At 37.5% G+C, this 72089-nt stretch overlaps 2 non-coding genes across 2 annotated transcripts; both read right to left on the bottom strand.

Annotated features, from left to right (window-relative positions):
• Positions 1–43643: 43643 nt before the first annotated feature.
• Positions 43644–43750, bottom strand: LOC145168028 (small nucleolar RNA R71). The gene has a single exon (XR_013741623.1). It is a non-coding gene; the product is annotated as a small nucleolar RNA R71 (small nucleolar RNA).
• An 8335-nt stretch (positions 43751–52085) lies between these two features.
• Positions 52086–52192, bottom strand: LOC145168080 (small nucleolar RNA R71). Its single transcript, XR_013741670.1, has one exon. It is a non-coding gene; the product is annotated as a small nucleolar RNA R71 (small nucleolar RNA).
• Positions 52193–72089: the final 19897 nt, after the last annotated feature.

Below are 72089 nucleotides of genomic sequence, written 5' to 3'. Positions count from 1 at the left end.
TGGAAAACCAAGATGCGCCCTGAAGTTGGTCGAAGAGATCATCGATCCTCGGGAGTGGGTAACGTTCTTCACCGTTACCTTATTCAACTCCCGGTAGTCAATACACATCCGATGGGATCCATCCTTCTTCCTCATAAACAAAATCGGGGCTCCTTAAGGTGAATTACTCGGTCTAATGAATCCCTTGTCTAAAAGCTCCTGCAACTGTGTAGACAACTCCTGTATCTCAGGAGGAGCGAACCGATACGGTGCTTTGGCTATCAGAGCCGTACCTGGAATCAAATCGATCCTGAACTCCACCTGCCTCTCCGGAGGTACCCTAGGCAAGTCCTCCGGGAACACATCCGGATACTCCCGCACAATCAGAACAATGTCCACGGTCGCCTTAACTTTATCCCGGGTATCCATGACATAGGTAACAAAACCTACACAACCCTGATGAAGGTAACGTCTGACCCTCGCTGCAAAACACATAACTGATCCACTCTACGGTCTCTCACCCTGGATCGCCAACTCTCCCCCACTTGGGGTCCTAACCCGAACCAACTGCTGCTCACAGTCGATCACTTCCCCATTAGGGCTCAACCAATCCATGCCCACGATAACCTTGTTCCCGCGCAAAGGAATGGCAACCAAATCCAAGGGATACTGTTCGCTTAACAACTAAAGAGTACAATCCCTATGAACCCTCGTGACCCTAACCGTCCTATCATCAGTAATCTCCACATCTAAAGGACGATCCAGCTCCCCTGGAGCTCCAGTAAATTTCTTGCTAAGCGCAAGAGATACAAAAGATCGGGTAGCCCCCAAATCGAATAATACCAAGGCAAAGATACTGTTCACGAGGAATGGTCCTGAAATAAAACACATAACCATAAGCAATAATTCAATATAAATAAAGAAATTAGGAGAAGATACATACCCGCCACAACGTCGGGAGCTGCACGCGCCTCCTCTGCCGACAACTGGAATGCCCTGCTCTTCGCCACTGGAGCATCTGCCTGGCCCTGACGGCCGTTAGTAATCCTCAATGTCGTAGGAGCGGGTGCTGAAACCGGTCTTACTGAAGCCAAACTCGGACAATGGGCCTTCTTGTGGCCCCTCTGATTGCACTAAAAGCAAATCAAATCATATACTGGAGTGTCGGGGGTGGTAGCAGTACAATCTTTGCTGATATGACTAGTCCGACCGCACTTGAAGCAGCTAGAACCACCTGCTTTGCACGTTCCCTCATGCACCTTGCCGCACCTACCACATCGGCTACGACCTTGTTGGACTTTCAGCCTGGAATCAGATACCCTGGGCCGCTTGCCCGAACCCTCAACACTCACAACAGAATCTGGCTTCCTCTTTCTCTCCATCTCCAAGTCAGTATCCCTCTCCCTAGCCCTCGCTATCATGTCTTCCAGCTTCTTGCACCTGGATCGGCTCACAAACAGCCGGATATCGCTCCTCAACATCTCGTGGTACCGGGCCTTCTTCATCTCTTCGTCCGCTACATACTGCGGAACTAGAAGGGCCCTCTCCCTAAACATAGCGGTGATCTCGGTCACCATCTCAGTAGTCTGACGGAGATCCTGAAACTCTCATGCCAGCTACTGCACCTCGATTACCAGTGCAAACTCGGCTTGGAACCTGGTAAAGAAATCACTCCAGGTCATCGAATGATTAGCATCACCTCCCACAACATGCCCTACCTCCTCCCACCATTCACAAGCCCTGTCCTTCAGGAGGCAGGATGCTACTCTGACCTTGTCCCCCTTGGGACAATGACTGGTACGGAAGGCATTGGCAACATCTGCCAACCGCCTGCTGCTCGCAATGGGGTCCCTAGCCCCATGATAGTCTGGCACTCTGCAAGCCTGAAACTTCCCGAAGTTCAGAGAGCGCGTCCCAATCAAAGCCACAATCTCTGTGCGAAAGGCGCTAAATATCTCATCCAGAATCTCCAAAATACACTCCTTGACCGTACCAAAGATCACATGAGTCTGATCAAGGATGATGCATGTAATATTAGACGAGATGAACTCCCTTGTCTGGTTGTCAAGCTGCCCGGCTCCAGAACCCGAGCCTGAACCCTCCCCGGCACCGGAACTTCCCAATGGCACCATACTGAAAATAGACCATAAAACTATCTGAATAAGCATCAATGTGCATATCGGGGAAATCATAACTACACAAGCTCCATGGCTTCATTACAACCCTCCTTGAATCGAGTACATATTCTCTGCTTCCAGTAGTACCGACCCATACTACCTTCCACATCTATCCGTACTTTCCTCAAGAAGTGCCTTCACTCAACCAAGTTACTCTATAACCAACAGATCCCTTGCAACTGGGGCTCTCATCACTAAATCTCATGCTAGGTTCTCCTAGGGCAGACTCCACACCACTCTCCTCCATCAACTGCAGAAGGAACTCATGATAACCATCTCTAATTAGCTCACGAATACAATTACATATTACAAAGACTAGATAATTCTTCGAATGAGAGGTCTCTCCCTACAACGGTTGGACTCAAATAAGAGTTTTGCAATAGATCTAAACCTAACCTTATGAAATTATTTAGCTTTCATAATATGTAACTTAGCATATTTTCTTACTAGCTAGCTGTGATTATGTCACACCCCCAAACCAAGGACGACGGAAACGTCCGGGGGTGGAGGACTTCATGTATAGTATCACAACAACGAGTATAATAGTGCTCATAGTAAATACAACCATCATAAATATAATTGAAAAACTTATACAATAGTATGTGTTTACATGTTTCCAATCAATTACACTTATGATGACAAAAATGAAATGTTTGACGATTTAACGTCCCATCCTCAAAAGCAGTTGATTTCTTGTTTCACTGAATTCCTGAGAATACAAGTAGTTTGAAAAAGCGTCAACAATTAAGTTGGTGAGTTCATAAGAGTTTTATTTGAGAAAGAAGCCGTTTTACCTTGTAAAAAGCGATAGAGTATGATTTCAGAAAATTCAATATTTTCTTTATTAAACGCGAAATGAACTCTCCTATGTTATGCAATAATGTACCCTAGAAAGACCTGTAGATTCCTTCTATAATCTGCCCTAGGTCCACAACCAAACAAGCAATAGGAAGTAAGGCGGGCCCACCAATTCTAAGTTGATTGTGACTAGACTCTTATATAACTCTAGCATATACACTTAGCAATTATAGCTGAAGTCTAACAATTCTAGATGAAATGTAGTTTTGATAGAAATATGTTTCCAAAGAAAATCCAATATTTCCTTATAAAAGTCACGTAGTCTTAAATGTCAAGACAGACAATATGTGTGTGTTTTGTACTTATAATGTTCATAATGGTAATGTGTTTCCAAAGAAAATCCAATATTTTTCCTTATAAAAAGTCATGTAATCTTAAATGTCAAGACAGAGAATATGTGTGTGTTTTGTACTTATAATGTTCATAATGGTAATGTGTTTCCAAAGAAAATCCAATATTTTCCTTATAAAAAGTCATGTAGTCTTAAACGTCAAGACCGAGAATATACAAGTATTTTTCCATACTTAAAGTAATTCATGCAAGTTTAAAACGGCATAAACTCGTTTAATTTAGAAGTAAAACCCCTTTTCAAAGTATAATTTTTTCTGTAAACTTGAAAGATTGTTAACTCCCTATGTGAGTCGCTATAACCATACTACGACAGGATCACCTGCTGCGACGTTCTTCAGGCGTCGGAAACGAAATGACATTTGTCACCCCCGATCGGCCGATCGGACTTAGGCAAGCAGCATGGGTGTGGGTTGTCAATCCCAATATAGATCTATACACAATTATCACGGTCTCCCTACAAGAGACTCTGGTTATAACTAATTCAGGATTTTCTGTGGTACTTAAGAGTACCCCGAAGGAGAATGTCTCACAACTTACGTTAACTAGTTTACATATAGTTTTGAGTATAAAACCTCTTCCGTGGAGGAAGTGAAATCACCTTTTATGAAAATACATTTGTGATATAAATCCATAAACTATTACTATTATAGTTTATCAAGTAGTATATGAAAAACCCATTTGTTTTGAGAGTAAAACCTTTTCCATGTAGTATACTTTTATCGAAAATTCATAAACTATACTTAATGTAGTTTATTATATGTTTTCGAAATGAATGGAGGAAAAACCTTAACATGAATGACTAATTTCTATTTATGATGATAAACTAACAAGAATGCATCCAAACATTGAGAAACTTATCGTTATGCACTTTGCTCAACATACTACAAAGTGTTGTTAATATGGTAAACTATGTAACTATTTTTTATCCTTTCTGCACTGTTTTGAAATTATCATAGAAAAATCATACGAAGTCGAAAAATAACTCCGTAAACTCTGAAAGTTAAGAAAATGTGTCTATTTTATTCATAATTTTTGTTATGATTTTTAGGAGTCTCTAACTTATGTGAAAGTGTTCATAATCATAGACTGTTCCGAATTCGTTTCTGAAATGATAGGCAGTTTTGTAAAAATCACCATGAATCGTAGAAAAATCATATGGACATGTGCAAGTAGTCATTTTAAAGTTATAAACCTGAACTACTTGCATATTAAACAGTTTTGAAAGATATTAAGTTTAAGTTGGGTAAAACAGTTCGTGAACAGGTCACAACTTTTCTGTTGTAAGCTTTCAAGTTGAGTTTTGAATATGTTTTGGTGTTTTAACTTGTATTCCCCCCCTGAAAACTGAAGAAAAATAGAAAATGTAGGGGTATGAACTCACCTTGAGTGATTTCTTGAAGAGTGGAAGGTTGAAGATGATGAGTTTTAAGTCTAGATCACTTGATGAACACACAAAGTTTTGGATGATCCTAAGAACGATTTTTGGTGTTAAGATATGAGTTGATGATCCAAGAGTGTTATGAAAACATGTAATAGCACTTGATTTAGAAGGAAATACTTACCCATAAGTGAATAAATGACTCAAGAACACATCAAAAGTGTGGCTGAAAGTTGAGAGAAAAGAGGCCCGCTTGATGGTTTAAGAAGTGTATAATGTTTGATGGTGAAGCAAATGATCAAGGAAATCCAAAGCATTTCCTCATATGGAGGGTTGCTGGAGCAAGTGGCTAGGGTGAAGGGATGTTTGCCTTGGTTTGTGTGATGTGGATAAGGTTGGACCAATGAGAAAGTGACACATAGGAGACAAGTGGGCACACTTGACCTACTTGTGGTGTAGGATACTCTTCTTAATGTAAAATAATGATTTATAATTAATAAATCCTTGAAAAATAATTAAAATAAGAATTCTAGGGGTTAAAAATGATAAAAATATGAATTTGATGAAAAAATCCCGTCAAAAACGGGCTTAGGAGGCGAAAGTAGTCGAAAACCGGCATTAGGGACCGAACCTGCGAGGTTCGGCTCTTAGAAGTGTGAGAACCGAGAGGAGGGGAGAAGGAACCGAGAGAAGGAGGAGAAGACCGAAGGTCCGAAGGGAGGGTGCGAGGGTCTCGGATGGGGGGCCGAAGTTCGGTCCTCGCTGCTGGCTTTGGTCCGAGATGGCTTCTGACAATTTCGCTTCTGACATGTTCGACTCCTAAGAGGTTCGGCTCCTACGAGGTTCGGCTCCTAAGAGGGGTTTCGGTCCTATATAGCTGGTTTTTGAGAAATGTTTCCGTTTTGCGTGATTTTTGACCAAGTTATGGGTCGGGATGACCCGGATGACTATAAAAAGTTTGAGAGAGATTTTGGGAGAGATTTAGGAGAGATTTCACATACTTGGAGAGATTTCGCATTCTTGGAGAGATTTGGGAGAGATTTAACATACTTGGAGAGATTTCACATACTTAGAGAGATTTGGGAGAGATTTCACATACTTGGAGAGATTTCACATTCTTGGAGAGATTTGGGAGAGATTTAACATACTTGGAGAGATTTCACATACTTAGAGAGATTTGGGAGAGATTTCACATACTTAGAGAGATTTGGGAGAGATTTCACATGCTGGAGAGATTTGGGAGAGATTTCACATACTTAGAGAGATTTGGGAGAGATTTCACATACTTGGAGAGATTTGGGAGAGATTTAACCTTAGCCATTATTATCGCATAATCTCGCAAATGCAAGGTTCGTGAACCTCGTTATGCTTCGTTAATGATCGTTTTAAGTCCCCGAAAGGGTCCTTAGTCGTGTTTTGATGCGTTTAACTCCCTTTTTAGGGTTTTTACATTGTTAACACATAGATTCTTCGAGACACTTGAATTTTTGACATACAAATACACATTTTTATATATAGATTAACTTTTTAACATACAAGTATTAGTTAAGTTTGACCGGTTTGACTTGTTGACTTTGACTTTGACTTTGACTTAAATTTGGCGGTTGTCACATTATCCCCCCGTTAGAAGGAATTTTGTCCCGAAATTTGCATTTTGAGTGGGACATCAAGGGTTGGGGAATGGATGTGGGTATTTTTGCTTCATTTGGTCTTCGCGTTCCCAGGTGAACTCGGGTCCTTGTTTCACGATCCAACAGACCTTCACAACAGGGATGCGTCTTTGGTTTCGTCGGGAGGTATCACAAGAGTCTCGTCGGACATACATTTCTTTAAATTTGACGCGCGGATGGTTGGATGTACATTATTAGGTTTTTGGGGCAGTCGGAGTTTGTATGCTACTGGGCCAATTCTAGCAAGGATTTCGAATGGCCCGATGTACCTTGGGTTTAGTTTCCCATGTTTTACCGAAACATATCATTCTTCTTAATGATGAGGCCTTCAGTAGAACTCGGGCACCAACCCGCAATTCCGAGGGTTTGTGTCGCTTATCTGTGTAGTTCCTTCGTCAGCTTCGAGATGCTTTCAGCCTTTCTCGAATTTATACTAAGTCATAAGTAATAACTTCCCCTCGGAGCGCTGCATAGGGTCTGCTTTAGTGTTTCTCGTTTGATTAGGTCGGTAGGGAGCATATGGGTTCGGTTTTCGAGACTAGACTTATTCGGATGGTAGAACGTTCATTCGCACTCCTGGGTAGCCTTGTCCCGAAGTTCATGGTAGGACTCGTACCTGGTCCATCTATCATTAATTTGCGCATATAGGTCGTATGTAATTAGGGTTGGTAAGACAGTTGGATGGGTGACTCCGCCCCAAGTCCACAGCCAGACAAGGAAAAGGAAATAGGGCGTAAACACACATCCAATGTCCATAGAATCTTAATTATATATTATCCTCGCGTATATACTTAGTAGTGATAGACTAACCGTATTCGTCCCAAGCTTCTGTGCTTGATCTTGTCCTGTTATACGTGTGATATCCTCGAAGGGTTTACTAGGAATAATTTGAAAAGGTGTGGAAAGTGTAATACTCATTTGGTGAGTGTTTTGAGGTTTCACAGCGAGAGATGGCCAGGAGGTCCGTGTCGGATTTGCGTTTATAAGAGACGAGGGTTTCGAGGTTAGGTGAAGGGTCTTTTCGTAGCCGTTTAATCGGGAAAGTGAGGACTATACCAATCGACATCGAATGACGACAACAGATCTTTTTAGTAATACATGCATTAAGTTGTATTCGTACGAATTATTCGTTAGGGAGATAGAGTATCATGTGATTCTTGTTAGTGTGCTCTGTTTTGATCGGTGTTATTGTTACTGCAATGATTCATACCACAACAGCTAGCACTAGTAGTAAGTGTGTTCTGAATACTAGTAGTGATTCCTTATATCATGATCCCCGACAAATCATTCCATGATCGATCGGTATATGCAAGTCGTATGTAAATTCGTATTGATGAACCCGTCGAGTGGGTGGCTCTACCCTTAATCCCACTACTAGACATGGAATAGGGGCAGGACGAAATTTTTTGCTTTAGGTCTGTAGTATTTTGATTATGATTAACCCAGAGGTATATACCAAGTTATCCCAGCTTACTCGTAATGATCCTAAGATTATATATAAGTGTCTTTGATTTGATTGAACGAGAGAGTATTTTCACTACTTTTTGATATACGGAAATTTTAGCAAACATACCAAATTCATTACAAACACATGGTACATAAACGTTTTTGTTGTTGGAAACATTACAAAAGTCCTAATAAGGTTCCTTGTTGCTCCTGCTGGTTTGTTTGTCACGTTCCTCTTGTTCCCCCGTAATTCTTCTCAGTTGGACAGTCTCTCTTGAAGTGTCCCGTTTCGCCGCATAGGTAGCATACTGGACTTACACTTATGTTGGTGATTGAAGCGATGTGCTGGGTCTGTTTCCTGCAGAAGCGGGCAGTATGTCCGTCCTTGTTGCAGTTTTTACAGTGCAACACCCGGCAAACCCCATTGTGATGGTAGCTACACTTGATACACTTTGGAAGTGTTCCCATATATTGTCTGACCGGTGTTTGAGTGACAGACGTTGTGGCTAGTGTCGAGGCATGAGTCGGGACTGGTGTTGTAATTACAGGGGCAGCCACGGGTTGTTGTCTTTTAGCGTGTTTTTGAGATACGTTGCACTTCTTTTTGTCCCAAAATTTTCGTTTCTTGTTCTTAGGTTTGTGGTCTGAGGCGTCTTCGTGGGTGGACACCCGCTGATGTTCTTGTTTGATACTGCGGTTAGAATCGCCAACACCGCCTTCAGCTCTGCTGGCGTTGTTAGTATTGAGTTGCGCCATGACGGCCGTCACAGCTGCCGTGACCGTAGCTTGGAAAGTAGCAGAGTCTATCTGCAGGATTGCTGCATCGTTTGTTGGCTGGTTACCTCCTTGTGAAAAAATAACTCTGTTGCTTGGGGAGCAACGCTTTCGTGAGTGGGGATGATTCTAATTATACCCTTATCATTTATATACACATATATAAATTTCGCAATTTACTGAGCTATTCTTGATGTTCCTGCTAACGTTCCGGAGACGGAGTTCATGGTAGTGGGTAGAAGTAGGTTTTGTACGGGCGTTAAGTTTTTTTTTCCTAGGATTAGGTTTGTCCAAACACACTTAGTTGAGGAGTTCTGATGGGATCCGGTGCATTAGTGTTGGTATGGCCGCACCCTATAGGTCTACGGAAAGGCTCCTTTCAACCATGAGGTTTTAAAAAGGAGAGATGATAATGAGTATTGAATAAGGGTTTATACGTCAGGAGTTATCTCACTCAGTTTATCTTAGTTCTGAGTGTGTCGTGTTCCAATGTTTTTGGTGTCCTTTGAAAAAAATTCATAATGAGAGTCTATATATAATAAACTTATGAATTCTTAGTAGTATTGCTCCCAATGAAATAATACGCATGCCCCTTTCATTTGTATGATTCTAGTATATTTAGTTTTTGAGAAAATTTTTGTGCCTGATGCAGGTCTACACCACATTATTGCAAGGAAAAGTTTGGACCGCAAATAAACCTCTCGACTAGTGTAATCACTAACTCGCGGGGTCGGGCCTACACATGGAGGGGAGTAGCACCAACACATACTCATAGACCTAATCTACAAGGTCTTGTGAGTAAAATGCACTCTGCTCACGACAATTCCTCCCTAAATGGCGATTGTTGTTGCTGATGGCGACTCCATCCCTTGATCAATGCTGCCCAAAGGGGCACATGTTCGATGTATTCGAGGCGGTTCGCGAGAGCCCTGGCTATGTAAGGAGAGTTTTCGAGCTCTGGCTCGATCTTCGACTCTTTTCCTCATCACCCACTAACTTTCCGGGTTCGGAAAGTAGGGGTCTCCCGGTAAGTAAGATCTTGTCATGGTGTCCGTGCGAGAATAGGGGTGAGGTAAGAGGCATATAATAATTATATTCCTAGAAATACTTATAGGGGTTTGATCCTCTTTAATTACTTTTATGATGACATGGTGCATATCAGTTACATATCTAGGTTATATATAACTTTAGCGTATCCATTTAGTGATTGTGACCTACTAGCAAGAATCAATTTTGTTTTCACATAAGTTATACTACTACAAAATACTCCTATAGTATTTTAAATGTTATGTTTGGTTGTTAGCGATTTTCTGGTATGGGTGTTGGTAAGTTGATAGACTTGTTGTCCACTATGACTATCCCCCGGCACATACTAGTCACTTCTCGGACGAATATAGTTGATCAGGCTATATTCCTCCCAGACTTGATTGCATATCCTAGGGGATATTCACATTGCACAACTCTTCTATTTTTAACTTTTGTGTTTTCCTTAGACGTGGCACTAAACCGGTATGCATGTATGTACTTATACTTATAACAAGAAACTATTTATTTCTAAAAGTATAGTTATTTGAAAATGTTTAAATCAGAGACTTAAGTCCCAATGCATTTATAGTTTGTATATCTTATGTGGTTCGATATACTTAGTTCACTATAAACAAAACTCTGATACCAATCTGTCACACCCCCAAACCAAGGATGGCGGAAACGTCCGGGGGTGGAGGACTTCATGTATAGTATCACAACAATGAGTATAATTGTGCTCAAGGTAAATACAACCATCATAAATATAATTGAAAAAGTTATACAATAGTATGTGTTTACATGTTTCCAATCAATTACACTTATGATGACAAAAATGAAATGTTTGACGATTTAACGTCCCATCCTCAAAAGCGGTTGATTTCCTGTTTCACTGAATTCCTAAGAATACAAGTAGTTTGAAAAAGCGTCAACAATTAAGTTGGTGTGTTCATAAGAGTTTTATTTGAGAAAGAAGCCGTTTTTCCTTGTAAAAAGCGATAGAGTATTATTTCAGAAAATTAAATATTTTCTTTATTAAAAGCGAAATGAACTCCCCTATGTTATGCAATAATGTACCCTAGAAAGACTTGTAGATTCCTTCTATAATCACCCAGTGTATATAAGTTATATAAAATTTAAGTTAAATAAACTGTCGAATATAATGGGTCTGCCCTAGGTCCACAACCAAACAAGGAACAAGAAGTAAGGCGGGCCCACCAATTCTAAGTTGATTGTAACTAGATTGTTATATAACTCTAGCATATACACTTAGCAATTATAGTTGAAGTCTAACAAATCTAGATGAAATGTAGTTTTGATAGAAATATGTTTCCAAAGAAAATCCAATATTTTCCTTATAAAAGTCATGTAGTCTTAAAGGTCAAGACAAAGAATATGTGTGTGTTTTGTACTTATAATGTTCATAATGGTAATGTGTTTCCAAAGAATTCTAGATGAAATATAGTTTTGATAGAAATATGTTTCCAAAGAAAATCCAATATTTTCCTTATAAAAGTTATGTAGTCTTAAATGTCAAGACAGAGAATATGTGTGTGTTTTGTACTTATAATGTTCATAATGGTAATGTTTTTCCAAAGAAAATCCAATATTTTTCCTTATAAAAAGTCATGTAATCTTAAATGTCAAGACAGAGAATATGTGTGTGTTTTGTACTTATAATGTTCATAATGGTAATGTGTTTCCAAAGAAAATCCAATATTTTCCTTATAAAAAGTCATGTAGTCTTAAACGTCAAGACCGAGAATATACAAGTATTTTTCCATACTTAAAGTAATTCATGCAAGTTTAAATCGGCATAAACTCGTTTAATTTAGAAGTAAAACCCCTTTTCAAAGTAGAATTTTTCCTGTAAACTTGAAAGATTGTTAACTCCCTATGTGAGTCGCTATAACCATACTACGATAGGATCACCTGCTGCGACGTTCTTCAGGCGTCGGAAACGAAATGACATTTGTCACCCCCGATCGGCCGATCGGACTTAGGCAAGCAGCATGGGTGTGGGTTGTCAATCCCAATATAGATCTATACACAATTATCACGCTCTCCCTACAAGAGACTCTGGTTATAACTAATTCAGGATTTTCTGTGGTACTTAAGAGTACCCCGAAGGAGAATGTCTCACAACTTACGTTAACTAGTTTACATATAGTTTTGAGTATAAAACCTCTTCCGTGGAGGAAGTGAAATCACCTTTTATGAAAATACATTTGTGATATAAATCCATAAACTATTACTATTATAGTTTATCAAGTAGTATATGAAAAACCCATTTGTTTTGAGAGTAAAACCTTTTCCATGTAGTATGCTTTTATCGAAAATTCATAAACTATACTTAATGTAGTTTATTATTTGTGTTCGAAATGAATGGAGGAAAAACCTTAACATGAATGACTAATTTCTATTTATGATGATAAACTAACAAGAATGCATCCAAACATTGAGAAACTTATCGTTATGCACTTTGCTCAACATACTACAAAGTGTTGTTAATATGGTAAACTATGTAACTAGTTTTTATCCTTTCTCCACTGTTTTGAAATCATCATAGAAAAATCATATGAAGTCGAAAAATAACTCCGTAAACTCTGAGAGTTTAGAAAATGTGTCTAGTTTATTCATTATTTTTATTATGATTTTTAGGAGTCTCTAACTTATGTGAAAGTGTTCATAATCATAGACTGGTCCGAATTCATTTCTGAAATGATAGACAGTTTTGTAAAAATCACCATGAATCGTAGAGAAATCATATGGAGATGTGTAAGTAGTCATTTTAAAGGTATAAACCTGAACTACTTGCATATTAAATAGTTTTGAAATATATTAAGTTTAAGTTGGGTAAAACAGTTCGTGAACAGGTCACAACTTTTCTGTTGTAAGCTGTCAAGTTGAGTTTTGAATATGTTTTGGTGTTTTAACTTGTATTCCCCCTGAAAACTGAAGAAAACTAGAAAATGTAGGGGTATGAACTCACCTTGAGTGATTTCTTGAAGAGTGGAAGGTTGAAGATGATGAGTTTTAAGTCTAGATCACTTGATGAACACACGAAGTTTTGGATGATCCTAAGAACGATTTTTGGTGTTAAGATATGAGTCGATGATCCAAGAGTGTTATGAAAACATGTAATAGCACTTGAGTTAGAAGGAAATACTTACCCATAAGTGAATAAATGACTCAAGAACACATCAAATGTGTGGCTGAAAGTTGAGAGAAAAGAGGTCCTCTTGATGGTTTAAGAAGTGTATAATGTTTGATGGTAAAGCAAATGATCAAGGAAATCCAAGGCATTTCCTTATATGGAGGGTTGCTGGAGCAAGTGGCTAGGGTGAAGGGATGTTTGCCTTGGTTTGTGTGATGTGGATAAGATTGGACCAATGAGAAAGTGACACATAGGAGACAAGTGGGCACACTTGACCCACTTGTGGTGTAGGATACTCTTCTTAATGTAAAATAATGATTTATAATTAATAAATCCTTGAAAAATAATTAAAATAAGAATTCTAGGGGTTAAAAATGATAAAAATGTGAATTTTATGAAAAAAATCCCGTCAAAAACGTCGAAAACGGGCTTAGGAGGTGAAAGTAGTCGAAAACCGGCATTAGGGACCGAACCTGCGAGGTTCGGCTCTTAGAAGTGTGAGAACCGAAAGGAGGGGAGAAGGAACCGAGAGAAGGAGGAGAAGACCGAAGGTCCGAAGGGAGGGTGCGAGGGTCTCGGATGGGGGGGCTAAGTTCGGTCCTCGCTGCTGGCTTCGGTTCGAGATGGCTTCTGACAATTTCGCTTCTGACATGTTCGGCTCCTAAGAGGTTCGGCTCCTAAGAGGGGTTTCGGTCCTATATAGCTGTTTTTCGAGAAATCTTTCAGTTTTGCGTGATTTTTGACCAAGTTAAGGGCCGGGATGACCCGGATGACTATAAAAAGTTTGAGAGAGATTTTGGGAGAGATTTGGGAGAGATTTCACATACTTGGAGAGATTTCACATTCTTGGAGAGATTTGGGAGAGATTTAACATACTTGTAGAGATTTCACATACTTGGAGAGATTTGGGAGAGATTTCACATACTTGGAGAGATTTCATATTCTTGGAGAGATTTGGGAGAGATTTAAAATACTTGGAGAGATTTCACATACTTAGAGAGATTTGGGAGAGATTTCACATACTTAGAGAGATTTGGGAGAGATTTCACATACTTGGAGAGATTTGGGAGAGATTTCACATACTTAGAGAGATTTGGGAGAGATTTCACATACTTGGAGAGATTTGGGAGAGATTTAACCTTAGCCATTTTTATCGCATAATCTCGCAAATGCAAGGTTCGTGAACCCCGTTATGCTTCGTTAATGATCGTTTTAAGTCCCCGAAAGGGTCCTTAGTCGTGTTTTGATGCGTTTAACTCCCTTTTTAGGGTTTTTACATTGTTAACACATAGATTCTTCGAGACACTAGAATTTTTGACATACAATACATATTTTTATACATAAGTTAACTTTTTAACATACAAGTACTAGTTAAGTTTGACCGGTTTGACTTGTTGACTTTGACTTAAATTTGGCGGTTGTCACATTATCCCCCCGTTAGAAGGAATTTTGTCCTGAAATTTGCATTTTGAGTGGGACATCAAGGGTTGGGGAATGGATGTGGGTATTTTTGCTTCATTTGGTCTTCGCGTTCCCAGGTGAACTCGGGTCCTTGTTTCACGATCCAACAGACCTTCACAATAGGGAGGCGTCTTTGGTTTCGTCGGGAGGTATCACAAGAGTCTCGTCGGACATACATTTTCTTTAAATTTGACGCGCGGATGGTTGGATGTACATTATTAGGTTCTTGGGGCAGTCAGAGTTTGTATGCTACTGGGCCAATCCTAGCAAGGATTTCGAATGGCCTGATGTACCTTGGGTTTAGTTTCCCATGTTTTACCGAAACATATCATTCTTCTTAATGGTGAGGCCTTCAGTAGAACTCGGGCACCAACCCGCAATTCCGAGGGTTTGTGTCGCTTATCTGTGTAGTTCCTTCGTCAGCTTCGAGATGCATTCATCCTTTCTCGAATTTATACTAAGTCGTAAGTAATATCTTCCCCTCGGAGCGCTGCATAGGGTCTGCTTTAGTGTTTCTCGTTTGATTAGGTCGGTAGGGAGCATATGGGTTCGGTTTTCGAGACTAGACTTATTCGGATGGTAGAACGTTCATTCGCATTCCTGGGTAGCCTTGTCCCGAAGTTCATGGTAGGACTCGTACCTGGTCCATCTATCATTAATTTGCGCATATAGGTCGTATGTAATTAGGGTTGGTAAGACAGTTGGATGGGTGACTCCGCCCCAAGTCCACAGCCAGACAAGGAAAAGGAAATAGGGCGGAAACACACATCCAATGTCCATAGAATCTTAATTATATATTATCCTCACGTATATACTTAGTAGTGATAGACTAACCGTATTCGTCCCAAGCTTCTGTGCTTGATCTTGTCCTGTTATACGTGTGAAATCCTCTAAGGGTTTACTAGGAATAATTTGAAAAGGTGTGGAAAGTGTAATACTCATCTGGTGAGTGTTTTGAGGTTTCACAGCGAGAGATGGCCAGGAGGTCCGTGTCGGATTTGCGTTTATAAGAGACGAGGGTTTCGAGGTTAGGTGAAGGGTCTTTTCGTAGCCGTTTAATCGGGAAAGTGAGGACTATACCAATCGACATCGAATGACGACAACAGATCTTTTTAGTAATACATGCGTTAAGTTGTATTCGTACGAATTATTCGTTAGGGAGATAGAGTATCATGTGATTCTTGTTAGTGTGCTCTGTTTTGATCGGTGTTATTGTTACTGCAATGATTCATACCACAACAGCTAGCACTGGTAGTAAGTGTGTTCTGAATACTAGTAGTGATTCCTTATATCATGATCCCCGACAAATCATTCCATGATCGATCGGTATATGCAAGTCGTATGTAAATTCGTATTGATGAACCCGTCGAGTGGGTGGCGCTACCCTTAATCCCACTACTAGACATGGAATAGGGGCAGGACGAAATTTTTTGCTTTAGGTCTGTAGTATTTTGATTATGATTAACCCAGAGGTATATACCAAGTTATCACAGCTTACTGGTAATGATCCTAAGATCATATATAAGTGTCTTTGATTTGATTGAACGAGAGAGTATTTTAACTACTTTTTGATATACGGAAATTTTAGCAAACATACCAAATTCATTACAAACATGTGGTACTTAAACGTTTTTGTTGTTGGAAACATTACAAAAGTCCTAATAAGGTTCCTTGTTGCTCCTGCTGGTTTGTTTGGCACGCTCCTCTTGTTCCCCCGTCATTCCTCTCAGTTGGACAGTCTCTCTTGAAGTGTCCCGTTTCACCGCATAGGTAGCATACTGGACTTACACTTATGTTGGTGATTGAAGCGATGTGCTGGGTCTGTTTCCTGCAGAAGCGGGCAGTATGTCCGTCCTTGTTGCAGTTTTTATAGTGCAACACCCGGCAAACCCCATTGTGATGGTAGCTACACTTGATACACTTTGGAAGTGTTCCCATATATTGTCTGACCGGTGTTTGAGTGACAGACATTGTGGCTAGTGTCGAGGCATGAGTCGGGACTGGTGTTGTAATTATAGGGGTAGCCACGGGTTGTTGTCTTTTAGCGCGTTTTTGAGATAGGTTGCACTTCTTTTTGTCCCAAAATTTTCGTTTCTTGTTATTAGGTTTGTGGTCTGAGGCGTCTTCGTGGGTGGACACCCGCTGATGTTCTTGTTTGATACTGCGGTTAGAATTGCCAACACCGCCTTCAGCTCTGCTGGCATTGTTAGTATTGAGTTGCGCCATGACGGCTGTCACGGCTGCCGTGACCGCAGCTTGGAAAGTAGCAGAGTCTATCTGCAGGATTGCTGCATCGTTTGTTGGCTGGTTACCCCCTTGTGAAGACATAACTCTGTTGCTTGGGGAGAAACGATTTCGTGAGTGGGGATGATTCTAATTATACCCTTATCATTTATATACACATATATAAATTTCGCAATTTACTGAGCTATTCTTGATGTTCCTGCTAACGTTCCGGAGACGGAGTTCATGGTAGTGGGTAGAAGTAGGTTTTGTACGGGCGTTAAGTTTTTTTTCCTAGGATTAGGTTTGTCCAAACACACTTAGTTGAGGAGTTCTGATGGGATCCGGTGCATTAGTGCTGGTATGGCCGCACCCTATAGGTCTACGGAAAGGCTCCTTTCAACCATGAGGTTTTAAAATGGAGAGATGATAATGAGTATTGAATAAGGTTTTATACGTCAGGAGTTATCTCACTCAGTTTATCTTAGTTCTGAGTGTGTCGTGTTCCAATGTTTTTGGTGTCCTTTGAAAACAATTCATAATGATAGTCTATATATAATAAACGTATGAATTCTTAGTATTATTGCTCCCAATGAAATAATACGCATGCCCCTTTCATTTGTATGATTCTAGTATATTTAGTTTTTTAGAAAAATTTTGTGCCTGATGCAGGTCTACACCACATTATTGCAAGGAAAAGTTTGGACCGCAAATAAACCTCTCGACTAGTGTAATCACTAACTCGCGGGGTCGGGCCTACACATGGAGGGGAGTAGCACCAACGCATACTCATAGACCTAATCTACAAGGTCTTGTGAGTAAAATGAACTCTGCTCACGACAATTCCTCCCTAAATGGCGATTGCTGTTGCTGATGGCGACTCCATCCCTTGATCAATGCTGCCCAACGGGGCACAGGTTCGATGTATTCGAGGCAGTTCGCGAGAGCCCTGGCTATGTATGGAGAGTTTTCGAGCTCTGGCTCCATCTTCTACTCTTTTCCTCATCACCCACTAACTTTCCGGGTTCGGAAAGTAGGGGTCTCCCGGTAAGTAAGATCTTGTCATGGTGTCCGTGCGAGAATAGGGGTGAGGTAAGAGGCATATAATAATTATATTCCTAGAAATACTTATAGGGGTTTGATCCTCTTTAGTTACTTATATGATGACATGGTGCATATCAGTTACATATCTAGGTTATATATAACTTTAGCGTATCCATTTAGTGATTGTGACCTACTAGCAAGAATCAGTTTTGTTTTCACATAAGTTATACTACTACAAAATACTCCTATAGTATTTTAAATGTTATGTTTGGTTGTTAACGATTTTCTGGTATGGGTGTTGGTAAGTTGATAGACTTGTTGTCCACTATGACTATCCCCCGACACATACTAGTCACTTCTCGGACGAATATAGTTGATCAGGCTATATTCCTCCCAGAATTGATTGCATATCCCAGGGCATATTCACATTGCACAACTCTTCTATTTTTAACTTTTGTGTTTTCCTTAGACGTGGCACTAAACCGGTATGCATGTATGTACTTATACTTATAACAAGAAACTATTTATTTCTAAAAGTATAGTTATTTGAAAATGTTTAAATCAGAGACTTAAGTCCCAATGCATTTATAGTTTGTATATCTTATGTGGTTCGATATACTTAGTTCACTATAAACAAAACTCTGATACCAATCTGTCACACCCCCAAACCAAGGATGGCGGAAACGGCCGGGGGTGGAGGACTTCATGTATAGTATCACAACAACGAGTATAATAGTGCTCAAAGTAAATACAACCATCATAAATATAATTGAAAAAGTTATACAATAGTATGTGTTTACATGTTTCCAATCAATTACACTTATGATGACAAAAATGAAATGTTTGACGATTTAACGTCCCATCCTCAAAAGCGGTTGATTTCCTGTTTCACTGAATTCCTGAGAATACAAGTAGTTTGAAAAAGCGTCAACAATTAAGTTGGTGAGTTCATAAGAGTTTTATTTGAGAAAGAAGCCGTTTTTCCTTGTAAAAAGCGATAGAGTATGATTTCAGAAAATTCAATATTTTCTTTATTAAACGCGAAATGAACTCTCCTATGTTATGCAATAATGTACCCTAGAAAGACCTGTAGATTCCTTCTATAATCACCCAGTGTATATAAGTTATATAAAGTTTAAGTTAAATAAACTGTCGAATATAATGGGTCTGCCCTAGGTCCACAACCAAACAAGGAACAGAAAGTAAGGCGGACCCACCAATTCTAAGTTGATTGTAACTAGATTGTTATATAACTCTAGCATATACACTTAGCAATTATAGTTGAAGTCTAACAAATCTAGATGAAATGTAGTTTTGATAGAAATATGTTTCCAAAGAAAATCCAATATTTTCCTTATAAAAGTCATGTAGTCTTAAAGGTCAAGACAAAGAATATGTGTGTGTTTTGTACTTATAATGTTCATAATGGTAATGTGTTTCCAAAGAAAATCCAATATTTTTCCTTATAAAAAGTCATGTAATCTTAAATGTCAAGACAGAGAATATGTGTGTGTTTTGTACTTATAATGTTCATAATGGTAATATGTTTCCAAATAAAATCCAATATTTTCTTTATAAAAAGTCATGTAGTCTTAAACGTCAAGACCGAGAATATACAAGTATTTTTCCATACTTAAAGTAATTCATGCAAGTTTAAATCGGCAGAAACTCGTTTAGTTTAGAAGTAAAACCCCTTTTCAAAGTAGAATTTATCCTATAAATTTGAAAGATTATTAACTCCCTATGTGAGTCGCTATAACCATACTACGACATGATCACCTGCTGTGACGTTCTTCAGGCGTCGGAAACGAAATGACATTTGTCACCCCCGATCGGCCGATCGGACTTAGGCAAGCAGCATGGGTGTGGGTTGTCAATCCCAATATAGATCTATACACAATTATCACGCTCTCCCTACAAGAGACTCTGGTTATAACTAATTCAGGATTTTCTATGGTACTTAAGAGTACCCCGAAGGAGAATGTCTCACAACTTACGTTAACTAGTTTACATATAGTTTTGAGTATAAAACCTCTTCCATGGAGGAAGTGAAATCACCTTTTATGAAAATACATTTGTGATATAAATCCATAAACTATTACTATTATAGTTTATCAAGTAGTATATGAAAAACCCATTTGTTTTGAGAGTAAAACCTTTTCCATGTAGTATGCTTTTATCGAAAATTCATAAACTATACTTAATGTAGTTTATTATATGTGTTCGAAATGAATGGAGGAAAATCCTTAACATGAATGACTAATTTCTGTTTATGATGATAAACTAACAAGAATGCATCCAAACATTGAGAAACTTATCGTTATGCACTTTGCTCAACATACTACAAAGTGTTGTTAATATGGTAAACTATGTAACTAGTTTTTATCCTTTCTCCACTGTTTTGAAATCATCATAGAAAAATCATACGAAGTCGAAAAATAACTCCGTAAACTCTGAGAGTTTAGAAAATGTGTCTAGTTTATTCATAATTTTTATTATGATTTTTAGGAGTCTCTAACTTATGTGAAAGTGTTCATAATCATAGACTGGGCCGAATTCTTTTCTGAAATGATAGCCAGTTTTGTAAAAATCACCATAAATCGTAGAACAATCATATGGAGATGTGCAAGTAGTCATTTTAAAGGTATAAACCTGAACTACTTGTATAATAAACAGTTTTGAAAGATATTAAGTTTAAGTTGGGTAAAACAGTTCGTGAACAGGTCACAACTTTTCTGTTGTAAGCTGTCAAGTTGAGTTTTGAATATGTTTTGGTGTTTTAACTTGTATTCCCCCCCCCCCCCCCCCTGAAAATTGAAGAAAACTAGAAAATGTAGGGGTATGAACTCACCTTGAGTGATTTCTTGAAGAGTGAAAGGTTAAAGATGATGAGTTTCAAGTCTAGATCACTTGATGAACACACGAAGTTTTGGATGATCCTAAGAATGATTTTTGGTGTTAAGATATGAGTCGGTGATCCAAGAGGGTTATCAAAACATGTAATAGCACGTGAGTTAGAAGGAAATACTTACCCATAAGTGAATAAATGACTCAAGAACACATCAAAAGTGTGGCTGAAAGTTGAGAGAAAAGAGGCCCTCTTGATGGTTTAAGAAGTGTATAATGTTTGATGGTGAAGCAAATCATCAATGAAATCCCAAGCATTTCCTTATATGGAGGGTTGCTGGAGCAAGTGGCTAGGGTGAAAGGATGTTTGCCTTGGTTTGTGTGATGTGGATAAGGTTGGACCAATGAGAAAGTGACACATAGGAGACAAGTGGGCACACTTGACCCACTTGTGGTGTAGGATACTCTTCTTAATGTAAAATAATGATTTATAATTAATAAATCCTTGAAAAATAATTAAAATAAGAATTCTGGGGGTTAAAAATGATAAAAATATGAATTTGGTGAAAAAATCCCGTCAAAAAAGTCAAAAACGGGCTATGGAGGCGAAAGTAGTCGAAAACCAGCATTAGGGACCGAACCTGCGAGGTTCGGCTCTTAGAAGTGTGAGAACCGAGAGGAGGGGAGAAGGAACCGAGAGAAGGAGGAGAAGACCGAAGGTCCGAAGGGAGGGTGCGAGGGTCTCGGATGGGGGGCCGAAGTTCGGTCCTCGCTGCTGGCTTCGGTCCGAGATGGCTTCTGACAATTTCGCTTCTGACATGTTCGGCTCCTAAGAGGTTCGGCTCCTAAGAGGGGTTTCAGTCCTATATAGCTGTTTTTCGAGAAATTTTTCCATTTTGCGTGATTTTTGACCAAGTTAAGGGTCGGGATGACCCTGATGACTATAAAAAGTTTGAGAGAGATTTTGGGAGAGATTTCACATACTTGGAGAGATTTCACATTCTTGGAGAGATTTGGGAGAGATTTAACATACTTGGAGAGATTTGGGAGAGATTTCACATACTTGGAGAGATTTGGGAGAGATTTCACATACTTGGAGAGATTTCACATTCTTGGAGAGATTTGGGAGAGATTTAACATACTTGGAGAGATTTCACATACTTAGAGAGATTTGGGAGAGACTTCACATACTTAGAGAGATTTGGGAGAGATTTCACATACTTGGAGAGATTTGGGAGAGATTTCACATACTTAGAGAGATTTGGGAGAGATTTCACATACTTGGAGAGATTTGGGAGAGATTTAACCTTAGCCATTATTATCGCATAATCTCACAAATGCAAGGTTCGTGAACCCCGTTATGCTTCGTTAATGATCGTTTTAAGTCCCCGAAAGGGTCCTTAGTCGTGTTTTGATGCGTTTAACTCCCTTTTTAGGGTTTTTACATTGTTAACACATAGATTCTTCGAGACACTTGAATTTTTGACATACAAATACACATTTTTATACATAGATTAACTTTTTAACACACAAGTACTAGTTAAGTTTGACCGGTTTGACTTGTTGACTTTGACTTTGACTTTGACTTAAATTTGGCGGTTGTCACATTATCCCCCCGTTAGAAGGAATTTTGTCCGAAATTTGCATTTTGAGTGGGACATCAAGGGTTGGGGAATGGATGTGGGTATTTTTGCTTCATTTGGTGTTCGCGTTCCCAGGTGAACTCGGGTCCTTGTTTCACGATCCAAAAGACCTTCACAACAGGGATGCGTCTTTGGTTTCGTCGGGAGGTATCACAAGAGTCTCGTCGGACACACATTTCTTTAAATTTGACGCGCGGATGGTTGGATGTACATTATTAGGTTCTTGGGGCAGTCGGAGTTTGTATGCTACTGGGCCAATCCTAGCAAGGATTTTGAATGGCCCGATGTACCTTGGGTTTAGTTTCCCATGTTTTACCGAAACATATCATTCTTCTCAATGGTGAGGCCTTCAGTAGAACTCGGTCACCAACCCGCAATTCCGAGGGTTTTTGTTTAGGTTCGATTCATTTACTCCTATGGTTAATTTTATGTCAATGCAATGGATTAATTGTTATTGGTTACCGGCTAAGATGATTAGATTCACATTCGCTATTACCAATCCTTAGAAAATAAATTAATTTAAGCAGTGATCAAGTGATTAAACTAATAAATTCCCTAGTTTAATTATTCAGATTAAATAAGACTTGTATTTAGTTAATCAAATTAATAATTCAATTAACCTCTTGTTGATGGTTTATCACACAAGCTCACACATTAATTTACCCATTCTCTAGTTAATCCTAGTTTCACATTCACTATTCCTAGGCATATAACAATGTTTTCTCATAAATCAGATAAGGTAAGCAATTAAGAGATGTTCATGCAACTTAATTACTTGGCAATTAACAGAAAATAGTTATGGTTAATGTATAAGGGTCTTTAACAAGCTTAATTTAACAAAGTTCACCAAATAACAATCAATCCAAACATAAATTAATCCATAGGAGCAAACTTATCTACCCTAAATAGAAACTAACGAAATTAGTTCATAATTACAGCAGATAAAAACCTAAAAACAAATTCAATCAAACCAAACATAGTTCTATTCAAAGATAAAGTGAAAAAGTAAACTTATGTTGCCTTAATCTTCTTAGAATTGAGAATTAGGGTTCTTCACGATTTCCAAGGCTCCAGATGTATTATTGATCGCAAGGTAAGTCCACCAGGATTCCCTAACCAGCCTCAATTCGGGAATGTGACTTCTATTTATAGTTTTCGGAAAACAGGGTCTACTCGTCGAGTAGATAACCGACTCGCCGAGTCCCATTTATGGAATCCGTATACGGCAAGGACTTTATGTATTGCTTCGCGATCCTTCGTGGGTACTCGTCGAGTAGACGTTCTTACTCGCCGAGTAGCTTCAGGATTTGACTCTTTTCTTCGTTCTTTAGTTCTCGAGCTTCCGATCGCCTCTCCTACTTTCTTTCTACTTTGGAGCATATCTTTTGGACTGAAAATACAATTTAAACACTATTAAGTACCTTTTGTCCATAATTTGCAAATAATTAGCTAATAAATAATAGAAATCTATACCAAATATATAGCCAAATATGCACATATCAAAATACCCCACACTTGACTTTTGCTTGCCCCCAAGAAAAACAAAATTTTAGCACACTAATATCATAAGACAATCCCAATTGAACCCAACCATTATGCCAAGACCGCAACGCATGCATTTGTGTCTAAAATTTTTCCTAAGGAGCCCCCTCAATTTTAAATACTAACAATCCTCATAAACACTTGCCCACTTCTTTTGAACAATGCTCATTTTATGCATCCCTCCGAATCCATCCGCAGAGAACCTCCTAACCTCAAGGTATTTTTGGTTGAGCAACACAAGCATACATAAACTAGACAATTATAACTTTTTTGATACCACTATGGAGCTTAGTTGGAATTCTTCACTTCTTTGATAACTTGATCTTTAATTCTTTGAATTCACCAACTTTTGGTTTTTGGTATCTTCAACTTTTTGATTCTTTCGGAATTTTGATCTTTTGATCTTCACTTTAATTAATCCAAAATTCTTCAAACTTTTCTTGTAATTCTCTCTTTTTTTTCACATGTAACTCACTTTATTTTTTCACTCAAACCCTACATGCTTAAGCAAGGGCGCTCAACTTCAACCTTTATTGATTAAAGATAAAAATTTTCCTGGATACATTTCTGGTACACGATGCTAAACTTATTGCATCCCTCAAACTAAGCGAGGTTGAGTTTTTGTCCCATGATTTCACTAGAATAAAGGAGGCCACAAATGCATTATAACGTATATTGGCTCAACTAAACATTTGGGTCTTCATGCAATCATCAAACATAACACTAGCATGGAATCCTAATTGCTTTACCATAGTTTTCTATATTAAGTCCTAGCAATTTTGATGCAAAAATAAAAAGTTTTAAAATTAAGCCTAGGTTTCTAATGTAACTAATGTAACCAACCCCCTACCCCACACTTAATTCATGTAATGTACCCATTGCATGTTATGCATGATAAAAAACATAAAAGTAAAGAGAGAATTGGAACAGACTCCCCTGGGATAGAAGTTGCGAGGTTGATTTTCTTTTTTTGAGCTCCATCTTCAGCTGACTTTAGACATGGGAACAACTCATCCATGCCTTGGGTGTCATATATTGTGTGGTACGGCTCCAAATATGCAGGAAATTGGCCTAAAAAATCTTTAGGAATGAATCTTCATAGAGTAGGAGTAAGGCCCTTATCGAATGCAGTCAAAATGTAAGTATTGAGAAGGGAATATTAAGTGACTCGTAGAGTATATATGAAAACACGGCGAGCAGAAGTGTTTGTAGCAAAAAAGTCGCAGTTTTGCAAAGGGACTCGTCGAGTCCAAGTTATGCACTCGGCGAGTACGACGCTGAGTGGAAAAATAAAGCTTCTGCTTCGAATCCGTTTCTGCTGTGGTTGGTAATGGCAAGTTAGTGTCCCTCCTTCATTTTTCTTCAACAAATGACACTCTTTAACCCTCTTTACTAACGGACTCGACCTTAAACTCAAAACTTGAACATTCTCATCTAGACCTAACCCTTACTTTAGCCTTGACATTGAGACTCTTGCATATATCCTAGCTTCAATATGAAAATATAAGACAAACACAAGTGATAATAAACAAATTCCTACTTTAACGTCCTAAAAAGTTCCAAAACCCACAAAAGAAATAAAAATAGTTTTCAAACATCCAAATTAAAAACAAAACCAAACATTAATCTTCTTCCTCCTCTTCGTTTTCTCCAACTCCACTTCCACCAGCTTGGTTTCTTCTCTAATTTACTCTCTCCTCCCAACTTGGAATGTAGGGATATCTGGGCCCGGGACTAGGCGCAATGTTCATTTGTTCAAATAAATAAACAAATGATTTGTTATGATAGTTCATGCTTCATCCAAGGTCGTCCTGGTACCTTCTCATTTCCATGTTATACCAGTCCATTGGTAGCTCATCATCCACCGGAATGACCGGTGGGTCTTTATGGACGTGTTTCCTTCTTTGCCTTACCCTTCTTCCTGGCTCCTCGGGCTCCAAAACTGCATCCGCATCCGGGATTCGAAAATGTCCCCCACCATAATCTTCAACGATCCTTGCCCTCCTATATAAAGTGGTGCTAAATGGAGGAGAAAGGATCATTGTCAATGCTCTTGCTACCCCTTGGTCCAAAATCCCATATGACCTAGCCAACTTTGTGACAAACATACCACCATTGATTTTTGAAGTGATCCACTCCTTGACCGCTCCTTCTGCTAAATATTTCGCCAAGCAATATGACAAATTGCAGAAAACATTGGGAGTGATAATGCTCCACATATAGAAAATATCAAGAGTGGGCACCTTATCATCATCCTTTCGCATATTAATAGTGCTTGCGATAAGACGATGTATCAGGCGATGAATTGGGGAACGGATACTCTCCTCTTGAGCAGACGAGGGAATGTAAACCCGTTGGCAATTGTGTTCCACCAAGTGGATGCAACCACCTCTTCGGGCATGTCCTTGTGGCATTGCTCCAGGAATGCTTCAAAGTTTTCGGACATGATCACATTTTGATCATAAATTCCCAATCTCCATGCGAGCTCTGCGATGCTGCATTGGTGCAGCTCCCCTCTGGATTATAATAATCACTACCACCTCGGAAGGAGATGGTAGCAAAGAACTCCCAACATAGCTCTTGAAAACTGGCTCTTGAATCTGGAACAATCGACTCCAACCGTCACAAACTATTGTCACCCCATCATTTTGGAAAGACTTGACCAAATAAGGAGTCAACTCTTCCTCCAATCTAGTTTGACCTATCCATTGCCAGTCGATTGCGTTGGGAACATATATTTCCTTTCGTCTGAGTGTTTCTATCTTGTTCTTCGCGCGAGCGAGTGAAGATTTGGAGGTTATTCGTGGAAAAGTTAACCATGGGAGGTCCCCATAGCCGCCTCCCCTTGAACTTTGTCCCCGCCTAGACATATTTCCTGCAAAACCAAACCAAGAAAACCACAAACAAAACACAGAGACATTAAAAGCATCAAAATTCTGGGCATCTGCAGCCTGGACTCGCCGAGTCCACGAACCGACTCGGCGAGCAGGATGAACTGCCCGAGTTTTTCCTAGATTATTGCCATAAAACTGCCCAAGATATGATTTTTAACAAGAATTAGTAGAAAAAACGTTACCTTTTTGGTTGAGGATGCAAGATCTAGCAAGAATTGAAGATGAAAGCTTGAGAGTAAAAGAATGCTCGACGAGCGGCTGGTGGCTGCAAATGATCTTGTGTTTACCAATTAGGGTTAAAACCCCTTATTTAGAGAATGTGAAAAATAATTTTTTTTCGGGTAAATACGTGGACTCACTGAGTAGCAGTGCCTACTCGCCAAGTAGATACGCGCATCCGCGACTTTTCATGATTTTCAAAATGGACTCGCCGAGCAGATATATGGACTCTACAAGTTTTCCGTTTTGTTTGAAAAAAATTTGAGTTCTTAAATTTTATGCCACCAACCCCACACTTGAGCATTGCTTGCCCTCAAGTAATCATTTTAAGCACATAAGAAGATTGATAAAAGCAGATTCTAACAAAAACAAAAGTAAAACGAAAAAAGAAAAGTAAAAGAAAGCAAACTCTAAACTCGGGTTGCCTCCCGGAAGCGCTTCTTTTTAAGGAGTCATTAGTTGGACTCCTTCCCGCTTTACGCTTCTGTAGCTTCTTCCAAATGCAACCCTTCTTTAAGTCCTTCCTGTTTTGGGATTCCCTTTTCATATTTCTTTACTCTATGACCATAAACCTTAAAAGGAGTCCCATCTTTTGATATAAGCTCAATAGCTCCATGTGGAAAAACTTGTTTTACCAAAAAAGGACCATCCCACCGTGTCTTCAACTTGCCCGGAAAAAGCTTTAACCTCGAATTGACAAGTAACACCTTTTGTCCTTCATGAAAATCTTTATTACCCTTTAGTCTTTTGTCATGCCAATTCTTGGTCTTTTCTTTGTATATTAAGGAACTAGTGTAGGCATCATTTCTAAGTTCTTCAAGGGCATTTATTTGCATCAACCGGTTTGTTTGAAGTTCAGCCAAATCAAAATTGCACATCTTTAAAGCCCAAAAAGCTTTATGCTCCATTTCAACTGGTAAGTGACAATGTTTTTCCATAAACTAGCCTATATGGTGTAGTGCCAATAGGTGTTTTGAAAGCCGTTCGAAAGGCCCAAAGTGCATCATCTAGTTTATCCGACCATTCCTTTCGATTTCCTCCAACCGATCTCTCCAGAATCCTTTTCAATGCACTATTTGTCACTTCAGTTTGTCCACTAGTTTGTGGATGATAGGATGTGGACAACCTATGATGCACCCCATATCTTTTTAAAACTTTGGCTAATTGATCATTTGCAAAGTGAGTGCCCCGGTCACTAATAAGAGCTTTAGGAACTCCAAATCTTGAGAATAGCTTTTTCAAAAATCGCACCACCACTCGAGCATCATTTGTGGGTAATGCTTGTGCCTCCGCCCATTTAGACACGTAGTAGACCGCCACCAAGATATATTTATTCCCTTTTGACGTTGGGAAAGGTCCCATAAAATCAATTCCCCAAAAATCAAATATTTCACAAACTTGGATATTATGTTGGGGCATTTCATTTCGGGATGATATGTTCCCCGCTCGTTGGCATGAATCACATTCCTTGACATATTGAGCAGCATCTTTGAAAATTGTGGACCAATAAAACCCAATATCAAAAATCTTTTTAGCTGTGTAATGTGCTCCATGATGTCCCCCAGCGGGCCCGCTATGGCAGTGTTCCAAGATTTCCCGATTCTCTTTCCCGAATACACATCTTCTTATCATTCCGTCTGCACAGCTTCGGAAAAGGTATGGCTCGTCCCAAAAGTAGTACTTGATTTCTGAGAAGAATTTCTTCTTTTCTTGGCGGGTTAAATCTTTTGGAATATATTCAGTAGCTAAGTAATTAGCTATATCCGCAAACCATGGCACCTCTCCTGCTATTACTAAAAGATACTCATCGGTAAAATCGTCTCCAATCTTGTCTTCTTCTAACTCCTCCAAATATGGGTTTTCCAATCTTGACAAATGGTCGGCAGCTACGTTTTCCATTCCCTTTTTATCTTTTATTTCAATATCAAATTCTTGTAAAAGTAAGACCCAACGTATCAATCGGGGCTTAGCATCCTGTTTAGCAAAAAGATACTTTAGGGCAGAATGGTCGGTAAAAACTATGGTCTTGGATAATACCAAATAAGGGCGGAACTTATCAAAAGCATATACCACCGCTAGCAATTCCTTCTCGGTAGCAGTCTAGTTCTCTTGAGTTGGGTTCAAATTTTTGCTTGCATAGTAGATAGGTTGAAAATGTTTATCAACCCTTTCCCCTAAAACAGCACCCACAGCATAATCACTCGCATCACACATCAGCTCGAAAGGAAGATTCCAATTTGGTGTTATCATTATAGGAGTGGTGGTCAATCTTTCCTTTAGTAAATGAAATGCCTCATGACATTCTTTAGAGAAATCGAATGGAGCATCCTTCAAGAGTAGTTGTGTCAAAGGCCTAGTGATCTTCGAGAAGTCCTTAATGAAGCGACGATAAAATCCCGCATGTCCACATATAGAAAATATCAAGAGTGGGCACCTTATCATCATCCTTTCGCATATTAAAAGTGCTTGCGATAAGACGACGTATCAGGAAATGAATTGGGGAACGGATACTCCCCTATGGAGCAGACGATGGAATGTAAACCTGGTTGGCAATTGTGTTCCACCAAGTGGATGCAACCACCTCTCCGGGCAAGTCCTTGTGGCACTGCTCCAGGAATGCTTCAAAGTTTTCGGACATGATCACATTTTGATCATAAATTCCTAATCTCCATGTGAGCTCTGTGATGCTGCATTGGCGCAACTCCCCTCCAAGACAGAAAGTGATAATGCTTGGATTATAATAATCACTACCACCTCGGAAGGAGATGGTAGAAAAGAACTCCAAGCACAGTTCTTGGTAAACTGGCTCTTGAATCTGGAACAATGTTTTATGTGCTTAATAATTATCACTACCACCTCGGAAGGAGATGGTAGAAAAGAACTCCCAATGTTTTCTGCAATTTGCCATAAAACTAATTAAGCACATAAAAATAGTAAAAAAAAGGGAGAAAAAGGAACAGACTCCCCTGGGGTAGTTGTGGCGAGATCGAATGGGGCTGCTAAAAGTTGCTCCATAAATGTGCTGGAAGACAGAAAACTAGAACTGCTGCTTCTGAATTTGCCGGAAAATAAAATCAAGAACACCGACTTCTTTAAGGTGGTGCAAAAAAAAATTGCAAACTAATGCAATGTGTAGTAACCATGACGTGGGAAAGTGTCGACCACGTCGTGTTGTCGAGTGAGGTGAAATCTATATTACGAACAATAGCATGGACACGACGTGGTAATTGGTGGTCACGTCGTCATATCGAGAATGGCACCCTCCTATCACGATGAAAAACTCCCCCATGACATAGGAAAGTGTTAACCATGTCGTGGCAGTCGGAATGATACTTCTACCTCGTGTCGAAATAAAACTCTATGGTGTGGGAACAGCTCATCCATACCATAGGAATCAATATATGGTAGAAACTCCACTCTTCTAAATAATAAACTCTTACGAAATCGACGTGTACCCCACACTTATTAAAAATCATGGGTCTTGATTATAAACTTCAAATTCTCACATGGCTTTCTCTCTCGTGACAAATCAGCATTTGACCCCAATTGTTGAAATTTCTGAAAGAAATCCGAAGGGCAAAAATTCTGCAAAGATCTGAATCATCAAGAGCATCAACATGGAAAACAAAATTTAAACAAAATAAAAATAAAAATAAAAACTCACTAAAATAACTAAAAAAATAGCAAACCAAAATAACTAAAAAGGATATCACGATCACTCGTCTTCGTCGAAATCAATCTACAATTGTTGATTAAATCCCTTGCATGCAAGAAGCGGTTTGTGAAAACAAAACCTTTCGGGACCCGTTAGACTATTTCCTTTGTTTTCTTTGCACCATTAACTAATAAGTAGAACAAGAGTTGACCCAACTAGTCAAGAGTAGCAAGAGTTCGGTCTTCCACTTAACCACCTCGATAAACCTTGCTATACTACGCCTTGTGGATTGAGTTGGACAAATCACCAAAGTGGTAGACTAAACAAGTCAATAATTCCCTAATCGCTTGCAATCTCGAAACCCATGCAAAAAGTAAAACCAAGCAATGCGTATCATCACGAATTCCTGCAAATAACAACAAGAACCTTCCCTACAAATGACATGATATCAACGAAAATAAAAAAGAAATAAAATAAAACTAAAAATTAAAAACAAATAACGAATAATCAAATAAACTAAATTAATTGAAAATCGTTCCCCGGCAACGGCGCCAAAAACATGATGTGTATTTTTAATGCACTAGTTTTTTATTTATAATTCCTAATTTATCGCATCTAAACCACACCTTACAGGCAGTGAACCCGATCGAGTATAGTATAGCTTTGATAAGCAAGGGTGTCGAGCACAATGGGAACGGTAGTGAATTAATTTAAAATATTTGATTATAGGTTACAAAACACACGAAAGGAATTAATAAATGTATTATTAAATCTCAAACGAATAACTAAATAGCAAATCTCGATAGACTGACAGGAAGACAAATCTCTTTAGGTACTTTGGTTTAGACAAATTACACCTTAAAATCATAGACAATTGTACACACAAATTTATTTATTCATGTTCACCGATTTCTAAAATGATTAGATTCACGTTCGCTATTACTAATCCTTTACCAAACAAGTCAATTCAAGCAGTGATCAGTTGATTAAACTAACAGGTTTCCTAGTGTTCAGTTCGTATCAAGCAAGACTTGTAATAATAATTAATCAAATTGGTCGTTCAATTAACCTCTTGTTGATGGTTCGTCACACAAGGCTCAAACATTAACTTATTTATTTCCTAGTTAACCCTAGTTTCATGTTCACTATTCCTAGGCATATAATCTTGATGGTCATCAAAATCATAAGAGGCAAACAATCAAGCAAATGTTCATACAGCTCGATATACTTAATAATTAACAGAAAATAATTGTCATTAACATATAGGGATCTTTTAACAAGCTTAACAAGATAAATTAAACATGAATAAAACAATCAAATATAGCAATTAATCCAATAATCAAGGTTTCATCTAATCATAAACTCAAAGCAAATGGTTTTGACACTAAAATCAGAAAGTAAAAACATAATAGTATCACAGTGGAATGCTAAACATGATCACGATAACAAACCACATGATTACTGACACGAATCTGCTCTCTAATCCTTCAGATATTCGCTCCTGTTAGCTTAACGTCCTTCCGACCGCCTTCTAGACCCTCAAAACGGTAGTTATGAAGTTTTCTTGTCGCACAAGTCGAAGTGGAATATCATAGATTATGAAAATGGGTGAATGATATGGGGCATTTATAGTTGAATGGAGATGGAATTAATATGGAATATTAGAGTTGGATAGGAATAAGGAAACTAATGGTGGCTTAGGGATTAAGCAAATAAAAATAAGGTAAGTGGTGCTTGGGGAATAAGTAACTTGGAGGGAATTTCCTTTCACCTTTTATGCTTCATCTTCAAGGCCGATTTTGGATAAGATAAATGCGGAAATAGCAAAAAGGCCCTCTCACATAAGTCGTAGGAAATTTCGTCTAGTTTTTTAGAACAATTTGAATCTCGTCAATTGGACTTACAAGTCAGCAGATATACCCGAAACACTGAAGAGGGGTCAATCTGCCAGTAATATCCTTTTTGCATCTTTTTAGCTCCATTCTCTTCCTTTTGTATTCCAGCTCCCATTTTAACTGTAAATTAATATTTATAAACATATTAAGTATCTTTTAGTTCTAAATAACATAAAAACGTAGTATAAAATAATAAGAAAACATCATAAATATATGCATAAAATAGATGTTATCAACAGGTATCGAAAATAGGGAGCGAGATATTCAACTAACTCTTATCTACTATCTAACTATATTATTGTAACGTCATGTTTCAAATTTTTTCCCATTTTGGGGTGGTGATCAAAGATTAGGTATTAGAAGACATAGGAACCTTGAAGAAAGTTTTAGACCCATTTGGATATGGGTAAGGTTGGTTATGTGATGAAAGAGTTCGGTTTGTGTTTTAACGGCGAATGGTATCGGTAAAGGCGTTGGTTTTTATGAAATTTGGATTTAATTCCGGTTGGTTTTGAGACTAAATAAGTTTTATATAAGTATAGGGCTTCTCGTTACCTTTCTGTGGATATAAAGAACGTTGAAAACGGATAAGAGATGCAAAAGTTATGATCATTTAAAGTTAGAAGGGTTTGGACCAAACCGGGTACGCATGGCGTACAAGGGTGGCACACATGGCGTACACAGGAATTTGGACGCGGGAGCATTTGGGAACACCCTGCGTTCCCCAAGGGAATGCGCTACGTTCGTCAGGCCAGATTAAAAACCCTAATTTAGGTCTTGGGCCCTATTTAAAGACCTTAAGTCACCTCCAACCCTCATTTCATTCAACCTCCATCCTCTCTAACCCTAAGAACGAAAACCTAGCCTCCATTTGAGTATTTCTTAAGCTTCATTGTGATTTTTTGTGTTTTTGGTGCTTGAGGAGGAAGAAGGAACTTCTTGAAGAGTCATTTCTTGACTTAGGGCTTTTGGATCCAGGCCTTGTGCACCTAGATCTATCTTCAGCTATTCTAAAGTCTCAACCTTGATAACTTTTTCATATAGATCTAGCTAAGTGTTATTTAGTTATGGTTTTGGTCCCTTTAAGGTGGTTCTTGTGAGTAGAAGTTATTCCAGAACCTTTAAGCTTCATATTTGGTTCTTGTTGGTTCTATGGAGTCATAAAGTTTGGATCTTAATGAGTATAAACCTTCCATGCATAAGTTGGTAGTCTTTAGGTGAAGCTTGGGACATAGGGTTTTGATTTGGGTCCCATTAATTCATGCTAAGTTATAAAGTCAGAAACTTTATGACTTAAGAAGTCCCTTTTAATAAGATCTGGAAGTTTGGACTGCGGTCTTAAGGTATTAAGACATTTGGTGTGATTTTTGGGGAATGGTCGGGAACGTCATGCGTTCATCTCGGGAATGCGGCGCATTCAAGCAAGGGGTCCCGATCTGTGGTCTGGAAATGAACGCCCAGTGCTGCACCAGGGAACGCAACGTGTTCGGTTCATAAGTGGGCTTTTTGGACTTTTGGTTATGGACTTGTTTTGGGGTTTGGGCTTGTTTCTTGGGGCTATGAATTATCTATTTGGGCTATGGTTGGGCCTAAAGACTTTGAGTGGGCCTTAGGTTTGGTTTGGACCTCGAGTTGTGTTGTTGGGCCATTAGTGGGCCTGGGGCCATGTGACAACCGTCAAAATTCAAGTCGGTTCTAGACTTAGTTGCACATATAGGCACAACACATATTAGACTTAGTAACTAGAAGCTAAGTTATAACCTAGTAGAAACTTGGAAACAAATAGAAACAATGGATGGTGTACTTAGATTTCATATTGATATGTGAATTCTGCTACTACTTAAGTGTAGTGACTATCCATATTTGGGTCACTCTTTGACTCAAACAACATTTCATGAATCATATACACACATCATGCACTTGACCTAGAAGTAGAAGTTAGTTCAAAGTCTCATAGAAACTTAAGTCAAAGTTGAAGAGTAGGACTAGTATACTTGATTCCTCAATTTCGCTTGAATCTTGGAATCACTACATAGAGTGCCAATAAACCGGTAAAAATAAATTAGAAGCATTATTTCTAACTTGAATAAGAGTTAGAAAACCCAAAAATAATTTGAAGTCTCAAAAATTTAATTAATTTTGATATCCAAAGACTTACATACTCTCAAAAACCCTAAATGCCCTAAAACTCACATTTATAAACTTTAACCTTAAAAATTCTATAAAAATAATTATGAAACTTATAATATGATCTTATAATAATTAAAATTATGAAAATGCATTTAAGGAAAATAAAATTTAAGTCATTAACAATTGCCCTAAATTTATAAGTCAAAAATCAAGGTTTCATGAGCAAAAGCTTGGTTAGGGTGTATATTTTATAAAAAGTTTGATATTTTTATAAAATAATTGAATTTTTTTATAAAATTAAAAGAGAGGGAGGGCATTTTACACTCAAAACCGTCCACCCTCTTCCCAAGATGCTTCCCATCTTCCCAAAACACATAATCACTCCTCTCTCACACTCCATCTCCTTCACTTCTCTCTCTCTCTACACTCTCTCTCACACTCTACCATTTACCACACTCAAACTCTCTCTTTCCCTCTCTAAAACCACGAAATTCTCCAGCCAAGAACATCTCTTAACCTTAAAATGTTCATCTTCTAGGGTTGTTCTTCATGGTAATCACGAAAATCCTTCAATCTCCTTCACTTTTCTTTCTAGTTTTAAAGGTTTTTCTTGCATTTCCTTGTTCTTCTACACCATTCTCTTAGAAAATTTGTGTGAATGTTCATTCACTTCAGTTTTGATGATGATGGTGGTAGATTTTCACCAAAAACATCTTGCATGTTACAAAATGGTGAAGATCCATGACCTAAACCTAAGTCAAAACCATGGAAATGCACTTTTCTACACGTTTTGGTGGAAAATCACCACATGCATCCAAAGTTTTCTTTCAAAAACGATTTTTGAATATTTCAAACTCATGAATGGTCTTCAAACAAACATGCATTTGATGATCTTCAAGCTTAGATGCTAGATCATCAAAGTATGTTGTTAAAAGCTTTCAAATATGTTCATGAAGGATTTATTTCCAAATAAATATCTAAAACTCCTTTTCTGACCAAATCCGATTTTTCCCAGATTCCCATCAACAAAATAAGATGCTCTGTAAAGTTCCAGAAGATAATTCATTTATCTCGAATTACTATAATTAATGCAAGAAAATAGGGCAATAAATCATATAAAATACTTTCTGGGGTCTATAAATCCTAGTTAAATTCGTGGATGACCCATATGCTAAATAATGATCCCTCATTAAGTTTCATCGATTTTTGCTACTGTTTAATATGGTTTTGAATTTTCTTTTTGTTTGGCTCCAATAAATCATAAAAGCACTTTACTAAATCTTAAAATGATATATACAAATTTTCGCAGTTACTACCAGAGGTATAAGACTCAGAAACATATTTTCAGAATTTTTCATAATGCATTCCTATTTTTCCCCGATTTTTGTATTTATAATGGCCTAAAAATAGAAAACAATAGTTCTGCTCACCCAAAATTCATGAAAATTTACCAGAACACTTTCTAGTACATTAGGAGGCTACATAAAAACTTTGATGATTTTTCTCTTCTGTATACTATTTTTCTCCTATTTTCTAAGATTAAATACACTTAAATACACAAAATCGGATTTCAGTATATAAAAACCACATTTGGTATTTTTCCCAAATTATTTACTCTGTAAATGAAGTGTACAAAAATTTTGGTAATTTACTTTAACTGTTTAATAATTATTCTCCAATTAATGATTATTTAAGAGGATAAAACAAAGAAAAATAGAAAGTCTAATTGAAAAATATCTTTTACATTTTTCACAGCTTCTACATGTATAATAAAAGTGTTACAAAAATTTTGGACAATTTTGGAAACTGTTTTCTATTTATTTCAATTTTTATTAGAATAAATGCTCAAAAATCATAAAATTGGGTTAAACAGTTTAGAAATCAATTTTTATATTTTTCCCAACTTAAGAATGTTTAACAACAATATCACAAAAAGTTTGGGTAATTTTTGGAAACTGTTTTGTATTTATCCCCATTTTTATTAGAATAAATGCATAAAAATCATAAAATTGGGTTAAACAGTTTAGAAACCCCTTTTTATATTTTTCCCAGCTTAAGTATGTGTAATGCCATTGTTATAAAGAGTTTGGGGTATTTTCATAACTGATTTCTATTTTTCATGAATTTGTATCTATTGGTAATTTTTATTAACTGTTTAATATTTTTCATGATTTTATGGTTATTCAAGAAACTAAAATCGTGAAAAATAGTCAGACAAATCAAAAATTCAAGAAAATTTATCTTAAGGTCTTTGACTTCAATTAAAACTTAAATGCAAAGTTTGGGAAAGTTTAGAACTAAATTGATTTAGTTTTGAATATTTAATCATTGGAACACCTCTAAAATGTTAAATATTAACATTTCAATAATGGAAATTTTCCACTTAAATTGTTATATAACAATTGATTCTTTGAAACTTAATTTCCACAGAAAAATGTTTGTAACTTATCAATATTAAATTTTGACACATTATTGGCATAATTCTATTGTAGTAGTAAGTATACTAGTGTTAAATTTCGATTAGAGACTCACTAGCGAATACCATTATTGTAGGAATCGGTAGTGGTACACGTGGAACGTAGTTCAAGGCACCATTTGCATCATCTAAATGCATTGTGAGTATTCACGCACTCCCCTATTTTCAGTTTTTATGTTTTGGGGTGGAAAAGCATGTCCCGAAAAACTATTATTTGAATGTTGTATTTAAATTGATTTGTATCAAACATGATTGCTATTTTATTGCTATGTCTCTCTATGTATGTCTATGCAACACGGAACATGAGAACTTATCGTACTAAGGCCCTTCCCTTATCTCTAACCATTAACTCTTTGAGCCAATGGTCATTATGGGTAGCGCTATTAGGAATTGACAACTCCTCACTCGCCCTATTGCTGGAGTGCATGATACCATATTCATCTATGGAACGATAAGCATAGATCTTGATAGGGCTTCAATCATAGGTTTGGTTGAGACTCATTGTTTGCTCATACACATACAAACTCGTTACTTATTATAGCAATAAACTTGTTTATTAATTATAGCAATGAACTTTGTTTCTCATTACAACAACGAACTGTTATTACTGAAAACTTATATACATGTTTTAGCAATGAAATTGTTTGCTCCTTGTAGCAACGAAATTGATTGCTCATTTTAGCAATGAAACTTGTTTACTCGTTTGAGTAACGAACTTTATCTTCCATGAGAATATGAATGTTGCATCTTATTTGGGCAACATACCTTATCTCTCATGATAACAAAGAACTTTGTTTTTACAAACTTATTTACTCATTTTAACAATATACTTTTATTATTGGAAACTTTTATCAAAACTTTGATTTCAATTCATGGAACCAGTATTATTTTGTTTATCTGTGAGTACTCACCAACTATTTTTATAGTTGACGCTCGTTTTACATGCTTTTTCAGGAATCATCGAGTAAGTGGCACTTAGGGACACTTCACTTTTAGGAGCATTCGCATGTGTTGTATTTCAATTTACATTCTAATTTCTTTTAAAAGTTGTTCAAACCCATTGTAAATTTGTAATGATTTTTAATACTATGGTTGGTGTTGTCTTTTAACTTTTTCTATGAAACCCTTTATACAGCCACGCCTCGTGTTTCCGCTTTAGCGGGGTGTGACAGGCCAAGTTTGGGTTGGCCCACTAAGGAAAGGGTAAAATGGTCTTTTACCCTAGGAGTCGGGACTTATGAGTTAAGACCACGGTTAATGGATTATGGCATTGGGTTTTATTTGTTGCTAGTGTGTGAAGTCGGTGCGCAGCAGTAGCAAGTGTAGGAGTTATTATCCATCATCGGAGGTGAGTTTCCTCACTGTATTTAGCGGGTCGAAGGCACCAATGCTGGCCCATGCTTTGTAATGCTTAGTACGCTTGTTGTCTTCGTGACTCTTGCATGTGTTATGTCTTTATGTTTACCGAGCGAGGCTCGATGTCGGGCGAGGCCTGATGATCATTCTGTATGATATGTATCTTTGTGATTATTTCATATGTTATGTATTGATGTGTCTGTATGATTATATGTTTGTATGTTTTATATGTATACTGGGGGGCCCAGCGATTTACAGATCTGTATACCGAGCGGGGCTCGATGCCGGGCGGGGCCCGATGTTGGACGACGTCCGATGTCGGGCGGGGCCCCATGACAAGGCGGGGCCTATTTTATTTTTATTCATGTATGTATGGTATTTGGTAGTTTGGGGAACTCACTAAGCTTTGTGCTTACGGTTTTTAGTTTATGTCTCAAGTACTTTGGTTTTCAAAAGGAAGAGCTTGGGATGATTGTAGAGCACACACCACATGTTTCCGCATTCCGTGATTTACTCTGATTTGATAATGTTTTGATAAATCTCAATTAACTTGGTTTCATGGAAATGTTATGTATTAACAATTTGCTAATCCGAAAACAAAAATTTTATGTCATTATTTTTGGGACGTTTCAATTATTAATAAATTTAGAAAATGGGTTTTTTCTAGTTTTGCAAGACTAGAAACTTAATTAACTAAGCTAAACTAACAATGAACTAAATCAATTATCAAACTAAAGCAATAAACAAAAAGAGATGATTTAAACCAAGGTATTTGAGAGACTTTCGTTTAGCTTCAATTCACTTGCTATTATGGTTGATTTATGGAAGTGCAATGGATTAATGTTCAATTGGTTACCGATTCTTATGACGACCAAGTTAATGTTCACTAATTTAATCCTTTAGCAAACAAGTTCATTCATACGGTGATCAGGCGGATAAACTAACAAGCTTACTAGTGTTCGGTTTGAGTTAAATTAGACTTATAATAGATTTATCAAATTGGTTAATTGATTCAATTCAATATATGATAGGTACTTATCCACTTTTCTATCTAATTCTAGGTTTTAGTCAAAACTCCAGTTCTAAAATTTTTGCAATCCACAAAGATCATAAGATTCAAGTTCAATTAAGCAAGATAGTCATGCAAACTTAATTAAACTCAACAATAAATAGATAAAGCAGTTATCATAATCACAAAATGTTCTTTAATAAGCTAATTCAACAAATAACCAATAAAAACTTAATCATACCATAAATCAAACCATAGATAGTCAAGTAAACCTACACCAAACGAAAGTCATAGGGTTTTAGCCCATGATTTCAACAACAAGAGTTAGAAAAACGAAATTCATATTCATAGACATGATTAAACTAGAATAGAAAATCGTAATTAAGAGTTTTATTGCCTTAATGCTCTCAATTCCCAAGCTACAATCAATTTCTTCACTTCCAAGCTTCAATTTAGATCCTTGGCCTTCAAAAATCGTCAATAGCTCCAACCAAAAGTTCCCAATTCGGAGAAGAATGGCATATATTTATAGTTTCTCAAAAACAGATCACCACGACGTGGTTGGGCCACCACGTCGTGGTCTTCGTGATTATCCCATATCCGGCAAGTCTTCGAAGTCAATCGGGAAAGGTCAAAACACCATGTCGTGGGGAAGTCACCACGACGTGTTGAGTGCATTTTTTCTTCATTTAAAAGTCTTCATTAAAATTCCTAGCTTCCAGCTTCCTGCTTCCTTTCTGCTCCAAGCACATCTTTTACCCCTTCAACATAATACATAACAAATTAAGTACCTTTTGTTCTATAAAGGGCATAAAAGTAATTAAAAATATTAAGATATGATGTACGATTATACGTACGGATATGCACATATCAGTATGTTGTAGTGACAAGTTAGATCTATATCCTAGTAGTTGGTATGTTTCTATGTTGTAGTGACCTGTTAGATCTATATCCTGGTAGTTGGTATGCTTCTATGTTGTAGTGATCTGTTAGATCAATATCATGATATTTAGGATGTTGCTATACGGTAGTGATCTGTAAATCTGTATGTCTACTTGTATTTGCTGGTTATCATCTAGTGGAGTGCCTTAGGGATTGTATGCGGTCATGTAGGATAGCCTGAGAACTCTCGATCTAGGCTTTCTTTCATGTTCATTGTTTAGTTGTGGCTCTAGAGTAGGATCATCTGTTCGGGTGGCTATCTCACCTCTGGTTACTTATGGTTACACATTTCATGGATGATAGCTGGTAGTGGGAGAGTGTGCGGTGTGAGGACTAGTAGGCGGTAGTGAGCTGTATGATTGTTGTTTGCATGTATTATGTGCCTACTTGATCCTGATTGTTTATATGTTGACAAATGGTGGTAGTGGGTAAGGCGGTCTTGCTTTGTGCTGTAGGCCAAGATACCCGGTGCGGGCCGACTATAAGCCGAAGTCACAGAGGCTCAGGAGGAGCGGTTGGGTTGAGGCGGTCAGCCAACAAACCTTGGGTATTCCAGCTCGATGGCTGAGTGGACCAGATGCATGCTTGTATATTTATCGTATGGGGTATTTTGGGGGAAACTCACTAAGCTTTGTGCTTACCCAGTTTTGTATTGTTTTAGGTATCATCGGTCGTCATGGGAAGGAGAAGGCGTGACTGTACACATTCATCAGCAACAATGAAGATTTCGCGCTTTAATATTAATTTGATTTTTAATCAATGTGTTTGGAATAAACGATTTTCTTCATAAATGGATTTATAAATGGGAAGCTTTACTTAAATAAAATGAAAATATTTGGTTGTGAAAATGGGACGTTACAAGTTGGTATCAAAGCCCCGGTTTGAGCGAATTGCAAGAAAACTTGTGTGAATCCAGTCTCAAACTAGGATCCGAGAGTTTTTGCAAAATGTTTTTGAAAAATAATTTATAATAAAAGGGTTGGGTTAGGGACATGGGCTCGGTCTCTTGTCATGTTCTTGTTTGATTGTTGGCTTGGGATCGGGAACTTGGGCCTTGACTAAACATTGACTTTTTCAAGAAGATGCGGTGTGTATAGTGAGCCAGAGCCCAAACAGGAGAGTGGTTCCCAAAATACCCATACTTGTTATGTTTGTTGAGTTTTGATTTGGCTGATATATGAATTGTTAGAAAAGCATGCTAGTGGATAAGGTTCTTATAGAAGCTATTGAATAGAAGTGCCTGAGTTCACTATTGCCTTATGATATAGGGAGTTGCTTGCTATAAGTTATGATATCGCCATATTTATACATATTTTTAGGCAATATTTTAGTATATTTTATTTAATATTTCGGTTATTTGCAAAGATATTTGGTACTTATTGAATTAAATTGTATTTTGCAACCAAAAGGAACACTCTTGAAGATAAAGGACCGAAATTGACAAGAATTGGAACTTTGGAGGATGGAAGCTTAAAAGAAAGAAAATTCCAGCTAAAAACCCAACTCACGACGTGAGGAGGGAATTCTAGAAGATTAAGATACGGGATCCAGTTTCCTTGGAAGATAAGGATAACTACCGAGCTCACGACGTGAGACACCAATGCTCACGACATGAGCAACGTATTTTCCCAAACTATAAATATACCTTCACTCTTACGACTTTTGAAGGATTCTGGAGGTTTTTCTAGAGAAAAGGTATTCTGAGGAACCGATTTTGGAGTCCAGAAAGTGCACAAAACATTTTGTTGAAGAAGAATTGCTTGGAGATCAAGAGATTGAAGAACACATCATTACATTGGTTTGATTACTTGAATTATGTTGATTTCTATTGAGAATTTGTGTATGTTTTCAACCATGCGTATATGAATTTAGTTGCTTTTCTTTAGCTAGATGAAGCTTTAACTCTATGGTTTAGTTATCTAATTTATGGATTTTAATAGTTGGTTTTATGCTTGTGTTTGATTATCATTACCTAGCATGTAAATATTTGTGACTTTGATTGCTTGAATTCAGGTCCTGTGTAGTTTAGTGACCATTAACTTACATGAACTTATTACCTAGTAGTTTAGTAACTATTAAATTGCTAGAGCTGGGATCCACCAAATCTTAGATAAGTGATAAAAGTAACTAAGTTAGCTGTGCTGGAGACCATAAACTATGACCACAATTGTGTTTGTTAGATAAATCTTACATAGCCCATCTATATTTTATAACTAATTCTGTGTTTTGCTTATGTAATACCATACAAGGTAGTTCATGAACTGCTGAAGATATTAATAATTTTTACTTGAATTGCTAATTACATAATAAATGGTAACCAACTTTAATAATCCATAACTAGTAACTAACCATAGAGGAGAAGTGGATTCGAACTATACGGAAGTGTTTTTAGAATATTAATTAAAATCGTTAGTTAAGTACTTAAGTTTGTCTGAACTTGAAAAATCAGAAAAAAAAATTAGTTTAACTTTTGCTTGTTTCTAGATTAATTTAGTAGTAATTAGGTTAGAGAATTAAATTTGTTCCCTATGATCGACACCCGAATTACCTAAACTATTCTATAATTCGACTAGGTACACTGCCTAGGTGCATTCTAGCTAGTTAAGTTCGTTAAGTTATAAATTTAAAACTAGAAGGTACATATAAGTCACATCAAGTTTTTGGCGCCGTTGCTGGGGAGCGGCTATTTTAGTTTTTAAATTAATTGCTTTAGGTTAATCGATCCTTTTTGTGGGTATCATTACCACGTCGTGTCAATCGTTCAATAGGAAATTTTAATTAGTTTTCGTTCGTTTTTATGTTTTTATTTTTGTTTTTGTTGAAGTTGTATATGACCCGTGGATCAAACACACTTTTGACACCACCACTTGAAGATCCAGAGTCAACTTTTTATAAAAAGAAGCACATAGGAGAATCAAACACACCAAAGAAATCACCATTCAAGGATCTTAAATCTGTTTTTCATAAAAAGAAGGGCAAGCAGGTAGGAGAATCAAGCAGCACCCCGAAAGACGAAGGCACTTTTGAAGGCATTGAGAACACTCATAATAAAAAGGAAGCTGGTTACAAAATAGACAAAAGTAGTGAACATGAAAGCGAGCCAAAAGACAAAATGACGGACATTGGTGAGATGACGATGGAGGCCTACAAGAAAAGAATACGAGAGACACCGGTCCTGGACTTGTGCAACCCGCAATTCCCGCTACTGCTACATTCGAGCTTAAGGGACATATCCTTACTTCACTAAAGGATATTCCATTTTACGAAAAAGACCATGAAGATGCATACAATCCCCTCGATGAAGTCAACGACATAGCCGACTATTTCAACATTCCTAATGTTCTTGAGAGACTTTCTTGTTACGAATGCTTCCGATTGCTTTTAAAGGAGCAGCTAAAGACTGGTTGAAGGAATTTTCACCAGGTTCAATCACCACTTGGGCACAAATGTGTGAAAAATTCCTCCAACAATTTTGCCCACCATCTAAGGTTTTTAAACTCAAGAAGGCCATAGCAAACTTTGAGCAACAAATGGGGGAGTCTTTGTACGAGGTTTGGGAATGATACAAAGGTTTAATCTGAAATTATCCCCAAAATGATTTAAACGAGCAACAAGAGGTTTCGATCTTCCATGATGAAGTAAACTTCACGATGAGGAAACTCCTTGATTCGAAAGGACCTTTAACTAAGAAGGATCCTACTAAAATTAAAGAATTAATCGAAGAATTTTCAGAGCATTCACGAGAATATCACAACCCTCGCAATGTTGGAAGTAGGGGGATCGGGAAAGGTGCATCGGAAGATATGGCGGCGGTAATGGCAATTTTAAGTAAAAAGGATAGAAGAATGACCAAGATTGACCAATCCATACACGCAATACGTGTGGGTTGTGAAAATTGTAATGGTCCACATTTGACAAAAGATTGCCATCTAGACGAGAACGGGAATAGAAAAGCCCAAGTCTTCTACTCAAGTGGAGACCACTACGATAAAGATTGGAGGAAGCGGAAGAAAGAATGGTTGCCTTACGATGAATACAAAAAGAAAAAATAAGAAAAGTACAAGCAAAAGGCAAGAGGATTTTATCAAAAAAAAAAAAGAATCGGCTCCCAAAAAGAAAACTGATTTTGAAACAATGCTCGCCCGCTTTGCAGCTACATCAGAAAAGAGGCATGATGAAACTGAGGCAACGATAAGAGATCAGATAACTCTAATAAGAGATCAACAAGCTTTACTTAAAAATCATAAAGCGTCAAGCAAAAAATATTAAAGCTCAACTCGGGCAATTAAGTACGTTGGTTAACGAGCGGTTACCTCCCAAAAATCCCGAAAATAAAACGCAACCACATATCATGGCGATTGATACTGAACAAAACACTATCTCTGAGTTCTTAGATGCCTTGGAAGATGAGACAAATGAGCCCAAATCACAACCAAAGCGAATGAAAGTCGAAGATAAAATTATGGCTGAAACACCGACCTCACGACGTGAGGATTCTATCCTCACAACGTCGGCTCGGTCTGAACATAAAACTTCTTCGTGTGCTCAAGATTTTCAACCTCCTTTACTATTTCCTTCTCGAGTCAAAATTCACCCACTGGAGCAAGAACATATTAAATTTATGAGGCAAGTAAAGGGTATTCCTATTAATACCCCTTTTATTGAGTCCTTGGCATAAGTACCCGAATACGCCAAATGTCTTCGAGACTTAATTGACACTCGCCAACAACTAGAGAAGACCCCTAAGGTAGTCCTTAGTGATCAAAATTCTAAGGTTATTATGGAAGGGATACCAAGGAAGTTGGTAGATCCTGGACGCCTTACACTTCCATGTGAATTCGGAAATAATATGAAGACATATGCTTTAGCCGATTCTGGAGCAAGTATAAATTTGATGCCCTATTCATTTTATCAAAATCTCAACCTTCCAGAATTGAAGGCTACTAGAATGACAATTCATATGGCCAATCGTTCAGTGACTCATCCTCGAGGCATAGTTGAGAACATTTTGGTAAGAATTGGAAAATTTATTTTTCCAATAGATTTCGTAGTGCTAGACATGAATAAGGATAAAATGTCTCAATTATCCTTGGATGCCCTTTGCTTAATACCACATGAGCCTTGGTTGATATTCGTCAGTCTAAGCTTACATTGCAAGTGGGGAATGAAGAAATGCCATTTGGAGTGAAAGATGGATTCAAAGGAGATTGTGCTCAAAATGAAGTATTTTTATGGATGAAGAAAACGAGCTTGAAGAGTTGGAGAAATTAATGGAAGAAGAAATTCAAATAATAGAAAAAGTCAAGCATACTAAGCCTAGAGCATCACTTCCAATGGTTTTTGAGGTCTTTGCTTATAAACTCCGAAGTCTCTAGTTAACGAGGAAAGTGAAGAAAGTTTGGTGTCAAGTGATGAAGAAGAAGTTACACAAGACTTGAGGCAACCAACTTTGGGCAAGGTGGATTTTGAAGATGAGGAGCTAAAAAGTGAAAAAGAAGGGACTAAACTTGTTTTGAAAAATAAGGGGGTGAAACGAAAGCTCGAGGAAGGCGATTCTAAGGTAAAAAAGGAAAATTCTAAGAAAGCATATCTAAGGAGGATGCAAGCGTACGAGAAAAGTTGGAGGGAAGAAAAGGTGCAATTAGTGATCAAAATTCCAAACGATACAATGTAGGGTGGCACAGAGTCTGGCTCATGACTCCAACAAAAAGAAGCGCTTCTCGGGAGGCAACCCGAGCTCGGTTTGCATTTTTCTTTTTGTTTTTCTTTTTAGTTTTTGCATCTTTTTCATACTTTTTCAATTTATTAAGTTTTAGGACAAATAATCATCAAAGTCACCTTACTCTTTAAAAATAAGTAAATATCAAGTGTGGGCTTAAAATTATAGAGTGGTGGAATTTTTTTTACAAAAAATTGAATTTTTGGTCAAAAAAACCTCGACACCACGTATCCCCCACGACGTGGTAAATTAATTTTTGCTCGACAACAACACTCATTTTAAAACTCACGGCGTGAGAGTTACAACTCACAACATGAGTCAGAAAAACATGGGGGGGGGGGGCATTTTTATAGCTGACTTCAGCATTTAAACTATCATTTTCAACCAAGTCGCACGTACGGACGAACTCAGCCCCACAATTCGATTTTGTGCCTTTCTTCCTCAATCTTCTCTCTATTTCGTGTTTAATCTCCTATTTCGGTAAGATCTTACACTCTAATATTCTTAATGTTGCTAATTTTATGCGTTTAGGGGATTGGGTTTGTTCATAATGGAAATTGCCAAAATTGGGGTCGATTCTTAGTAAAATAGCTAATGCATATGTGATTTATGAGCGTTAGAATGTTATCATCAAAAACCCTTGGCGAAATTTTGGATTTTTGTTGCCTGATTTTGGTGCGATTGCGTTTTTTGTTCATGGATCACGACGTGGTGCTCGAGCTCATGACGTGAGCTCGGTTCAATTAAACTTCTATGATTTTTTTTGCTAATTGTTAATATTTGTTATTTCCTTTGGCTTTGTTTATTGTTTCTTTTGCAAAAAATGGCCTCAAGGGGAACCAATGAACAATTTCACGGGAATGTTTTTGACCTTCACCCATTGTACCGACTTCTAGTCAACATGGCTCAAAGTTTTGTGACAAATTTTAAGAACAAGATGGGGTGGTTATATAGCATGGAATTCTCTATTTCTCCTAAGATTGATTGGGTTAAATTAGGAGAACTAGGATTCACGGAAGGATGACCCCATATTTAACAAAGTCATTTACGGGGGACGAGTTTTCTTTCACTTGTAATGGGTGGAAGAATATATTTGCCACTTGCGCGCCTGTTTTTTCAAGAATTATGTGTTGAGTTTTTTGCATCGGTATCATTTGAGGATGCTACGGTAGATCCATATTTTGCGCGAGCTTTAGTTTTTCGCCTCGGGGGCGAATATCGAGAATGCAGTTTAGCAAAATTTTCTTGGAGGATGGGTATTTATGACGAAAATGAAACAAGATCTCCGGTTTTTGATATCTTTCTGAGGCCGGCGGTTTGATAATATTTACTGGGGGTGAGTGGTTATGATGTTTGGACTACCATTGCGAACGGGGCATTCCATTCGGGTGTCTCGCAAGAGAACCATATCCGGTCGCCAATTCATTGACTACTTCATCCATTTGTTACTTTTTCCATCAACCATAAGAAGCATGGAGACAAAGTTACAAGTTTAAATTTGTTCTTTTTATGGTCTATTATTGCACCGACGGTTTTCTGCAATATCCTATACCATCTTGCTAGTTACTTGGGTAGCAAGGCGTAATATCACGATCGGGGAGCCCTATAGCGGGAGGATATTTTGTTACTCACTTGGTAAGGTCTTATCGTCTTTTGACGCCTCGTTTGACTCGTACATTGACATACAAGGCAGAGGAGATCTTTATTTGGGATATTTGGAGTCCATGAATGTTATTGTTAACATGGGATAGCATTGGAGTATTCCTTCTGATAATGACGGTGATCAATTTGGACAACCCGAGCAGCAACCACATCGAAGAGGAAGAAGAAATGTTAGGGGGCGAGGAGAGAGAGAGGTCAACTGGTGCAACAAAATGCACCTATGGGCGGAGAACCATCTCGCGATGAGATGATGGCAGGTTATTTTGATCAAATGAGCTTGAGTATGAACTGGATAGGTGGAACCATGGAAAACATGATTCAACACTTCAACATTAATCAACCACCTAACTTGGGAATTCAATACCCGATTTTCCCTTCATGGAGCGAGTATTGGTCGTGACAGGCAGACAGAGCAGGAACTGGTGGAGCACGGGATGATGAAGATGAAGAATGATTATCTATCCTTTTATTTTTAGTAGTTTTTAAGTCATTTTTATTTTCATTGTTATTTTTAGTGTGTTTTTGGTTTTTGAGTTTTGATTTGGTTTGTTTTGAAACTTGTAACCAAACTATGTGATGGTTGTTTTTTTTTTCTACCATATGTTTGTTTTGATACAGATTTACTAAAGTATTGTGAGAGAAAGAAGAGAAAAAGTGAGATAGGAGCGTATGAGAACAATCGTGTGATTTAGAGTTATGAGTCGAAGTCCATAATTTTTAATAAGTGTGGGGTCAATATCGTGAGAGAAAAGATACTAGATATGAGGGAAGAGTCAAGAAAAATAAAGTCTTAGCAGGGTCTTAATATATTTAGACGTTCAATTACATTTCACTTGGAACGAAGAATTATTGCACCACGGCAATCTGTGAAGACCCAGTTCTCACGATGTGAGCCATTACTCCTCACGTCGTGAGCACTATGCCATCCAGCTTCAACCTCCAATTAATTATGAAACCACGACGTGATTTTTCTTTCCACGTCATGAGCAGTTAAAAAATGGCATTTCTTTTACTCTTCCAACTTTACAATGTGGCGTATACTTTCCCACATTGAGATGTTTTGCTTTGAAGATTTTCAGCACCACACTTGTTGAAAATGCAAGTTTCTGATTCTCATTTTGTCGGCACATTTACATATCTCAGAAGATCCAAGTTCCAATCATTTACTCAATGTGTTAAAGTTTTCCACACGTGCTTATAAATCGATCTCGCTACTACTAAACCATGGGAGTTTGTTCCTTTTTTTCCCTTTTATTGCTTTTAAATTATTTTATGCATACAATGAGGGCATTGTATTTCATAATTGTGGGGTAGGGGGTCGGAAAAGTAAATTGCTATAAAATTAAAAAAATTAAAAATAGATTTGAAATAATAATCTAAAAATTGAATCTAGTGATAATAAAAACTTAAGTTTCTAGTGTTGCGTGGGATGATCCAATGCAAGCTCAAATGTTTAATTGAGCCAACATATGTTATAGTATATTTGTGGCTTCCCAAGTTTTAGTGAAAAGTCATGAGATATGAAAGGTAATCGAGTAGTTTATATGGTATAATAAGTTTTGCAGCATGTACTTGAAATCTATCCAGGAGAGCTTATGTAGTCATTTCACTTAGACTAATACCTCTAACTAATAAAAGTTGAAGTTAAACTCCCTTGCTTAAGCATGTAGGATTTGAAAGGAAAAAGTGATATATATATATATATATATATATATATATATATATATATATATATATAAATATATATATATATATATATATATATATATATATATATATATAGAGAGAGAGAGAGAGAGAGAGAGAAATTACCAAAAATTTGTAAGAATTTTGGAGCTATTAAGTATGAAGATTTAAAAGAACAAAAATTCTGAAGAATCAAAAGTTGAAGATACCAAAAATCAAACATAAAGGTGGTGAATTCAAAGAAATCAAAGATCAATTATTAAAAAAGTGAATAATTCCAAGAGCTCCATTGTGGTATCAAAGTTGTAATTTTTTTAGATTATGTATGCTTGGGTAGCTTAACCAAAAATACCTTGAGGTTAAGAAAGATTTCCGAGGATGGATTCAGAGAGTTGCAAAAATGAGTGTCGTATAATCTAAGCGGTGAATGTTCATAAGGATTGTGATTATTTAGGATTGGGAAGTTGTTAGGATCTTTAGATACAAATATACGCATTGAGGTCTTGGTATAACGGATGAGTTCAAAATTGATTGTCTTATGTGATGTTGGTGATGAAAGTTTAACCTAAAATTAATTTGTTTTGCATGAGGGCAAGCAAAGGATAAGTGTGAGGTATTTTGATATTGCCATTTTATACACATTTTTAGGCAATATTTTAGTACATTTTATTTAATATTTTGGTTATTTGCAAAGATATTTGGTAATTATTGAATTAAATTGTATTTTGCAGCCAAAAGGAACACTCTTGAAGATAAAGGACCGAAATTGACAATAATTGGAACTTTGGAGGATGAAAGATTAAAAGAAACAAAATTCCAACTAAAAACCCAACTCATGACGTGAGGGATCAATTCTCACGACGTGAAGAGTGCATTCAAGAAGATTAACATACGGGATCCAGTTTCCTTGGAAGATAAGGATAACTACCGATTTTGGAGTCCAGAAAGTGCACAAAACATTTTGTTGAAGAAGAATTGCTTGGAGATCAAGAGATTGAAGAATACATCATTACATTGGTTTGATTACTTGAATTATGTTGATTTCTATTGCGATTTTTTTTATGTTTTCAGCCATGAGTAGCTGAATTTAGTTGCTTTCGTTTAGCTAGATGAAGCTTTAACTTTATGGTTTAGTTATCTAATTTATGGACTCTAATATTTGGTTTTATTCTTGTGTTTGATTATCATTAATTAGCATGTTAATATTTGTAACTTTGATTGCTTGAATTCAGGTTATGTGTATCTTAGTGACCATTAAACTACATGAACTTGTTACCTAGTAGTTTAGTGACTATTAAATTGCTAGAGCTAGGATCAACCAAATCTTAGATAACTGATAAAAGTAACTAATTTAGCTTTGCTTGAGAACATAAATTATGACCATAATTGTATTTGTTAGATAAATCTTACATAGCCCATCTATAACTTATAACTAATTCTGTGTTTTGCTTATGTATGACCATACAAGGTAGCTCATGAATTGGTGAAGTTATTAGTAAATTTGGACTTGAATTGCTAATTACATAATAAATGGTAACCAACTTTAATAATCCATAATTAGTAAGTAACCATAGTGGAGAAGTGGATTCTAACTAAATGGAAGTGTTTTTAGAATATTAATTAAAATCGTTAGTTAAGTACTTAAGTTTGTCTGAACTTGAAAAATCAGATAAAAATTAGTTTAACTTTTGCTTGTTTCTAAATTAATTTAGTAGTAATTAGGTTAGAAATTTAAACCCGTTCCCTATGATCGACACCCGACTTACCTAAACGATTATATAATTCGACTAGGTACACTGCCTAGGTGCATTCTAGCTAGTTAAGTTCCTTAGGTTATAAATTTAAAACTAGTAGGTACATATAAGTCACATCAAGGTTTTGGCGCCGTTGCCGGGGAGCGGCTATTTTAGTTTTTAAATTAATTGTTTTAGGTTAATCTATCCTTTTTGTGGGGTTAAACCTGCAAAAAGTTAATTTTTAGCATTAGTTTTTTTTCTGAATTATTGAACTCACAATGTGAGCTCTTAAAGCTCATGACATGAACTCAGCCATTTCACGTTTTCTTCATTTTTGCTTTCTGTTTAGATTATCTGCTTCACCACGAGGAGGTATCATTACCACGTCATGTTAATTGTTCAGTAAGAATTTTTAATTAGTTTTTGTTTGTTTTTACGTTTTTGTTTTTGTTTTTGTTGCAGTAGTATATGACCCGTGGATCAAACACACCTTTGACACCATCACTTGAAGATCCAGAGTCAGCTTTTCATAAAAAGAAGCACGTAGGAGAATCAAACACACGAAAGAAATCACCATTCAAGGATATTAAATCAGTTTTTCGTAAAAAGAAGGGCAAGCACGTAGGAGAATCAAGCAGCACCCCGAAAGACGAAGACACTTTTGAAGGCATTGAGAACACTCCTAATAAAAAGGAAGTTAGTTACGAAACAGACAAAAGTAGTGAACATGAAAGTGAGCCAAAAGACAAAATGACAGACATTGCTGACACGACGCTGGAGGCCTACAAGAAAAGAATACGAGAGGACACTGGTCCTGGACTTGTGCAACCCGCAATTCACGCTACTGCTACCTTCAAGTTTAATGGACATATCCTTACTGAACTAAAGGATATTCCATTTTCCGAAAAATACCATGAAGATGCATACAAGCACCTCGATGAAGTCAACGACATAACGACTATTTCAACATTTCTACTGTTCCTCGAGAGACTGTCTTGTTACGAATGCTTCCGGTTACTTTTAAAGGAACCGCAAAAGACTCATTAAAGGCACTTTCACCAGGTTTAATCACCACTTGGGCACAAACGCGTGAAGAATTCCTCCAACAATTTTGCCCACCATCTAAGGTTTCTAAACACAAGAAGGTCATATAAAACTTTGAGCGACAAATGGGGGAGTCTATGTACGAGGCTTGCGAACGATACAAAGGGTTAATCAGAAATTGTCCCCAAAATGATTTAAACGAGAATCAAGAGGTTTCGATCTTCCATGATGGAGTAAATGTCACGACGAAGAAACTCCTCGATTCGAAAGGGCCTTTAACTAAGAAGAATCCTACTAAAATTAAAGAATTAATCGAAGAATTTTCAAAGCATTCATGGGAATATCACAACCCTCGTAATGATGGAAGTAGGGGATCGGGAAAGGTGCTTCGGAAGATATGGCGGCGGTAATGGCAATGTTAAGTAACATGGATAGAAGAATGACCAAGATGGACCAATCTACACACGCAATACGTGTGGGTTGTGAAAATTGTAATGGTCCACATTTGACATAAGATTGCCATCTAGATGAGAATGGGAATAGAAAAGTTCAAGTCTTCTACTCAAGTGGAGACTGCTACGATGAAGATTGGAGGAAGCCGAAGAAGGAATGGTTGCCTTACGATGAGTACAAAAAGCAAAAACAAGAGAAGTATAAGCAAAAGGCAAGAGGGTTTTATAAAAAAGAAGAACCGGCTCCCAAAAAGAAAACTGATTTTGAAACAATGCTCGCCCGCTTTGCAGCTGCATCAGAAAAGAGGCATGATGAAACTGAGGCAGCTATAAGAGATCAGCTAACTACAATAAGAGATCAACAAGCTGATGGGTTTGAGTATTCTAACACTCCTATGGTGTACATGCAACCCTATAAACCTTGGATCTATGTTTTCTCTAATATTCATGCAAATAAGAATTTTCCAAGGTTTACATCCTAACTAGCATGACATGGGGTACTTGTAATATAAAAGCTAGTAGAATGACATAACTTTGTTGTTGCTTGGATTCCTTAAGACTTTGTGAGCCTAGCACCCCAAATGTGATGCCTCAAATGTTTCACACAACACCCACAACTCTTGGAATAACTTGAGAGAAGAACACTTTTATCACAAAATCGGCTAGCCCTCCTTGTCTTATATTAGAGGCAGATTTTGCTCCTTATGAGGTTGCTTATATAGTGTGCCACATGTAGGGGTATACCAAGTAAACCCTAATGTGCATGGCTTTTCATTTCCCTCATGATCCATGGGTTTTAACCTCCATGGAGCATCCATGGAGCACCCAATAGGTCTTAGCCCAATCTAGTGAATCATGGACCATAAGCCCACTATATAAGAATGAATGATTTACAAATCAATCCCTATATATTTAATTAGTCTCTTTTTGATCACATAATGAATTCCAAATTAATTCTTGATCAATACTAATTAAATAATAAGATTTAATATTTATATATTAGAACTTATAATATATTAACAAACCGTAAGTGTCCTTTTTCTCATTTTTTCTATCCAACAGTTGAGATGAAGATGCAACCCAAATGGACCATGCCAAGCCGGGTCAAGTACATACTAAATATAGTTATGGACTTAGACACCTTATCCAACACAAGCTTTACTTAGAAATCATCAAGCGTCAATTAAAAATATTGAAGAACAACTCAGGAAATTAACTATGTTGGTTAACGAGCGGTTACATCCTAAAAATCCCGAAAATAAAAAACAACCACATGTCATGGCCATTGATAAGTCTAATAACTATATGTACGACTTCAATAACCGACCAGCAATCGTAGCTCTTTCAAAGTCTCGCGGAACTATGATGATGATGCGCCATTTAAGATAAGTGATCATATAATCCTCTGTTCTAGATATCAGCCGGACAAATACATGGAACAATGTCGTACTTATTGTCTAGCAGTTTGTTTCCCAATTTTCGATTTGTTTGACATAGAACTAAACTCAACACATCAATTTGGTTATGACCGGGCCCGGTACATAGGTCAAAACACAATCATCGAGGGGCCCAAATATCGCTTCTAATCCTCCAAGGACTAAAAGGAACAGATAAACTTCGACTCGTATGCTTGTTCTACTACTTGTTGAATTATACACAGAGGTACGTTTTATAACATCGAGTTACCAATGCGTTTTCGTACAATCAATTTATAACCAACTCATAGTCAACAAATCATATATCTATGTTTGAAGACTTATATGATATTACCGTCTCACGATCACTCGAGATAAATTCCATGAAGTGATACAAGTGAGCATGGGTTGGATCCAATACTCAGAACTTATGAGCACTCATGAATGTTGTAGCAACCATTTGCTATGTCTAGCACCTTAGGCATCTACAAACCCAATTCATGACAGTCTTGATTCATATCTACTTCGAACATATGACTGACTGTGGAGAGTTTGAATAATCTAGTTATTCGGGAAGTCAAAACATGCAAAGTAAAACACAAGAATAATACTAATCCTATATGGTACCAAGCACCTTTGAGAGTAAATAAAACATCCTTTTATTTAAACACCATATTGATTACACATTATACATTGTATAATGTTTCGATTTATCAACCTAATACTTGAATTAAAACAATAGTCATGCCATGCTCCAAGCATGCAGATTATGTTTGTCTAAACAATAGTTCTGCCATACTCCAAGTATGCACACTATGTTTGTCCAAACAATAGTTATTCCATACTCCAAGTATGCACACTATGTTTTTCTATGATCCTTACATTGTGAAATAGATCACTTGAACATGATTTCAATGATGTTCATTTCACAATCCAAATCCTTATCGTAAATGTAAGAATTCCAAATTCCTACCATTTACCGAAATCTGTTAGATTCTAAACTTATATGCATTGATCCTCTTGTAATGACTATGCACAAAGTCACAAAGATTTGTCAACATACATTACAGAGTATTCCAATGGAGATCAATTCCATGGAAACGAAGTCTCAAGTTCAAAGTACATTCCTTCAAACATCCTTCTTGCATAAAAGTTTCCAACTTTCTCATAGATTCTTAATATCCAACTCCCAATATCGAAAAACATTTCCATATTCCCATTTTGACTATCACAAGAGTCGCCTCCTTTCAGAATATGTCAATATGGTCCTCTCCAAAATTTAACACCATACTTCCAACTGTCCATGAGAGGACAATCTGAGGTTTACAATTGCTTAATCATTTTAGTCATATCCAAATTCTAATACTTTTCCGTCTTAATGCCCTAGGCATTTGGAAAATTTAGAAAGGATAAATATTATAGCACATGTAATCGATCCTATATCTGAATCATATGGGACACGATTCATGATGTCTCACATAAAGACATGATCCTAGACCAGCCTTTTGCTACAATATTTTAATTTTTTTATTTGCCATGTTTTCATAATTTGACTATGAAGAGGGATGCCGTAATCATAATCAAATTCTGAGAACACAATATATATTGAATTTTCTTATGTTGAACCATTCCAACATAAAATATATATATATATATATATATATATATATATATATATATATATATATATCCTTGACTAAAGGTGATTGAAATCTCAATCTAAGCTTTTAGAATTGAAATGAAGTATAATTTCCTCTCCCATAATTATTGCAAAACAACTTTTCCCAATTGAAGACTTTTGTTTTCTATAATTAACATTGCTAACTTGCAACACCTATCATAATTGATTATGCTCCCACTAGCATAATAATTACTATTAGCATAGCACTTATGCTCCCACTAGCTTTGACATGTATCCAGAAATCAGCTGGACTTCTAGAAATCAATACTTTATTGACTTTCTTACCAAAGTTCAGATTTCTGATACGAGATGCTTTGATATGACTTTATCAAAATCATACACCTTTCCTTAGACAGCCCATATGAGTGTCTAAACAAGTTTTAGAACTATGAAAAGGGATGCTGTAATCATAGTCTCAATTGTTTAGACCTTTGCCATTTCTGACAAGTCCATGTTAGTGTGCCTGTTACCCACACATGCTCCACTAACGACTTTGAGAATGCAAATATCATAATTGCTATCTACTTAGTGAAAGCGTTTCCTCACCATCATTTTCATGAATCGGAGAGAAACCTTACGACACTTAGATTTTATGGTGTATGTGTTCCTATCCATGTGAATTTGTCAAAACCATAATCACAAGACAAGATTAGTAACAAATCCAAACTCATATGGATTGAACTTGATCATTCTTAATTTCTTGCCATCTGATAGCACAAGGGCCTACCATTGCTTCCAGTTTGTTATGCAACCAATTTAGAACTCTCAGAACTCATATGCAAAGCCAACTTTAACTGGAATGGGCACAAAAACTAGAATATGTCAACATGATGGGCTATAAACCTCAAGTCGTGTGCTAGTGATAAACTACATGTTTTTATTCTTGATTAGTTCTTGAACCTTTTTCAAGATCTTTAAGACTCCCACTGTCCTCTTGACATATAAGACTCTCTTGCCAATAATCATTCCTTGACAAACAAATATTCAAGAGATAGTGCGGATTCTTATCAAGACAAACACTTCACATAATTGGCCTTAGTTGGTCTCTGTTTTATCCAAAACATCACAACATACCAATTTCAAATGTACAAGAGTAGAAAACATTTTACTCTTCATTAGTTAAGTGTTATCAACGTTCTTTAAGATATGTCACTCAAGTTACAATCTTGGAGTATGACTCTAAGAATTGTTTTGGAACGAAGTATGACTCATCTTCTTGATTTAACTATTTCAATAATTCATGACTCCTCTTCTCAGCCATAAGAATGCACTAAGATGTCCTTAGAGGACCAATTGTGATATGGTTTCAATAAGATGATCATAAAACATGATACTAAAGTACTCTCCCATCTTTTCAGATTTGAGAAACTTTTATCTTTCTTCCTAATTTGATTCTTCTCATTCGTTATGCCATACACTGAAACTTTTCCAACGTTTCAGAATTATACTTAAACTTGTAAGTATAACCATATTTACTAAACTTTAGTAAATCATGACGAATAGTCTTATTGATGTTTGTGGTGGACTTGACCAGTGCACAAGAATGTGTACTCGATCCCTTAGTCCTTCACTTGACTCACATATACATGTGAACAAGGAATTAGTCTTAATTTTCCAAAGATGAAAATTCTCATGCATCATACAATACAACTTGCATGATTCCAAGTTTCTGTCCAATTGAAACTTGGGTGACGAGAATCTTTCCTTATTTGGTAAATTTAGACACTACCATAAAAGAAGGAATCAAATTCATATTTTCAATATTGCTATCAATGGAATCATATAAACAACAATTTTTCACAAATGCCACTGTAAGGATATTTAAAATAAATAAAATTAATACTTTTTCCTTTTATTTTAAAAATTTGCGGAAAAAACTTATCCTTACAATGCAAATGCATATGAAAACAATGTTGTTATTTATTCCTAGGCAATCTATCACAACTCTTAAGCAACAGCTCAAAATTCTGATCTTCAGATTATGCGATTGAAATCCATCTTCGCGATCAAAATCAACATATTCTTCCTTTAAGCTTCCTCTTGTCTTTGATTCTTAAAACATCAATATGCGACCTAGTCACATCATGTAAAAAGAATTTCCAAATAGGAACTTAATAGAGTTAGATAGTGGACTTTACCCGAAGTAGAGTCAAACTTTTTGACTTTACCAACCTGATGATCTTTCAGGTAAATAGGGAAGCTTCGCAACCAATCCCCTTTCCTTTGGCAATAGAAACATATGGACTCTTTGGGAATGGTACACGGGACTATCTCAGACTTAGCCTTTCTCTTTACCATTTGGTCAACCGAGTTGACTATGGTAGATCCCTTTCCATTTGGAAGAGAAAGCTTTTCTGGATTTCCAATGTTACCATTGTCAATGTCCATGGAAGTTTGGGAAGTCGATATTACAATCAAATTTGCTTTACCAGTGCTCCAAATCATTTCTGATTCAGCAGCATCAAGCAAATAGGTAAGATCATTAAGGGTCATGTCATGGTCTGTCATATAGTAGTCCTAAAGGAACTCACTATGTGACTTAGAAAGTGATTGAAGAACCTATTCAATAACCAACTTCCTCAAGACTTTGACACCCAACTCTCCCGGCTTGTCAATATATGACTTCATCTCCAAGATGTGAGCACACATAGACTTTGCTTGCCAATAGGGCTTGAGTGACCTTGAACTATTCAAGAACTTGTGGGTTAGGGAGAATAATTGGAGGAGGTGGAGGAGTTGAAGTATAATTTCCATGATCCAACTGATGGGTTTTGAGCATTCTAACACTTCCTAAGTGTACATGCAACCCTAATAACCTTGGATCTATGTTTGTCTAATAATCATGAAAAGTTGAATTCCAAGGTTATATTCCTATCTAGCATACATGGGGAACATTTTTAACTTGAATGAAAGATAGAATAACTTACCTTGTTGTTGATTATGATCCTTGAAACCTTGTGAGCCTAGCACCCCAAGTGTGATGCCTCAAATGCTTCACACAATACCAAATGCAAAGGAGTAAACTTTGAGAGAATCTTACACTTGCAAAATCGGCTCTAGCCCTCTTGTTTCTTAGTGTCGCCGATTTTGGTGGAGAACATGTTGCTTATATAGTGTGTCACATCTGGGGTTACACCATGTAAACCCTAATGTGGCATGACTCTTCATTTCCATGACCCATGGGTTTGTAACTCCCATGGAGCCTCCATGGAGCATTCAATGGGTTTAACCCAACTTGATTATCGATGGAGCCTTTTAGCCCACTATACAAGTTATGGATGATTTACATGATCAACCCATATATTTAATTAGTCATCTTTTGATCACTTAATTAATCCTAGATTAATTCTTGATCAATACTAATTAAATAATACTATTAATATATTAGAACTTATAATATATTAATAAACCACAAGTGTTATTTCTCTCATTTAGTCTATCCAAATGCATGATGCCATGCAACCCAAATGGACCATGCCGGGTCGGGTCAAGTACATACCAGAAATAGTTATGGACTTAGACACCTTATTCAACAGTCTCCCACTTGGATAAGTCTAATAACTATAACTGCAAGTATGACTTCAGGAACCGATCAGCAATCGTAGCTCTTTTCAAGGTTTCTCGGAACTGAGAAGATGATGATACGCCATTTCAGATAAGTGATCATATAATCCTCTGTTCTAGATATCAGCCGGACAAATACATGGAATAGTGTCTTACTTTGTGTCCAGCAGTTTGTTTCCCGATTTCCGATTTGTTTGACATAGAACTCAATTGAACACATCAACTTAGTTCTGACCGGGCCCGGTACATAGGTCAAAACAAAATCATTGAGGGGCCCATATATCAGCTTCTAATCCAAGAAGGAACAGATAAACTTCGACTCATATGTTTGTTCTACTACTCATTGAATTATAGACAAGAGCACGTTTTATAACATCGAGTTACCAATGCGTTTTCGTACAATCAATGCATAACCAACTCATAAGTAACAAATCATATATCTAGGTTTGAAGACTTATATGATATTACCGTCTCACGATCACTCGAGATAAATTCCATGAAGTGATTCCAGTGAGCGTGGGTTGAGTCCAATGCTCAAAACTTATGAGCACTCATGAGTGTTGTAGCCATGTCCAACAACTTAGACCTCTGGAACCAATCATGACAGTCTTGATTCATACCTACTTCCGACATATGACCGACTGTGAAGGTTCGAATAATATGATATACCAAACATAATTATTCTGGAAGTCAAAACATGCAAAAGAAATATAGTAAACGATCGACAAGAGATAGCAACACTTTACTCATAAATAAAACACCTTTTATTCATCATCTAATGTCAATTACACTTTACAAATTTCAAGGTTATCTAACTACTAAATCTAATATCATCCTTCAGCCCTATGCTCCGAGCATGCTGGAGATGCTTAACCCGAGTCAGTCCCTTCGTGAGGGGATCTGCTGGATTCTCATCCGATGATACCCTCTTTGCCACGAGGAGTCCTTCTTCTATTCGATGTCTGGTGAAATGGTATTTTCTGTCGATGTGTCTTGATCTCCCGTGATCCTTTGGTTCCTTGGCTAAGGCAACTGCACTTTCACTATCACAGAAAATTTCCATTGGCTTTTTAATAGCTGGTACAACTCCAAGGTCTCCAATGAAGTTCTTCAGCCATATCGCCTCCTTTGTTGCCTCGCTAGCTGCTATATACTCTGATTAGCAAGTTAAATCAGCCACTGTCTCTTGCTTGGAACTCTTCCAAGAAATTGCTCCTCCATTTAAGGTAAAGACCCAGCCTGACTGAGAGCGGAAATTATCCCTATCAGTCTGAACGCTAGCATCACTATACCCTACAACTCTCAAGTCTTCACTCCCACCGAGGGTAAGGACCCAGTCCTTAGTCCTCCGTAGGTACTTGAGGATATTCTTTACCGCAGTCCAGTGTGCCTTGCCAGGGTTCCCCTGATACCTGCTAACCATGCTCAAAGAAAAGGCTACATCAGGTCGAGTACACGTCATAGCATACATGATCGATCCTACAGCCGAAGCATAAGGTATTCGAGTCATTTCTGCTATCTCAGCCTCAGTACTAGGGCTTTGTGTCTTACTCAATCTGGCGTTACTCTGGATGGGTAACTCTCCTTTCTTGGAGTCCTGCATGCCGAATCTCTTCAGCACCTTATCCAAGTAGGTACTCTGACTAAGTCCAATTAGTCTTTTACTCCGGTCTCTCAAGATCCTTATCCCTAGAATATAGGCAGCTTCTCCTAGGTCCTTCATAGAGAAACACTTCCCAAGCCAGGACTTAACTTCCTGCAGAGTTGGGATGTCATTTCCTATGAGTAGTATGTCATCCACATACAATACCAAAAAGCTAACTATACTCCCACTAGCCTTGACATATACACAAGATTCATCTTCACTCCTAGAAAAGCCAAATTCTTTGACTTTCTCATCAAAGCAAAGATTCCATCTGCGAGGTGCTTGCTTTAACCCATAAATGGATTTCTCAAGCTTACACACTCTATTAGGGTACTATGTATTGACAAAACCCTCTGGCTGACTCATGTAAACATCCTCAGCCAACTTTCCATTAAGGAAAGCGGTTTTGACATCCATTTGCCATATTTCATAGTCATGAAATGCAGCTATGGCTAACAGAACCCTAATAGACTTAATATTGGCCACTGGAGAAAAGGTCTCATCATAATCAACTCCCGGAGTTTGTGAGAAACACTTTGCAACCAGTCGTGCCTTATAAGTGTGTACATTACCATCCATGTCGGTCTTCTTCTTGAAGATCCATTTGCACCCTACAGTCTTACGACCTGGTACATTCTCAACCAAGTTCCAAACTTGATTGTCATACATGGACTATATCTCGCTGTCCATTGCCTCTTTCCACTTGGCTGACTCAGGGCCTGCCATGGCTTCCGCATAACTGTTAGGTTCATCCAGACCTATCAGTGTCTCATCACTGATAAGTGTATCACCTTCCGCAGTAATATGGAATCCATAGTAATGCTCAGGTGCATTCCTAACCCTTGTGGAACGCCTCAGAGGTACAGACTTGTCAATTGGCTCAACTGGAGTTTCCTCCTCAAGTTGAGTGCTAGGGTTTGAAGTTCCTTCACCACTTGACTCTTGAATTTCTTCAAGGTCAACTTGCCTCCCACTGTCTCCTTGGCTTATGAACTCTCTCTCTTGAAAGAAAGCCCTCCTAGCTACAAAGACCACATTCTCACTAGGTCTGTAGAAGAGGTAACCAAAGGATTTCTATGGGTAGCCGATGAAAATACACCTCTCACTTCGAGGTTCGAGCTTATCATGAGTCTCGCGTCTCACGAAAGCCTCGCAACCCCAAATCTTAATGTGGTCTAGTTTGGGTACTTTACCAGTCCACATCTCATGAGGAGTTTTGGCAACTTTCTTTGTGGGAACTAGATTAAGGATATGGGCTGCAGTCTCTAAGGCATACCCCCAAAATGAGACTGGTAGCGAAGCTCGACTCATCATGGAACAAACCATATCCAACAAGGTTCGATTACGCCTCTCAGCTACACCATTCAACTGCGGTGTCCTGGGAGGTGTCAATTGTGAGACAATCCCACATTCCCTAAGATAGTCGAGGAACTCTGAACTAAGATACTCACCACCTCGATCGGATCGAAGCATCTTAATGTTCCTGCCCAATTGATTCTCGACTTCCTGTTTAAACTCTTTAAACCTCTCAAAAGTCTTTGACTTATGCTTGATTAAGTAGACATATCCATATCTACTGTAATCATCAGTAAAAGTCAAATAATAACGATTAGCATCCCTTGTGGCATGTTTGAAGGGCCCACACACATCCGTGTGTATAAGATCCAACAAACCTTCACCCCTCTCACAAGAACCTGTGAAGGGTGACTTTGTCATTTTTCCAAGTAAGCATGATTCGCAACTATCATCTGACTTTAGGTCAAATGACTCCAATACTCCATCCTTTTGGAGTTGGCCTATGCGTTTCTTGCTTATATGTCCAAGACGACAATGCCATAATGATGCTTTATCCAAGTTATTATCATTAACAGAATCAATACACAATACATTATTTCCTAAGTTATCAACCACAGATACAGTTTCATACACACCATCACAAGGTAATGCTTTAAAATAAAGAACATTATTAAAGAAAGCATTAATCGAACCAACTTCATTATCAAATGAAAAGGTGAAACCTTGTTTATACAATGCATGAAAGGAAATAATATTTCTTGCCATTTCTGTCAAATAACAACATTTATTCAAATCTAAACTAAACCCACTACTTAGCGATAAAGTATAAACTCCAATCTTGGTGACATGTAAAGCTTTCCTATTCCCCATGATTAAGTTTATTCTTCCATGCTCCACATTTTCACTTCTTCTTAGTCCCTGCAAATCAGAACAAATATGAATACCACAACCGGTATCAAGGACCCAAGAGTTAGAATGGGGTGAGTTATTAGATAAGATAGTGTAAATACCTGCATGGTTGGGTTTAACTTTCCCATCCTTCACATCTTGCTGGTACTTTGGGCAGTTCCGCTTCCAATGTGACTTTTCATGGCAATAGAAGCATTCAGCCTCTTTAGGGTCAGAAGAAGGAGTGACAAAACCTTTCTTGGTTCCACTTGAAGAAGAGCCATCAAGGGTCATAGCCTTGGTACCCTTCGAAGAGCTCTTCCTCTTCTTCCCTCTACCTTTCCCGATTGCCAAAACCGGGGCGGAGTTTGGAGTAGGAGTGTTAACAACCGACTTATCCTTAAGACCTGTTTCTGCGGTCTTGAGGAGTCCCTGAAGTTTGCTGAGTGTGACCTCTTCCTTATTCATGTGATATGTCATGCGGAATTGATCATAGCACGATGGTAAGGAGTGCAAAATGATATCTATTGCAAGCTCCTCAGGGAAGTTCACATTAAGCTTCAGCAACCGATCCACATACCTTTGCATTTTCTGCATGTGGCTCGTGACGGATTCCCCGTCCTTCATCATGGTTGTTATGATAGAGCATATGATTTCATACCTCTCTTGTCGTGCACTTTGATGGTATCTTTCCATCAGATCTTAGTGCATTTCAAAAGGGTAGAAGTCCTCATAGGACTTTTGGAGTTCCGTTGTCATGGTGGGCAACATGATGCATGCCACTTTTGTAGCATCCCTTTCATGTGCCCGGAAGTCAGCGATCTCCTGGGGAGTTGCAGTGGTCTCATCAATCTCCTTAAGCTCCTTGTCAAGGACATATTCTTTGTCCTCGTAGCGGGTAATCATCCTGATGTTTCTGATCCATTCATTGAAGTTGGATCCATCAAAAGTGACTTTCCCACACAAGTTCATAAGGGTAAAGGAGCCATTAGGATTAGAGCCAGAAGCAGCATTGTTTGAAGACATCTGAAAGAAGAGGACAAGATTAGTTTAGATATTAAGAGAGTCCTTAATAAAACACACAAATGTAATATTAAGGCTAGGATCCAATCACAATATATTATAACTTAGAAGAGGTATGCCGTAATCCAAGCTATAACATATTTGAAAGGTAGGTGAATAACGATTCACCAATTTCCACCATGAAAAACGAAATAAAAATATTAGGTTTTTAATTGGTTCTTAGAAACTCCTAGATTCTTTTGAGATTCAATGAACTTTTCAAAGGCATGTTTCAATCTCGAGTGTGCCCTCCAAGTTTTGTGACTGGGATACCGAGGATCACAAAACGAGGTGTAAAGTAACCATGCAAATCACTTGGTACCCTCAAGGTTTATCACTCAATCGATGTGCTGGTAAACCACACACGCTCCACCGATGTTATGGTAAACCTTAAGTCACCCTTTACCTACCTAGTTAAGTCCAAGTTAGTGTGCCGGTTAACCACACACGCTCCACCAACGACTTAAACAAAGTGTAAAGTGTAATTTCATGGATTAGCACCTTATTCACATTTTCCTAAAGTAACTAAGATTGGGAATTTAATAAAAGCATTTAGTTACTTTATAATATTCATCATACTTTTAATGAGAATTTATAAGTCCTTGTCTTACCCGTTCGGCTAACGACCCTCCACCGATCAAGGAAGCGCTGGGTGAGAGTGGACACCCATTAAGTTGCCATTTTATAGGCAACAACCTTATACCCCCCTTATAGACCGGCTTCGTGAATGAGGCGTACTAGCGGTAAGACGACTTGACGTTATACATATATATATTAGTAACTTATAATATTATAAAGTATAAGGGTTGAATTTTAACTTTTAAAATTCTAAGGGTTGGAACTAAAGTTTTAATCAAGACTTTACATGTTCCAAAACTTGAGGGCAAGTTTTGTAAACTTCCAAAACTTTTCATTTCTTATAACTTATGAATTAATTGAGTAATAAAAATGAAGACTCTTCATTTTTATAACTCTTGTGTTCTTTTAATGGCTTTAATAAAAGTGAGACTTTTGGTTTTCCATAACTTGAGGACAAGTTATTGACTCCATTAAAACACATTATGATCATGAATTAAACTACCATGAAGGTTACAAACAATTCCTATGATCATCTAATCTTCATAAGTTCAAGAACATTAATATGAACACTTTCAAGAATCAAAAATTACACTTAAAAAAACTTGTAATTTTAATAATTGCCATTGTAAATGGATTAGCATAAACATTACACCATCTAAAACAAGCTTTAAAACATCAAAACAGTTTTGGGTAATGTTTCTAGTCCATTTCCAGCAACAAATGTGCAAACTTTCATACGAGCAGAAAACAGAAAAACGATTTTTTTCAAGCTGTTTGCACACAAAAAAAAACAACAAACAAACCTAGGCTCTGATACCACTGATGGGTTTTGAGCATTCTAACACTTCCTAAGTGTACATGCAACCCTAATAACCTTGGATCTATGTTTGTCTAATAATCATGAAAAGTTGAATTCCAAGGTTATATTCCTATCTAGCATACATGGGGAACATTTTTAACTTGAATGAAAGATAGAATAACTTACCTTGTTGTTGATTATGATCCTTGAAACCTTGTGAGCCTAACACCCCAAGTGTGATGCCTCAAATGCTTCACACAACACCAAATGCAAATGAGTAAACTTTGAGAGAATCTTACACTTGCAAAATCGGCTCTAGCCCTCTTGTTTCTTAGTGTCGCCGATTTTGGTGGAGAACATGTTTCTTATATAGTGTGTCACATCTAGGGTTACACCATGTAAACCCTAATGTGGCATGACTCTTCATTTCCATGACCCATAGGTTTGTAACTCCCATGGAGCCTCCATAGAGCATTCAATGGGTTTAACCCAACTTGATTATCCATGGAGCCTTTTAGCCCACTATACAAGTTATGGATGATTTACATGATCAACCCATATATTTAATTAGTCATCTTTTGATCACTTAATTAATCCTAGATTAATTCTTGATCAATACTAATTAAATAATAATATTAATATATTAGAACTTATAATATATTAATAAACCACAAGTGTTATTTCTCTCATTTAGTCTATCCAAATGCATGATGCCATGCAACCCAAATGGACCATGTCGGGTCGGGTCAAGTACATACCAGAAATAGTTATGGACTTAGACACCTTATCCAACACCAACCACAGGACATCATCTTCATTAGGAAAGCTTGTTCCAAGGGATTTGGGAAGATCATAGTTGTCTGATCTAGACATCTACAATGGGAGAAATTCAAGTTAGTTGATTAAGTCCTTAATACAACACCCAATATGAAATATTAAGGCTAGGACCCAACACAATATTTTATAACTTGGAAGAGGGATGCCGTAATCCAAGCTACAAAATATTTGAAGGTAGGCGAATGACGATTCACCAGTTTCCACCATGAAAAACAAAATGGGAATTAGGTTTTAATTGGATTGAAACTCCTAGATCTTTTGAGATTCATTGAACTTTTCAATGGCATGTTTAAATCTCGATTGCGCCCTCTCAAGTTTGTGACTGGGATGCCGAGGATCACAAACAAGGTGTGAATAACCATGCAAATTAACTTGGTACCCTTAATCTTTATCACCTAATCGATGTGCCGGTTACCCACACGCGCTCCACCGATCTATGATAAACATTAAGTCACCATTTGCCACTCTTACTAGTCCATGTCAGTGTGCAGGTTACCCACACACGCTCCACCAACGACTTGGTAAGGTACAAAGTGCAATTTCATGGGTTGTTTCCTAAGTAACTAAGATTGGGAATTTATAAGTGTTTAGTTACTTAGTATTTATCATTATACTTTTAATGAAGGGAGAATTATCGTCCTTGTCTTACCCGTTTGGTTAACGACCCTCCACCAATCAAGGAAGCGATGGGTGAGAGTGGACACCTATTAAGCTGCCGTTTTATAGGCAACAACCTTATACCCCCCTTATAGACCGGCTTCGTGAATGAGGCCTACTAACGGTAAGACTGACTTGCTCTTATACATATATAAATATTATTAACTTATAATACTATAAAGTATAAGGGTTGAATTTTAACTTTTAAAACTCTAGGGTTTGGAATTAAAGTTTTCTAAAGTGACTTTACAAATTCCAAAACTTGAGGGAAAGTTTTGAACAATTCAAAAACTTTTTGATTTTCATAACTTATGAGTTTAATTAAGGTTTTAAAAACTTTTAATGGAGAGACTCTTGAACATCCATAACTTGAGGACAAGTTATGGAGTCCATAAAACTATTTATGAGAAAGACTCTTCAATTATGTAACCTATGACTCTTTAATGGATCTTTAAAAGATATGAATTTTGGTAATCCATAACTTGGGGACAAATTATGGACTCCATTAAAAAAACATTTAGATCAAGAATTACTTCATCAAACAATTTGCAAATAATTCCTATGATCTACCAAAACTTATAAGCATGAACATCCATATCAACTATTTCAAGAATCATATAAACATACATAAAACTTGAAAATTTGATAACAACCATTGAAAATGGATTAGTATAATCAATACCACATCAAAAACAGGTTTTATAAGTCCAAATCAGTTTAGGGTAATGATTCTAGTCCATTTCCAGCAGCAAAACTCGAAAAAATACACACAGGGCCTTCTACTCGTCGAGTGCAAGAACCTACTCGACGAGTAGGATGCTTTTACACTTGGACTCGTCGAGTCCCCCCATGGACTCGGCAAGTTCACTCAGCAGAATGTAGTTTTTTTGATTTTTTCAAGCAGTTTGCATCAAATATTAAGAAAACAAGCCTAGGCTCTGATACCACTGATGGGGTTTGAGCATTCTAACACTCCTATGGTGTACATGCAACCCTATAAACCTTGGATCTATGTTTTCTCTAATATTCATGCAAATAATAATTTTCCAAGGTTTACATCCTAACTAGCATCACATGGGGTACTTGTAATATAAAAGCTAGTAGAATGACATACCTTTGTTGTTGCTTTGATTCCTTAAGAGTTTGTGAGCCTAGCACCCCAAATGTGATGCCTCAAATGTTTCACACAACACCCACAACTCTTGGAATAACTTGAGAGAAGAACACTTTTATCACAAAATCGGCTAGCCCTCCTTGTCTTATATTAGTGGCCGATTTTGCTCCTTATGAGGTTGCTTATATAGTGTGCCACATGTAGGGTTATACCAAGTAAACCCTAATGTGCATGGCTTTTCATTTCCCCCATGATCCATGGGTTTTAACCTCCATGGAGCATCCATGGAGCACCCAATGGGTCCTAGCCCAATCTAGTAAATCATGGACCATAAGCCCACTATATAAGAATGAATGATTTACAAATCAATTCCCATATATTTAATTAGTCTCTTTTTGATCACAGAATTAATTCCAAATTAATTCTTGATCAATACTAATTAAATAATAAGATTTCATATTAATATATTAGAACTTATAATATATTAACGTCCGTTTTCTCATTTTGTCTATCCAACAGTTGAGATGAAGATGCAACCCAAATGGACCATGCCAAGCCGGGTCAAGTACATACTAAATATAGTGATGGACTTAGACACCTTATCCAACACAAGCTTTACTTAGAAATCATCAAGCGTCAATTACAAATATTGAAGCACAACTCAGGAAATTAACTATGTTGGTTAACGAGCGGTTACCTCCTAAAAATCCCGAAAATAAAACATAACCACATGTCATGGACATTGATACTGAATAAGACACTATCTCTGAGTTCTTAGAAGCCTTGGAAGATGAGCCAAAGTAGCCCGAATCACATCCAAAGAGAATGAAAGTCGAAGATAAAATTATGGCTGAAACACCGACCTCACGACGTGAGGATTCTATCCACACGACATGGGCTCGGTCTGAACAGAAAAATTCTTCGCGTGCTCAAGCTTTTCAACCTCCTTTACTATTTCCTTCTCGAGTCAAAGTTCACCCACTGGAGAAAGAACAGATTAAATTTATGAAGCAAGTAAAGGGTATTCCTATTAATACTCCTTTTATTGAGTCCTTGGCACAAGTACCCGAATACGCCAAATTTCTTCGAGACTTAATTGACGCTCGCCAATAACTAGAGAAGACCTCCAAGGTAGTCCTTAGTGACCCGATTGTGGCAATGAGATGGCTGTCTGATGTGGAGGGTTGTTTCTTCACACGTTCTTGTCCGGGTGACCAGAAGGTCAAGTGCACCCTAAACCTTCTCAGGATGGGGGGCGAATGATTGGTGGAGATTGATGACTAGTTCTTACACTCCTGAGCAGAGGGTTGCGGTGACTTGGGAGCAGTTATCGGAGATGTTCTGTATGAGATATGTTCCCCTGGTTGAGAGGGAGAGACTGGACCAGGAGTACTTGGATTTGAGGCAGACGACCATGTCGGTGACAGAGATCACCAAGATGTTCACTGAAAGGGATTTGTTCAATCCTGAGTTCGCTGCTTCAGAGAAGGCTCAAATGACTTATTATTTTAGTATGCTAAAGACGAACATTCGACAGTTTGTGTCTACCCAACGATACAGTACCGACGCTGAGCTTCTGGATGCCGCGATGAGATGAGAGATTAGGATAGAGACCTAGACGAAGGAGCAACATCAGGCTCCAGTTTCGATACAGCCTGCAGTGAAACAGTTCAAGTCTGTCGGCCAGAGTTCGGGATCAGCGGAGGGGAGGTGCAAATCTTTTTTATGCCACAGGTGCGGCGATGAGGGTCATTTTGGTATAGATTGTAGACAGAATGTGCGAGTTTGCTTCCATTGCGGCCACGAAGGCCATATGAGAGCTCGTTGTCCTTTTCTTGTTTTCGGTGAGGTGCTGGATCCTATACCCTTGGCTTGGCAGTTACCTGACGTTTGTCATGGGACGACCGGAGTCCCACGGACCAGGAGTTGAGTTGGCAGATCTCTATTCGGCAATTTTGGTGTTATTGGTATTCAATTGTAATTTCTGTTGTGTTTTAAAGTTTAGTTGTAATCTTGGATGATCAATTAATGGAATTATCTTATTTAGATTTGTTTAAATTGATTTCTTTTTATGAATGGATTAATCATCTTTTTCCTCGGTTGTATGTACATTGAAATTTATGAATGTTGTGTGGGTTCAGATTTTCATTCATAGTGGATATCAGTAGTTGGGGTCAAGTGGTAGGGTTCAAGTTAGTCTAGGTATCGAAGGATTGTGAAGTTGTCGGACTCTAGCATATCTCAAGTGGGGGAGAGTGGAACCTCATAGCAGGAAGACCTTGTTCCAATATTTGGTTCTTAGTCAGATTTCTCAAAGTTCAAGACTTTCGCGCAGCTGCTGAATATTTCGGTTTCGCGTCAAGATCATCGTCAACTGCTGGATTTCCCTTTAAGTCATATTTGTTTTAGTTGTGGCATCATATGTAGGGCGTGCTTATGCTTTAGACTCTAGGGTGTTAGGACCTCAGGTTGAGGGATGTGATGAGCGATTCCTTGCATGTTCTTGTTTGATTGGGGCTTGGAGGTTTGAGCCACGGCCCAAAAACCTGGAAGGATCAGGTAAGTCTTGTCACACCCCCGGACCAGAACGGCGGAAACGTCCGGAGGCGGGTGACGTCATTGTGCAGTATCATAACAATTGAATATAAATGAAACATAGCAAATCCAAACCTCATACATTGAGATAGCATACTTACATAGTTTTACATCTTGTTTATGTTCCTGAATTACACAAAAGAGACAACATTGAGTACATTTCAAACTACATCAAAATAAACTTGAGTCCGCATCCCATTAACCTGCTTATTGATTTCCTGAGAATACTAGTCGTTTGAAAAGCGTCAACATAAAATACGTTGGTGAGTTCATAAGCATTTTCTATAAAAATATGTGATAGTTGGAAAACAAGAAAATCCCATATTTTCTTATCAAATTGTTGTAAATCTTGTTTCCAATCGTGTACAGTTGCATGTGTGTTTTAGTTTATCGTTTTCGAAATTGTATAAAATCGTTTTTTCCCTAGAAATCCTATATTTTCTGATGAATAAAATAGCAGTCTCAAAACCCTAAGACTTGTGTGGTAAAAGCTTCGTTTAACGTATCCAAACAATAGTTATTTATAATCGAAAAAGTGTAACTTGCGTAAAGTTCTAAATATTAACTGTTATATTCTAAGTGAGTCGTTATAACCATACTAATATGACGGAGTGCATGTTCTGACGTTATTCAGGCGTCGGTTTCGTTTAAGACATTTGTCACCCTAGACTGGTCGGTCTAGCTGTAGCGTACAGCGAAGGTGCGGGGTGTCAACCCCGTATAGATCTATACACAAATTCTCGCTCCCCCTCCAGGAGACTGTGGTTATAACTCTTACAGGACTTAAAGCGTACACTATTATATATATATATATATATATATATATATATATATATATATATATATATATATATATATATATATAGGTACTGTGAAGATGCGTCTCACTAGAATACTAACATGTGTTTGTATAAAAAACCGTTGTAATATGTTATTTATTATATAAATAACAACGGTGTACTCGTTGACTAGATATTTCGTTTTCGTTTATGGAAAATACTCATTTTTAATTCAGGTTTGTCAAAATGACCCAATATTCTTGATGTTGGCAAAATGGTCCTTCATTTTATAATTTGTCAAATGAGACTCATATTTGTCAAAAGGTGGCTCAAGCCATGTGAGTTATTGAAAGTGGTCCATTTCCTCCAAAATACTTGTTTAAACAATATTTGACGTAAATACTTATGAGTTTTGTCATAAAAACTTGTAACTTTTATTTTGTAACATACTAGTTCTTTCTTCTTTGTATAATTTGTGAAATGTGATTCAAACACTTGAGACTTGCCCAAGGTTTTGAGTTCTTGGAGTTTTCATAACTTTAGCACGTATAATTTAGCATACAAGAATAGCAAGCAAATAAATCAAGGTTTAAAACAAGGTTTTGACTTGTATTCTCCCCCAAAAAACAATAAAAACTCGAAAAAGTAGGGGTATGAAGCTCACCTTGGTTTAGCTTGTTGGATGATTTGAAGAGGTGCTAAGGAGTTTCCAAGTTCTAACACTTGAAGG

This window comes from Lactuca virosa, chromosome 3 (assembly GCF_052849685.1).
Source record: "Lactuca virosa cultivar CGN04683 chromosome 3, Lactuca_virosa_CGN04683_v6, whole genome shotgun sequence".
NCBI classification, from domain to species: Eukaryota; Viridiplantae; Streptophyta; class Magnoliopsida; order Asterales; family Asteraceae; genus Lactuca; species Lactuca virosa.
Note: the sequence above shows the minus strand (reverse complement) of the source record. Positions and strands in the feature narration are given on the sequence as shown.